Source organism: Marmota marmota, unplaced genomic scaffold (genome assembly GCF_001458135.2).
Source record: "Marmota marmota marmota unplaced genomic scaffold, marMar, whole genome shotgun sequence".
Classification (NCBI taxonomy): domain Eukaryota; kingdom Metazoa; phylum Chordata; class Mammalia; order Rodentia; family Sciuridae; genus Marmota; species Marmota marmota.
Window position 1 is genome coordinate 9,511,320 of NW_026000242.1, and position 72,089 is coordinate 9,583,408.

Below are 72,089 nucleotides of genomic sequence, written 5' to 3' on the forward strand. Positions count from 1 at the left end.
TTATTTTACATATTATAAAATGTTATTTGGAGAAGGTCAAAGGCTTCACAAGATGACCAAGGGTGCCATGTTACAAAGAAGTTTTAGAAACCCTCTGTTCCAGGATGTTGTCATTATGCCCACTGTCAACGTGAGGCTGGTGGCATGCCTTGTTTGCAGCAGGCAGGAAGAGGAAGAGCCTTGAGAAAATAAGTCATGTGTTGCCTCTGTTTATAATTCCACTGCAGAGACAGCAATCCCAGGGCCAAACCTGAACACCACGGAACCTGGGAAATCATTAACTGTGTTACCACATGTCCAGCTACAAGTTTCTATTATCAGCAATAGAAGGGTCAACACTCGCCATCTCTGCACGTTTACTTGATAGTATCTGAGGATGGCAGCAGATGAGCAAAGGAGACAAATGAGGAAGAGAGTGCCCAGGTTTCTGAAAGAGATGCCACTCACTAACATGATAGAGGAAGAAGAGAATTTCAGGAGGAGAAATATTCTTTTTTCTCCTTTTAAACAATTTTTGTGCATTATATACATAAAGTATCATTTGTTGTTACATATGTGCACATGCACAAAATAGAAAAATATGATTTGGTTATTCACATTCCCCAGAGCCTCCCCTTGCCCTTCCTTCCTTCCTCCCCTTGGTTCCCTTCCTACACCATACTGATCTCCCTTCTATTTTCATGAGGTTTTCCTCTTTTCCTCTTTTTCTTTCTAGCTTCCACATATGAGAGAAAACATGACCACTGACAGTTTTTATTATTTTACTTTTTCTCATTTGTTCCTTTTAGATATACATGGCAGTAGAGTATATTTGGACATATTAGACATATATGGAGTTTAACTTATTCTAATCAGGATCCCATTCTTGTGGTTGTACATGATGTGGAGTTACACTGGTTGTGTATTTATATATGACCATAAGAAAGTTGTGTCTGATTAATTCTACTGTCTTTCCTATTCCCATCTTTGTATACATTGACTTTTTGAGTTGGGCTTATTTTGCTTCTAAAGTTCCATCCATTTCCCTGCAAATGATAAAATTTCACTTTTCTTTATGGCTGAATAAAATTCTATTGTGTATATATACCACATATTCTTTACTCATTCATCCATTAATAGACAATTTTATTTATTTACTTATTATGATGTCAAGGATAAAACCCAAGGCCTTGTGCATGTTAGACAGGCACTCTACCACTGAGCGATGCTCTCAGCCCAAGCAATCTGATTTTAAATCACAAGTTGAAATTCCAGATCAAAGACAAATCATATGAATTGAAGAGAAACACTGATAAAGCCTAAAACAATTTTAAAAGGAAGTAATAACCATGAGTTTTAAAATAAATATTTTCAAGGTTAATGGGTGCCAGAAAGTCTCCAAGGAAAACAAGAAAACGGAACAAATTTACAGACAGGGATTGAGGAGGCTGAATGATCAATTTATATAAGAAGGTCACTGAGCTTATATGAATCTCAGGGTCAGTATTTACTCAAGCTTTTGTCTGCTCATGATGTTTAAGGAAGAGAATAGGAGGTACTTGAGATGACAATAAGCTGGAGGCTTCACCTTAACCATGAGCATCCCTGCACCCTGTAGGTGCTTAGCTGCTCAGTTCCTTAGAGTCCATGGGGGCTGCGTGGAATGACTTTCCTGGGCAAAGTACAAGCTGATCACCATGAACAGCTGCTGGGGGACAAGGGCAGCTGGGGGCGGGGGGGCAAGGTTTACCTCTGGGAGGAACTCATCTGAGGAGGCACAAACACTTCGGGTGTTTCCACGCTTTTCTTTCTGTTTTGTTGCATTGTGTGTGTGTTTTGTTGTCTCTTGTAGTGTCCTGATCATGAAAACAACTGTGACCAATCGGAAGTCACTGTGGCTACTGCTGCTTATATTAGCCTTTTTGATCACTTTTACAGTTCTCCAAAAGTCCACAAAGGTAGGAATTGCTTGCTTTCTGTGTTTGCAAAAGTATATTTTTACTTGATACCTCACCTGTTCTAGGAAAGTCTAAACTTCAAGACCTATAAAATGCAGTAGGGGAGTTTCAAAGGCGTGCACACTTTTTAAGAAGCAGAGTGACTGAAAATCATTAAACAGCATGTGAGAGAGTAACACTGTGTGTGTTTACACACAGACCCTTTTTTTCACCTTCTTTTACAAAACATCTGAAGAACAAAATATGCTTATTTTCATATAGTAAAATTTATCTGCCTTTTTACTCTGAAGAGAAATATTTCCACACTCCAACATTAGATTACTTGTCTAAATAATCTACTGAAATTTTAAATGTCGGGCTGGGGATGTGGCCCAAGCGGTAGTGTGCTCTCCTGGCATGCGTGCGGCCTGGATTCGATCCTCAGCACCACATAAACAAAGATGTTGTGTCCGCCGAAAACTGAAAAATAAATATTAAAAAAAATTCTCTCTGTCTCTCTCTCTCTCTCTCTCTCTCCTTAAAAAATTTTTAAATGTTGCTTTTGAAAATCTAAAAATCAGCATATTATAGCAATACAGCCACCTCAATGTTTATAGCAGCATTGTTCACAATAGTCAAATTTTGGAATTAACCCAGATGTTCCTCAATAGATGAATGGACTAAGAAAACACGTATATAGACATAATGGAGTCTTACTCAGCCATAAAGAAGAATGGAATAATGGTATTTGCCATTATGTAGTATTGGAACAAGGAAATTGTCAGTACATTGATGAAAATACAGAATGCTAAGTGAAATAGGCCAGACTTAGAAAATCAAGGTGGAATGTTTTCTCTCATATGTGAAAGCCTAGAGCAAAGCACAGGAAAGAAGATGGTTTGGGAGGAGATGGGATACCAGAAAGACACAGAGAAAATCAGTGGAGTAGAACAAGGAGGTCAAGAGTGAGGAAAGAAGGGAAAGAGGAAGATAAATGGAATGAATTTAATAAAATGATTTTAGATTCTTATATAGAGGTGCCAAAGGGAAATTCATTTATATGTATATGTAGAAGAAAGGAAATTTAGTTGAGTAAAGGAGGGAGATTAGGGAGAGGGAGGTGGAAGGAAATAGGATGTCTGGGAATTGAAATCAAATTGGTTGCATGTGTGATTTGTCCAAGTGAACCCAACTACTATGTATAATTATGAAGCTCTAATAAAAAATCTTACTTTTGACTTTTAACCTTTCAATGCATGTGCTTTGTTTTTATTTCCTTCTGTTAATCTTTTACTTCCATATAGATAGCCACCTCCTTTTATTTAATGTAGTCCTTTCTTTCTAGGGCATGCCACCTCTTATCTCAAAAGGTCAATCAAGTGAAAGTCCCTTTTGGGGCTCTTGTTCTGTTCCATTGACCACTTTGTCTTCCTTGTGCCAACACTACATTGTTACTAGTGACAGAGCTTCAAAATTAGTCTTGAAAGCTTGCAGGTCACATTGCCATTGTTTGTTTCACTTCAGAAGATTTGGCCCCATCGTAGCTCTTCACTCTTCCTTGCACATTTTGGAGTCAGCCTATCAAATCTGAAGAAAAACCCTGGTTAAGTTCTATAAGCATGACCTCAACTTACATAAGTCCAGTTGGAAAAACTGACGTTTATATTTTTCTGTTGAGCAACATCGGATATCTATTTATTTACATCTTCTTCAAGTCTTTCAGTAAATCTTACAGTTTCTGCCTACAGGTCTTGCACATTTTCCGTTAGATTTATTCCTAGGTACCTTATAATTACATGTTGGTATAATATTTTTTGTTTGTATATGCTGTTCTTTTTAAAATGAGATTTTCTAATTGTTTATTGATGGTGTAGAGGAGGACAATTGACTTTTGCATATTGAAAAATAAAATTTTAACTTTCCAGTATCTCTACTTGATTCATTAATGCCACCAGCATCTTTTTAAGGATGGAAAGTATATTTGTATTATGGCTTCCATCTTTTCCAGAACACTTATCTGTGTTTGGAGCTATGATTTTCTTTCTTGATTTAATCTCATCTTGGTTTAATCTCTCATTTTTCTGGAGATTTCCCACTAGTTCTGGTTCAACTAAGGCATTTCTGTTTCCCAGAAATAGATTTGTGAAGTTCTTTTCTGTGTTTTATAGGATTTTTATGGCAAATATTGAGACTCAATATATGCTTAGTCCTTCATCTTAAATCAGACTTTGCTTGTTTTATTTCTTCCAAAAATTATGAGCACAAAAAATGTGGCATATATACACAATGGAATTTTACTCAGCAATAAAAGAGGATAAAATCATGGCTTTTGCAGGTAAATGGATGGTGTTGGGGAAGATAATGGTAAGTGAAGTTAGCCAATCCCCAAAAGACAAATGCCGAATGTTTTCTCTAATATAAGGAGGCTGACTCACAATGTTTTCTCTAATATAAGGTAGGGAGGGGGAGTATGGGAGGAATAGATGAATTCTAGATAGGTAAGAGGGGTGGGAGGGAAAAGGAGGAAGCAGGGAATTAGCAAGGATGGTGGAATGTGATAGACATCATTATCCAAAGTACATGAATACACACAACCTACTGAGTGTCAACGTACTTTATATACAAACAGAGATATGAAAAATTGTGGTATGTATGTGTAATAAGAATTGTAATAATTGTAATGCAAAAAAACCAAAGTACATGTATGAAGACATGAATTGGCATGAACATACTTTATACAAAGATGAAAAATTGTGCTCTATATGTGTAATAAAAATTGTAATGCATTCTGCTGTTGTGTATTTTAAAAAATAAAATCAATTAAATAAAAAAGAAAATAATTCTATCATCCTAAAAATCAAAGTTCTAATAATATATAAATATCTCATAATATGGTGTGATGGTTCAAATACATTATTATGAAAACATTATTTAGATCCTCTGGGTCCTTGCCCATTTTAACATATAGTTCATGTAGCAACTACTGAGAGCGTTTATTACATTTCTAATTTTGATTGTGGATTTTTTCCATTTTCCCCTTTAATTTGTCATTTATAGGTACATGCGTGTACAAGTGTATACATATGTATGATTGCTATGGTTTCTGACAAAATGATTCTTCTATCATGAGGAAATAGTCATCTTTATTTCTAGTGATACTCTTTGTCAACAAAACTAATAATATTGGGGTTTTGTATACTTATATGGTCTATCACTGTCTGTATGAAATACGACATATTACTTTCAACCTACAGGTATCCTATACATTAGTGGTGTTCCTTGTAGACAGCAAACGTTTGGCTCTTCTTTTTTTGTTTCTGCCTTTTAGTGAGGCAGGCAGTCCACCTACATCCAATAGAATTATTAAAATGAGAGGATTTAGATTGATCACTTTGCTATTTATTTTCTGTTTGGCCCTTCTATTTTTTTTTTCTTTTTTGGCCCCTCTTTTCCTTTTCCTGCTATATTTTGGGTCTTTAACTTTAATTTACTAAATAAATATGGGTACTTTAAAGAATAAAAACAGTTTTTTTGTATTTATCTGTATATTTCTTGCTTCTGGCGCTGAGGTTTTGAGTTTCCTACAGCCTAAAGAACTTCAGTCAGTACTTAGAATGCAAGTCCTGTACTGCCCATTCTTCCAGGTATCAACTGCCCTCCAATTCCTACCTGCTTGTGTTCATTCTCCACTGCTTTTAGAGAGTTGATTTTTAAAATATATATTTGTTTGGGATTTATTATTAGTGTCTACAGGAGAATTGATCCAGTACAAACTACTCTGCCTTTATTAAAAATCCTGATAAATGATTAATAGTAATTATTCATCCTACTATTTTATTTTACATGTCAAGATATTCTTAACAAAAAAATCTTTAGTTATCAAATAAGACAGACTATAATAATGAATACTTAGCATGTGCCAGTATCTTTCCTAATGCTTCACATGTTATTTCATCCATCCTCACAGTAACTACATAAGGTGTTTATTTTTTATGACCTAATACTCAAATGATAAAACTGATTCAAGAGAGGTGAACAACTTGACCAAAACTGCATAGCTAGACAGTGGAAAAGCTAAGCTTTCATCAAAGGCAAATGTCTCTAAAAAGGAGCTATCTACTGTTGTGAGCATTCGGTAAGAATAGAATTCTCATGCACTGCTTGTCTGGATGTAAAAATGGAACAATTTTATTTTTAATAATTTCACAGTATGTATCAAATCCTTTAACAATGTTCACCACATTTTACTAATTATTCTATTTCTGAGATTCTTGGTAAATTTTTTGAATTGCAAAGAATGACTTGTAAGAAGAGTCATTCTTTATAGAATTAAATATATGATAAAAAAACTGAAAGCAATAAATATCCAAAAAGACAAGAATGAGTAAATTATTAAGCTATATCTGTAGGCTGGAATAATAAAGGACTTTGACGTAAGGTTGAGAGATTTTGATGTCATTGCTTAAAACTCAAAATTTAATGATGAATATTTATTTGGTATCAGGCAAAGTGGTACACAAGAAATAAGAGAAATTCACCAAAATTTTAACAGTAGTATCAATGGTTGGCATGATTATGGGCTGATTTTATTTCTTATACACTTTTCACATTCTCTTAATTCTTAATAATATATTGTTATTATTTATAATTAGAAAATAAACATTCTATAAATCTGTTTTTCAATATCTCCTGTATTAGAAAAAACAATCTGAAAAAACACTAACTAAAGATAACAGAATCATCAAGCAAAGTATAAAAGATGAAATAAAAATGATATTATACATAAAAGCCCCATGCATGTTAAACATTTTCTTTCTTATTTTCAAATGTATATTCACTTGACAAATGCAAATTATATGTATTGTACATTATTTGAAAAATGAATACATTGTGGAATAACTAAATCAAGCTAATTAACATTAAGATCACATCATTACTTATTAATATTATTATTAGTATTATTTGGTGGTGGTGATATTTCAAATCTACTCTCTAAGCAATTTTTTCTTGTGTTTTGTTTTGTTGGGGTATTTTTTGGGGGGAAGGAGGCATTAGTGGTGCCTGGGAACAAACCAGGGCCTCACACATGGTAGACAAGCACTCTACACCTGAGCTACATCTCCAGCCTCAGCAATTTTTAAGAATGCAAATGCATTATTTATTTGTTGTCACTAAGTTAGACAATATATTTGAACTTATTCTTGAACTTATTTCTCCTAAGTGAAGATTTGTGACCAACATATTTTGCACTCATATCTACAAATCATTCTCCATAGGAGATTTTCTCCTATGTTTTCTTTTAGTAGTTTTTCAGTTTCAGGTGTTACATTTAACTTTTTAATTCATTTTGGGTTGATTTCTATATAAAGTGTGATGTAAGGGTATAAATACATTATTCTGCATGTGGATGTTCAGTTGTCCCAAAGCTATTTTTAAAGAAACTGTTTCTTTTGCTGAGAAGAAACTTTTTAGTTCAAATCCATCCCACTTCTTTTTTGTTTTTTAATATCTTTATCTATTTTTATGTGGTGCTGAGGATCGAACCTAGTGCCTCGCATGCCAGGCCAGCGTGCTACCATTTGAGCCACATCCCCAGCCCCCATTTCTTGATTTGTGGTTTTAATTCTTGTGCTATAGTAGTCTTGTTAAGGAAGTTGGGGAATAATCCGATATAATGGAGATTTGGGTCTACTTTTTCTTCTAATAGACACAGTGTCTCTGGTTTAATTCCTAGGTCCTTGATCCACTTTTGAGTTTTGTGCATGGTGAGAGATAGGGGTTTAATTTCATTTTGTTGCATATGGATTTCCATTTTTCCCAGCACAATTTATTGAAGAGGCTATCTTTTCGCCAATGTATATTTTTTGGTGCCTTTGTCAAATATAAGATAACTGTAATTATGTGGGTTAGTCTCTGTGTCCTCTATTCAGTACCATTGGTCTACAGGTCTATTTTGGTGCAAGTACCATGCTGTTTTGTTATGCTCTGTAGTATAGTTTAAGGTCTGGTATAGAGATGCTTCACTCTTCTTGCTAAGAATTGCTTTAGCTATTCTGGGTCTCTTGCTTTTTGAGATGAATTTCATGACTGCTTTTTCTTTCTGTAAGGAATGCCATTGGGATTTTGATTGGAATTGCATTAAATTTGTATAGTGCTTTTGGTAGTATGGTCATTTTGATAATATTAATTTTGCCTATCCAAGAACAAGGTAGATCTTTCCATCTTCTAATGTCTTCTTTAATTTCTTTCTTTAGAATTCGTAGCTTTCATTGTAGAGGTCTTTCACCTCTTTCATTGATTCCCAAGTATTTTTTTTTGATGCTATTGTAAATGGGGTAGTTTTCCTCGATTACATTTCAGAGAAGTTATCACTGATGTACAAAAATGCCTTGAATTTATGGGTGTTGATTTTGTATCCTGTTCCCTTGCTGAATTCACTTACTAGTTCTATAAGTTTTCTGGTGGAATTTTTTGGGTCTTCTAGGTATAGAATCATATTGTCAGAAAATAGTGCTAATTTGAGTTCTTCTTTACCTACCCATCCATATCCCTTTAGTTTCTTTCATCTGTCTAATTGCTCTGGCCAGTGTTTCAAAAACTATGATAAATAGAAGTGATGAAAAATGGCACGATGTCTTGTTCAAGTTTTTAGAGGAAATACTTTTAATTTTCCCTCCATTTAAAATTATGTGGGGGGCTGGGGATGTGGCTCAAGCGGTAGCGTGCTCACCTGGCACGCGTGCGGCCCAAGTTCGATCCTCAGCACCACATACAAACAAAGATGTTGTGTCCGCCAAAAACTAAAAAATAAATATTATAAAAAATCTCTCTCTCTCTCTCTCTCTCTCTCTCTCTCTCTCTCTCTTTAAAAAAATAAATAAAAAATAAAAATAAAATAAAATTATGTGGGCCTGGGGCTTAGCATAGATATCTTTTACAATGTTGAGATATGTTCCTGTTTTCCCTATTTTTTGGAGTGTTTTGAAAATAATGGGGTGCTGTATTTTGTCAAATGCTTTTTCTGGATCTATTGAGATAATCATATGGTTCTTATCTTTAAGTCTATTGATGTGATGAATCACATTTATTGATTTCCATGTGTTGAACCAATCTTGCATCCCTGAGATGAAAGCCACTTGATCGTGGTGCACTGTCTTTTTGATATGCTTTTGTATTCAATTTACCAGAATTTTATTGAGAATTCTTGCATCTATGTTCATTAGAGATATTAGTCTGAAGTTTTCTTTTTTTGATCTGTCTTTGCCTGGTTTTGGAATCAGGGTGATATTGGCCTCATAGAATGGGTTTGGAAGTGCTCCCTCTTTTTCTATTTCCTGAAATAAATTGAAGAGTATTGGTATTAGTTCTTCTTTAAAGGTCTTGTAGAACTCAGCTGTATATCCATCCAGTCCTGGCCTTTTTTTGGTTGGTAGGCTTCTGATGGCATCTTCTATTTCATTGCTTGAAATTGGTCTGTTTAAATTGTGTATATATGCCTGATTCAATTTGGGCAAATTATATGACTCTAGAAATTTGTGGATGCCTTTGATAGTTTCTATTTTATTGGAGTACAATTTTCAAAATAATTTCTAATTATCTTCTGTATTTCTGTACTGTTTGTTGTGATATTTCAATTTTCATCACGTATGTTAGTGATTTGAGTTTTCCCTCTCCTTCTCTTCATTAGCATGGCTAAGGGTCTGTCAATTTTATTTATTTTCTCAAAAACCAACTTTTTGTTCTGTCAATTTTTTCAGTTGTTTCTTTTGTTCCAATTTCATTGAGTTCAGCTCTGATTTTAATTATTTCCTGTCTTCTACTGCTTTTGGTGTTGATTTGTTCATCTTTCTCTAGGACTTTGAGATGTAATGTTATGTCACTTATTTGTTGACTTTTTCTTCTTTTAAAGAATGAACTCCATGCAATAAACTTTCCTCTTAGAACTGCTCTCATAGTGTCTCAGGGATTTCAATATGCTGTATCTGTGTTTTCATTCACCTCTAAAAAATTTTTTCGATCTCCTCCTTGATGTCTTCTGTAAACCATTGTTCATTCAATAGCATATTATTTAGTCCCCAGGTGTTGGAGTAGCTTTTACTTCTTATTTTATCATTGATTTCTAATCTCTTTCCACTATGATCTTTTAGAATACAGGATATTATCTTTACTTTTTTATATTTGCTAAGAGTTACTTTGTGGCATAATATATGGTCCATTTTAGAGAAGGATCCATGTGCTGCTGAGAAGAAAGTGTACTCTCTCATTGAAGGATGAAATATTCTATATATGTCAGTTTCTTCAGATTTTGTTAGAAAGATATATCCAGTGGTGAAAGAGGTGTGTTAAAGTCACCCAAAATTGTTGTGGTTTTGGTACATTTGGGTCTTGAACTTAAGAAGAGTTTGTTCAATGAACATAGATGCTCCATTGTTTGGAGGCAGCATATTATTGGGTCTTTTTTTTGGGGGGGAGTGATTCCATCTGCTAGCTTATGTCTTTTGATTGGTGAGTTTAGGCCATTAACATTCAAGGTTATTATTGAGACATGATTTGTATTCCCATCCATTTTTGTTTATTTTTGGTATTTAACTTGGTTTCCCCTCTGATTATTTTCTCCTTTAGTGTAATTCCTCCCTGTGCTGATTTTCATCATCGTTTTTCATTTCCTCTTTGTGGAATATTTTGCCAAGGATGTTCTGTAATGCAGGCTTTCTAGTTGTAAATTTTTTAACTTTTGTTTATCATGGAAGGTTTTTATTTCATCATCAAATCTAAAGCTTAGAGGCTGGGGATGTGGCTCAAGCGGTAGCGTGCTCACCTGGCATGCGTGCTGCCCAGGTTTGATCCTCAGCACCACATACAAACAAAGATGTTGTGTCCGCCGAGAAATCTAAAGCTTAGTTTTGCTGGATATAAGATTCTTGGTTGGCATCCATTTTCTTTCAGAGATTGGTATATGTTGTTCCCTGATCTCTTGGCTTTGAGGGTCTGGATTGAAAAATCTGCTTAGATACGAATTGGTTTTCTTCTATATGTGATCTGATTCCTCTCTCTTGAAACTTTTTAAGATTCTGTCCTTATTCTGTATGCTAGGAATTTTCATTATAATGTGACTTGGTGTTGATCTGTTGTATTTTGTGTCCTGTAAGCCTCTTGTATTTGGTTTTCCAATTCATTCTTCATGCTTGGGAAATTTTCTATTATCTCATTGAAAAGATGGTGCATTTCTTTGGTTTGAAACTCTGTGCTTTCTTCTATCCCAATAACTCTTAGATATGGTCTTTTGATGCTGTCCCATAATTCTTGGATGTTCTGTTCATGGTTTCTTACTGTCTTCACTGTGTGATCAACTGTATTTTCTAGATAGTATACTTGTCTTCATTATCTGATGTTCTTTCTTCCTAGTGACCTAGTCTGTTGGTTGTGCTTTCTATTTAGTTTTTTTATTTGGTTTATTGTTTCCTTAATTTCAAGGATTTCTGACTTTTTTTCAGAGTCTCTATCTCTTTCTTGAAGTAATCTTTTGCTACCTGTATTTGCTCTCTTATCTCTTTGTTGGAGTGATCAATTTGGGGCTGTATTTGCTCATTTGGGTCATTTTTTAATTCACAGATCATTTTAATTATAAACCTTCTGAACTCCTTCTCTGACATTTCATCAACTTCATTGTCCATAGTAGTATCTTGGTTTGTTTGGGGTGCTTTCCTCCCTTGTTTTTTCATGTTATCTGTGTGTCTTCCTTTCTTGCAGTGTGGATCTGAGATATTATTTTTTCTTCCCTGTGTTCTTGTAGTACCCATGCAGATTGTCTGTAGCTCACCTTGATGTTGGGCTTTTAGACCCTGCTCGTGGCCCTCAATGTATGCTACTACAACTAAAGGTGGTGGTGGCAATAGCCAAGGTAACTCGAGATAATAGTGGAAATGTCCCAAGATGGATGCAATGTCTTACAGAGATGGGACTGAAAGGGTGGGCTTTGGGATGCCTTCTCTGAGATGCAGCTGCTTCTAGGTCCTATCTGTTGTCAAAAGGCAGGGGCTACTGCATGGGGAAGGCTATGGTGATGTCTGCAGTGTCCCAAGATGGAAGTGGGTTAGGCTTGGGCTCCTAGGTGTGGGGGAATGAACTCAGACCTACACCGGGCCTGGGTCCCATGTATGTAGGTGTGCACAGAGCATCTGGGCCGTACCTGAGCTCCCCTGGTGGTCTGCTGGTTGGAAGAGGCAGTCCTGTGCTGGAGCCTGAGCTCCAGCAGGTGTCTGCAGCTGGTAGGATAGACTGGGGCCTACTGTATGTAATTTTCTTTATTCTGGTGTCTTTATATGTCTTTGATTTCAGTGTAAGGATGGCCTCATGAAAATAATTTAAAACTATTCTCTCCTCTTCAATTTTTTGGAATACCTTGAGACAGATTGATATTAGTTCTTCTTTAGATGTTTGCTAGAATTTAGCAGTGAAGTCTTCACATCCTAGGCTTTTCTTTGATGTGAGACATTTTAGTAGTGATTCAATCTTCTTAGTCATTTTTAGTCCATTTGCATCTTTTATTTCTTCATGATTCAGTCTTGGTAAATATTATGTGTATAGGGACTTATCCATCTCTTCTAGGCTATCCAGTTTGCTGGCATGTAGTTGTTCATAGTGGTCTTTTATGATCATTGTATTTCTGTGCTATCAGCTGTAATGTATACTTTCTCATTTCTGAATTTTTTAATTTGGACCTTCACCCTTATTTTTTCTAGTCTACCTAATAGTTTATATTTTTTTAAAAAAATCACATATTTTTAGTGATCATTTCTATTGGCTCTATATTCTCTATTTTATTTTTCTGCTCTGATCTTTATTGTGTCCTTCTTCTTATAACTTTGACTAAATCTGTTCTTCTTTTTCTAGTTCCTTGAAGTACAACATTAGGTTTGTTATTTGATGTGTTTATTGCTATAAAATTCCTGATTAGAATTGTTTTTTTCTGCATCCCTAAGTTTTGATATACTATGGTATGGGTACATTGTGATTTGTCTCAAAATATTTATAAATTTATTTTTCCCCCTGTGGTGCTAGGGATTGAATCTTGGACCTTGTACATGCTAAGCAGATGCTCTACCACTGAGCCAAGTCCATCCCTTACTCTTTTTTTATTTCTTCTTTGACCCATTGGTTGCTCATGAACATATATTTAATTTTTCTATATTTGTGAATTTCCTGAATTCTTTCTGTTATTGATTTCTAGTTTTATAACATTGTGGTTGAAAAGATACTTGACATAATTTTAATCTTAAGATTTTTTTTATGTGGCCTAACATGATCTAGCAGGTAGAATATTCTGAGTGCACCTAAGAGGAGTGTGTATTCTGCTGCAATTGGGTGGATATTTCATATATGTTTATTAATTTCATTTTGTCTGAAGGGCAGTGTTTGGGTTTTGGGTTTGTAGTGCTGAATATGGGACCCCAGGCCTCACACATGCTAGGCAAGTGCCAGCACTTCAACCGTGAGCTACATCCCCAGCCCAGCTAAAATATAATTATGATGTCTCCTTACAGATTTTCTGTCCAGATGATCTATTCATAGCTGAAAATGGGTATTAAAGTGTCCCCTACTATGATTATATTATAGTTTATCTCTCTCAGATCTATCAATATCTGTTTTATATATTGATTTGCTTCAATGTTGGATGGAGATTATATATATATATATATATATATATATATATATACACACACACACACACACACACACACACACANTGTACATATAGTACATATAGAGTTGGATGGAGATTATATATATATATATATATATATATATATATATATATACACACACACACACACACACACACACACACACATATACACACACAAACACATACAGACATATCATCTTATTTGACTCCTTTATCATTATATAATGACCTTTTTGTTTGTTTTAAAATTTTTAACTTAAAGTTTGTTTCATCTGATGTAACTATAGCTACTACTGTTATCTTCCTGTTCACTTGCAAGGAAAGTATTTTATCATTCTTTCACTTTTAATTGTGTGTGTTCTTACAGGTGAAGTCTCTTGCCAGCAGCATAGAGTTATGTCATTTTTATTTTTTTTCATCTGTTCAATGATGCTATCTCCTTAGGAGAATTTATTATATTATGATAGGTAATTATTGATACATAAAGACCACTTCCATTTTGCTGTCTTCCTATTGTTTTGTGGAGTGTTTATTCTTTCCTCTATGCTCGATTTCTTCCTTTGTGACTAGTGATTTTTTTCTAGTGGTATGCTTTGAATTCTTACTTTTTATCTTTTATGTACTTGCTACAAATGTATTCTTTGTGGCTACCATAAGACATACAAAAAACTAATAGTGATAGCACCATATTTAAGCTGGTAACAGCTTAATCTTCATCACATGAATAAAATCTACTTGTATACCACCCACATTTTAAATGTCGGATGTCACAATATATTCTTTTGTATTCTGTTTCCTTCAACAAACTAGTTTAGCCATTATTATTTTAATTCTTTTGCTGTTTAACCTTCATAATGAAGATATAAGTGATTTCTCATCATCATTACACCATTAGAGGATTCTGACTTTGTACATACTTTTACAAATTAGCCTTATGCTTTTCCATATTTTATGTTACTAATGGCATTTTTTTCATTCAGCTTGAACCACTACCACTATCATTTCTTGTAAGAGAGATAGGATAGTGATGAACATATTAGATTTGTTTGTCTGGGATTACATATTTTTTACTAAATTTTAGTTTTTATATAAAAATAATTAAACAAAAGCATTCATTCAATACAGTTAAAAACATTTTTTCATTTGGTCTTTCAGGTTGACCAACAAGGTAGATTTTACAACCACCATTTAAGAAAGAAGATCCTAAGGCTCATTGGGCTTAAACGGTTCTTCCAAAACTGATGAGCCAACAGAAACTACAGTAATGCTAACAGTACCAAAAGTATATTGACTATGACACACATGTGTCATTTAATTTTAGTACCTCTCATTATTCCATAAAAGATAAAAGTGATGTTAAAAGGGAACATTTTTGGTGTTCTCTATTCCCTTTCTTGTCATTTCAGATACAGACTGCTCTCAAGTTGCCTATCTCCCTCCATCACTGGAACATGGTCACAGAGTCCTCAAGCCCTGGAGCATCTCTGAATCCAGCAGCTTCACCAACAGAGACTGAGCTGAGAATAAGTGAGATCCGGGAGAAACTAGACCAAATGATACCGCCCAGACCCTTCACCCATGTGAACAGCATCACCAGTGCCACACATAGCACAGTCACCATCCTCAACCCTAGAGACACATACTGCAGGGGGGACCCGCTGGATATTCTGCTGGAGGCCAGGGACCATCTGGGACACAGGAAGGAATATGGAGGAGACTTCCTGAGGGCCAGGATGTCCTCCCCAACCCTGAAAGCAGGAGCCTCAGGAAAGGTGATGGACTTCAACAATGGCACCTACCTTGTCAGCTTCACTCTGTTCTGGGAGGGCCAGGTCTCCCTGTCTCTCCTGCTCATCCACCCCAGTGAAGGGGTGTCAGCTCTCTGGAGGGCAAGGAACCAAGGCTATGACAGGGTGATCTTCACAGGCCAGTTCATCAATGGGTCCACACAGGTCAATACTGATTGTGCCCTTATTTTAAACTCAAGCACTGAACTATGCCAGTACCTGGATGCTCAAGACCAAGAAGCCTTCTACTGCATGAGGCCTCAGCATGTTCCCTGTGCTGCAATCATCCAAATGCGTTCCAAGAACAAGGAAGTTTCCTATCTTAGCAAACAAGAAAGGACCATATTTGTAAGGTAAAAAAAATTATTGGTGGAGATACCAGGGCAATGATTTACTTTATTTTTCCTATATGTTGGTCCAAAGGAAAGTCCTACAAGCAAATCAACATAGGCACCATTTATGAAGATCCATTTAGGAGAGGATCTGTGAATTAATTTGGGGGACAGGGCTCATTCTTCACAAGTTCACAAGCTTTTTTAATCTTTGTCAATGAAAGGAGAAATTCAGGCAAAATGGAAACCATAAGAGAATGAGAAATCTGTGTGGGTGCTCTAATATATTTTTTCTGCATCTTGCTAAGTCTTTGCTCTCCTTCTGGGTATCTGGATCTCATGGAATTTCCATTTCTTTAAATGGAAATTTCCTTACTGCCCTGAGTTGAGGAAACCATAATTGGTATTCACTAAAAAATAACTAGATGATCTTAATTATTGAGCCTTTCCTGATTTGAGGCCACCAGCAGGTTCATTTCTATACTTGTCTTTTGAAGGTCAAATGTGGGTGTGGAGATTATGAAAAACTTCAATGTGATTAGTGTCTCCAAATGCAACAGTAAATGCTCCTGTGTTTGTGGAGGGTGCTTAGTACTAGACATACTTAAAGGCTTTCCTCTTTCTGTTGGACTTGTTCAGTTTTAGTTTCATCAGCTCAATGCTCATTTATCTTGTCTAATATGAGCCAAGATATCATGTACTAAGAGAATGAATTATTGGAATCCCTAGGATATCAAATGCCTCTTTTAGTAACTATATCTCTCATCATTGATGTACTCATCAGATAACAGATCACCTGTCCATCTTACACAATAACCTACAAACTGTGAAACTCTCTTCTAACTCTTTACCAGGCCCCCTTTCCAACACCATCCTTCTCCACACCATCATCATCACCACTTCCTGCATCGCTTCTAGTCCAATAATCACCATCTAGAGGTTTCCAATCTGCTACCTAGGAGTCTGGTTACTATCATTATCTCCTCTTGATCTCTCACATTTCAAACAACTTTGATATACAAAGTAGAATTTCCACATTTATTTCCTTTAATTTATTTAACTCAAAACAGCCTAGGAAACCCTATCTAAAATGATTTAAGGCAACATCATTTATGTCTCTGGCAGTGCAGCATTAAAGGTTTGTTAATTGTTAATATACTTGCCCACACTGAAATATAATTATGTACCTTGTTGTAGAAATGGTATTTTTTACCCTGCATATATGAATAAGCCTATACCAGTCATTAAAATACTAAAGTCCTCCAAATAAATGAACAATCAGTGCCCCAGACCTGTCACCTCACTAATATAGCCACCTCAGACCCTTCATTAACCAACTAGGAGGAGAATACCAGGCCCTTCATGGACCTTCAGGATTCTCTCTAGCCTTCAGACCGCTCAAACAGAATGGATGTTTCCAAACTTATTATTATTTTTTCTAAGATCTTGAATTTAACTCAATGAATTCATAGATTTTTTGGTTGCTTTTAACCCATTGAGACAGAGTATAAATAACTTAAGGAAAAGGTGACTTAAATGATACTATGCATGATTTTTCATTACTCTACAAAAATGAATGACATTGCTTTTATAGAAAGACTGACAAATACTTAAAGTTTAACAGAGAGTCATTTTGACTTCTGGGAGAAAACATGTGCTATTATAATGAACATTAATGATACACATTTGGAAACTCATATTAGATCTTTTTTTTTCCTGAAAAACTGTTATTCCATATGAGGATATTTCTGTAAGTCTTTTCTACTGTGACCACCATCTTCACCCCCCTATTAAGAGGACACTTAGAAATGACAGAAAGTTCTTTAGCAATACTGATGGATAATTTGATGTTTTAGAAGGTCCCTTCTTGCTGATTTTTGCAGAAGACCCAGTTCCACTAAAAGAGAAATGCAAGCCTCGCATGACATCCACAATCCCCAGTGGGCATGTCTGGAAAAAAATATGGCATCCTGGGCCCTGCAGTTTGGCTCCAATCAAAATGAATGAGTGCCTGAGAGGAAAATCCATTTACCTATTGGGCGATTCCACCGTCCGCCAATGGATTGAATACTTCAAATCCAACATCAACAGTATGATTCAGTCTAAGCTTTATTCATATTCCCTTCAAAAATTTTCCTTACCTTTCAAGGAGAATAAGAAATGTAGGAAATGGCTCATCTTTATCATATTTCTTCATCACAATACACCAAAATTTTTCATAGGTCATAGATATCTGTCCTTTACAAGAATACATTGATCTGAAATGAAGGGAGCAAGTGTAGAAAAATGTTTATCACCTCCCTGCCCATGAGAAATTCACACTACAGTATTTAGCCAGAAAGCATAGAAATTATCAATGGAGCTAAAATGATTTCAGAAATTAAAATGTCCACTTTCTATAGTTAGTGTGAAGATTATGGGTGTGGATTCTAGATCCAGATGTCCTGGGTTCAGAACCTGACTTCAGATCCTATATCAGTGACTTGGACCAATTACATAAATAGTCTGTCCCTTGATTTACTCATCTGTCACCTACAAATGAAAAAAAAAATACCCACCAGATAAAATGAGGTAATACAGATGGTGAATTTTGATCATTATCTTTGAGGAAGTGAGGTTTTATGTAAATTATCATCACTGATAGTATGACAGATACAAGAGGAAGGTAAAACTTATATCACATTGGCACAGTGTTTAAAAGCATGGGATTTAGAGTTTAACAGAACTAGACTGAGTCCATTAGAAAAAATGATCTTTGGCCTGTTATTTATTTTCTCTGCCACGTTTTCCTCATACATCCAATAAACATGGTGCTTATGCTGAAGATGAAATCAGGTAAAGGATATAAAGAATTCAACACATGGCAAGGCACATCTGCTCATAGAAAGGGCCCCCCAAAACAACAGAAATTGCCATTATCTGTAGTTAATGTTAGAGTTGGGTTCAGATACAGCTGGAAGAATCCTAGTCCAGTTGCTATATTTACAAAACTAAGAGTACACCAACAGTACCTCAAAATCCACTAACATATCTCAGCAATCTTACCTAGAAAATTGTCACTACCTGCCTATCTATGTCCCTGGGTCTGGTTCCTATTACCTAGGATTATTCAGTCATGGTGGCTCCGTCCTGGTCTTCCAGACATGAAGCCACTCAGGATCTCCAACTTAGCGAGAAAGATGATTCTCTTAATAAAAGCGAAATCAGTAGGACCTGGATTTCAAGTTTTAAGAATTCCCAATAAAAGGAGGGAGTTTTCAATCCTGACATCTGAGAAATGAAAAAACTCCTTGGGACCTCAATTTGTTCAGCTACAAAAGCAAGGGTCTAGTGACGACCTTCAGCATCACATTCTACAATGGAGGGTCTCTTAGTTCTACAGAGTACTGCAGTATTGAGTTACTTAACCTCTTTAGCTCATTTTGGATGTTGCAGTTGGAAAACATCTCCTGTGTGTTTTGCTTAAAGTTGAACTTTGTAGCCAAGGTCTGCTTTGGAAGAGAAAACTGAAGTAAGTTGGAAGCAGAGTGAAGAAAATCATTCTGCCATTTTCCACCAACCAATCGTCCAGCATGTCTGTTTTCTAGTCACTAGGTTAAGTCTTCAAACATATCTCTTTACTTCTAAGGTAGCACATGTGACAAAGCATTAGTAATCATTTAATACACATTTCCCACTGATATTTTTGCTATAAATCAGCTGGCCTTAATATTTAGATAAGGATGTAATTGAGATGCTGAACAATAGTAGGACTTTATCTCATTCTACTTGTGCTGTGTTTATTTCCAGATGTGTCAAGATCAGGTAGGCTAGTTTCATAAGACGGAGATGGAACTTCAAGTTAAAGGCTGACTTTTTACACACTGTGTAGTCTTCAGCAGGGGATTTTCTCTCTTGAGTTTTTCTTCCTATGATATGACAATTAGACACATAAATGAGGGATGTTGACATGAGTGATTGCCTCAGTTTAAATAAATGTAAACTGTAAATGATTTCACAAACAGTAATACTATTATTATTATAGATGATGTACTCAGTACAATTCCATGCATATGGAAGGAAACACATAAGTTTAGAATATAACCCTAGTCTTCAGGGAGTTTGCAAGTATTTGAAGAAATAGATTTATTTTTGTTTCTTAATACAAATAACATTAGTTAGTATATTTCTGTATCTTCAAATAATTTTAATCTAGAACCAACAAGTTTTACAAAAATAATACTTACAAAACTAACTACATCGTCCTCCAGTACAGTTTTTTCAGTGCCTTATCATTCATCCAGTGGCATGGTTCTGAAAGAGGTCATACATAATCTATAATATTTTTAATTATTCAATTAAATTTCAAAAGTGTCCCTTTAGTCAAGCCTATAATAAATCAAACATGATTAGTATATTTATATATAATCACCAAATATTTTCTCTTGTATTTATGACTTTGTCAGTCAATCATTTTTAGTGCATTATAGTTATACATAACATTGGGTTTGTTTTAACGTAATTATACAAGCATGGAATATAATTCGCTCCAGTTCAGTTGCCAGTACTTCTTCTTTCCTTCTCTTCCTTACCCCTGTTCCCTTTCCTCTATTCTACTGATCTTTCTTCTATTTATTTAGTTTTATAAATTAGTGTGTTTTGGATCTATAAAGGTGAAATTCACTGTGGTATATGTTCATAGGAATGTGTGGTAAGATTCATTCCAACATTCTTCCCTTTTCCCATCTGTCCACCTTTCCACTCAATCACTTACCTCTACNAAGTGATTGTAAAATAAACACTTGGAGAAAGAAGTCTCATTTTATTATGTCTACCACTATAAACAGATGTAAGCTGATTTCCAAATGAGAAGTCTTATGAAGTGATTCTCCCACAGCTCCGGAGGAGAAGCAGAAGGTCTCTGGATCTCAGAAATATCTAACTTTCTCTCCTTATAGAACTCCCACTGAGAAGCTCCAATCAGCATTTAGCATCCATGAATATTAGGATATCACATACGAAAGCACAGTGTGCTAGAATTGGAGGACCTAGGTCTTAGCTCTATTATGTACAGTAATTGTAAGACCAAATAAGTCACTTCAGTTCTCTGAGCAACAGTTTCTCAAATGGAGAGATTAGTCTAAACTTTATGATATTAAGACCTTGCTCCATTTGATTCTGGGACAGGAGACAGGAGAGGTGCCTGGTGGGCTGGGTACAGGTTCCACCCACTACAATTCAGCCCTAGTACCAGTCACTCTGACCTATGTGTGTATTGCACTTCTAGGTGAGATTCTGCTTAGGAAAAATGCTCCACTAAAAATGTTTGAAAGCCATTCAATATATAATGAACAATTTTGGTTCCTCTAATGTACACAGGAAAGTTATCATGGTAATCACTCTCATTTGCACTTTAATAGGCCTTCCCATAAAGTGACCAAAAAGGAGTGAATGATATAAGAATGTCAGTTGAATAGGACAATTTAATTATCACAAAATAATTTGACAGTACTCTTCCTTAATTTTATACAACAGGGCTCCAACCTACTCTTACTCTATCTGGGGAAAAAGCAGATATAATAAGACATCTTAAGCCTGTTTGTCCAGTTTCCTTTGGGAAGGGGATAATACATTTTATATTCATTTTTCAATGAACCACAGTTTGCAGTTCAATGCCCAGTGTACACTCAGATCATCAGAAATATTTATGGAAACTCTATCAAGTTCCAGATACCATCTAGCTTTGAGCATACAGTGGTCAAGAAGTCACATGAAATAACTGCCATCAGAGACTTTACATTGCTTTAAAGGAAAGATAATACAAATAAAAACAAAGAAAGACATAATTCTATAAAATTATTATGGAATAATTCCAAAATTCATAGTAAAACAGTATGACAAAACAAAGCTTTTGGCAGTGTAATGTGATAGGGTTCTGTGTTGTGGTGATGGAGGTGACAAAATAAGTAGAGGTGGGATCAAAATTATGAACAGGCCAGGTGTGGTTGTCTTCAAGAAAGGAAAAAAAAATTAGAAGAAAAGCATGGAAAACAAAAGATGAAGTGACAGCCTGTGTTCCTAACAAGAACAGGCTGCTTTTGAATATGATGTGGCTTGAAGATAAAGTGTTTTATGAAGAACCAACCAGCAGAAATACCCAGAGCTCCATGGGGAGCAAGCATAGAGAGTCACTCAGCTAACATCTACTTGGAAAGAGTGAAAATGTGTCAAAAATACCTCTTTACAGCTGATACTATTTCTTTGCCTTGTATCATGTGTGACATTGTCTGGGTAGAAAATGTACAAATGTGCCACAGGATTTCACAATATGGGAGGCATCAGAGTGATCTAGAATTGTTCTGGAAAACTTTCTAGAGAGATGGATTCTAAAGTGGGGACAGATTATTGAGTTTGGATTGGTGCAGGGGCAAACCGGCCCAGGTGGGCAACAGGATCCCCTAAAGTCTGAAAAGCAATATTCCTATTTGTGTTTTTCAATATGTGTGTTTACCTATAGTATACTTTATATGTATATTTCAATTCACATGGAGAATGTTGTAATAAAGATTTCTCATGCTTATTGCCTTCTTCCCTTATATACTACAGCACTCCATGTTGTAAGTAAACCCACTGAGGTGCTTCCACTGCTGAGCAGTGTCTCCCTGTGCATATCCACTGCATTCTTCTTCGCCACTTCATACTTATGTATACTGAAGTCTACCAATTCCCTGCAGCTACATGCAGATACACAATCAACAGAAATAGAATTTTCAAGTGATTCTTTATGGATCTGACTGACAAATCCTCTGTAACATGCTCAAATCAGATTGCTTCAACTAAGGCCTAAGCAGACAGAACTTATCAAAAAAAAAAATCCAACACAACTGCTTTCAAAATGACTGTATTAATTTGCAATCTTACCGACAATGTAACAGAATTGTGTTTAAACTGTAATCTACATTACTACCCAATTGGATTTCAGCCAGCAGGGGCAGCATTGTTTAGCTTTAGAAAATATATTAATGCAATTTATCACATTTAAAGATATAAGTAAAAGAAATCAGACAACTACCTCAGTGAATCAGGAAAAGATGACTTGACAGTAACCCAATTTCCTTCCATTGATAAGAAAAACACTTTGTGAACTGTTTTTCAGAAGAGAACTTCTTCAATCCAATAAAAGGAACTAAAAAGAAATATCATGCACCACAACGTCACATATTTAATAAAATATCACAAAATACAAAAAAAAAAGAAAGAAAAAGAAAAACAGTGGAAATAAGACATAGTTGTCTAGAATGGCCCCTTCTAATCATCTTTGTTCTGGATGTGCACTGACATGAAAGCTCTGTAAAAATAGAGAATTGGTATTTCTACATATCAGCCACAAGAGTTTATTTAGAAAACTAAATAAAAATGAAATAAAATATAATATCATGAAATAAAAATATTCTATAGGGTGAATACACACATGCATATGTGTAGTATATATTTGTACACACACACATACACACACACACACATAATTTGTTTCCAAAAATAATAGATTGGCTTATAAATGCCTTTTAATAACAACTGGAAAAGCTGAATAATTTTAATTTCAATCTGTTTAAAGCATCACAAACCTACGAAGACAGTAAGGACTTGAGATACTAGAACCCAAGAGAAAGTAAAAGGGGAGCAAAGAGTAATTAGGGAAGTAAGAAGAATATATATAACATTTCAAAGTGCTGATGCTCTCTCCTACCAAAACACAAAGAACAAATAAAAAAGAAACAAGCAAAACACCTAGAAAACAGACTTATACTCAGCAAAAAAAAAAAAAAAAATCCTAAAAAATGAAAGCAGTGGCAGAGCGCTTACCTACCATACATAAGGCACTGGGTTCAATCCTCAGCACAACATAAAAGTAAGCAAATAAAATAAAGGCATTCCGTCCATCTACTAGTTAAAAAAATGAAAGTAAAATAAGAGGGGCAAATATAATTTTGAGAATTTGCCACCAGCAGATTTAGACGTTCAGAATATTAAAAATAGTTCCCCAAACAAGAAAAATGCTCCAAACGATGTTATAGAAAGACGGGGGAAAAAACTAAGTGTACAGATCTAAAAGAATAAAGGTTAGACGAATAATATAATTACATGTTATGTAGTACTAATAACAATTATATCATTTCAGTATTAAAATAACAAAAAAATAGTGTGAGGGAGTTAAACATAGATTGGTTATAGTTTTGTAAGGTCTTTCATTCCTAGGAGTTATTGGAAGTGCAGATTTATGTTAAACAATACAAAGTCAAAGATACATGCTGAAATTTCTAAAATAGAGTAGAAATTACAAAGCTGCTAGTATTTCTGTAAAGGTGACTGCAGACAGCAAAAGAATAATTTAAAATTTTCTGATTAATGCAAAAGAAACAAACAGGGAGACAATGAAATATAGAATAGGCAAATAAAATAAAAGACAAATAGTAAGATAAAACCACATATGTATATCAATGATAGTGTGAAAGCAAAGGACTAGAAAGTTCCAGCACCAAAAAGTGGCAGAGCCACTCCTCTGGGACTAACATCTCCCACATCACGTTATTAGCCTCTGGAAAAAAAACTATGCTCATAGATTGAAGACTCAATATTGTTACTAGAGCAGTTCTCCCCAAATATATCTACAGATTAAGAGCAATAAAGTCCAGTTGGTTTTTGTATCAACAGTTAAACATCTACTTTCCATTTGAATCAGTCATTTCGCTCTTGGATATTGACCAAAAGAAAGTGAAAATTTTGTATAGAGAACTATATAAGAATATTCACATCAGCTCTATACACAATAGTCCAAACTGAAAATAACTCAAATGATCATACAATGACAAAAGATAATAATGTTATGGTACAGTCACAAAATGGAATATTATTTAATACTGAAAAGAAACAGATCAGTAGTAAGTGCACCAACACATACGAATCCTCAAAAATTAACCCTGATTTAAAGAAGCCAGATTAAAAAGTTCTTTCTACATAATTTCATTTACATGAAACTCAAGGAAAATAAATCTCATCTGTAGCACTGGAAACCAGGTCCGTGATTGCCAAGGACCAAGAAGCAGAGAAGGCTGATAGAGGACAATTAAACTAGAAATGGAACTTTTGGGGGTAATGGTAATATTAGGTCTGTTGAATGTGGTGGCTGCTCAGGTGGGTGAAATTGTCAACACTCTTTAGATTGTGCCCTCAAAATGCATGTAACTATGCCTCAATATAGGTCTTGTTTTGTTTTGTTTTAACCAAAGCAGTTTGTAAGCAATATGTTGGAAATACTTGTACCAGGCAGCAATCGGTGTGATCAAAACAGGAGCACTAATGGGCACATACCAATTAGGCAGATGTAACCAGACTGAACCACTGTGGGGAGAGAAAGAGAAGAAATGCAGTGACAAACATTCTGTCCCTCAGTTTACTTACCCTGTCAACTGTAGATGAGAAGAGCAACTTCCTCCTGGTAAATGAGGCAATAAATATGATGCATTTTGAGTATTTTCTGTTAGAAAATAAGCTTCTTTTCATATAACCTATCATCAGTATTATCATTATCTGATAATAAGACAAATTCAGGAGGAAGGTAATAACCTTGCATTATTGGTGTCACAAAGTTTACAACTATGTATTTATAGTCTAGCAGACCTAGACTGCGACACTTACAAACAATGACCACAGGGCTATTATTGATTTTCTCTGTCTCATTTTTCTCATCCTTCAACCAGGAGTGGAATTTGTTTTGAATATGAAATGAGGTACTGGTTGTGAAGTAATTAACACATTGAAGGGTGCACTGGCACATAGAAAGTGCCCAAAAAGCAATAGAAATTGCAATTATTATTAGTTAATGTCAGAGTTGGGGTTAGAATCTAATTGTAAGAATTGAGTACAGCTGCTCTCTAAATCAAGAGTGTGCCAGTAATAAATCAGAATCCATTAAGAGTTCTTAGCAAACTTACCTTGAAAACTATCACTATGTCTGTACCCTCTATGTCCTCGGTCTAGCTCCTGTCACTGAGGACAGTACAGTTTTGGTGGCTCAATTTTGGCCTTACAGATATGATGAGGCCACTCTTGGGATCTCTAAATTAGCAAGAAAGCTGATCCTCTTGATAGAAAGGAAAAATATTTAAGTAGGATCTGAGCTCCAATCTTCCATCAGAGAAGGAGTTTTAATTCCAATATCTAGTAAATGATACAACTCTTTGGGACCTCAGTCTCCTCAATTAAAAAGTAAGGGCATGGTGATGACCTTTAGATTCACATAATTTGTTTTTAGTAAGTGTCTTTATAGAACCTCTACAAAGCTCCTGAAAAGTACTGCATTACTGAGTTACCTACCCTCTTCAGCTCATCTTGGAAGTCACCGTAGGTAAACACCTCTTGTATATTTTGTTAACAATTAAATTCTATAGGTAGAGTAGGTTTTGAAAAAGAAAACTGAAGTAAATTAGAAGAAGAGTGAAGAAAACAGTCTGCCAATCAACCATTCAGCCTTTTATTTTTCAATCATTGACTTAAGACTTCAAATTTAGTCCTTTATCTCCAATGCAGTACATGTTACAAAGCACTAACAATCATTTAATACATATTTCTCACTGACATACTTACTATAAATCAGCTGACCTTGATATTCAGATAAGGTGTAATTGATATGCTAAAAAATACAAGGATATCATCTTACTGTATTTATGATTCTTTGCAGAAGTGTCAAGATCAGGTAGACTAGTTTCATAAGAGGTGGTAAGAACTTCAAGTTAAAGGCTGGTTCTTTTAAAACTCTGTAATCTTGATAGGTGAGTTTTTCTCTTGGGTTTTTTTTTATGACATGGCAATTAAATACATAAATGAGGGACTTTGACATGAGTGACTGCTTCAGTCTAAATGAATGCCTTATAAACTATAAATGACTTCACAAACAAATAGTGATACTATTATTATAGATAAGGTACTCAGTACCATTCCATGCATATGGAATGAAACACAGACATTTAGAATATAGTGTCAGGTTTCAGGGAATTTACCAATTAGTTGGGGAAGTTAGTACATTATTTTTATGTAAATAGCACCTTCCTGTAGCCTTAAATGGCATTAATTCACAGTTAACAAGTTTTATAAATATAATTCTTACAAGCAGACCACATCATCCTTCAGTGAAGTTTTTCAGTGCCTTATCATCCCCAGTCCATTTCAATCTGCGTGATTCTACAGAAGGACATACATAATATATTTGCACAACAGTTTTTATTGTTGAAGTAAGTTTCAAAAGTGTCCCCTCAGCTAAACCTATAATAAATCAAATATGATTAGTTTATTAATGTCTAAACATCAATTTTTTTCACCTGTGTTTATGACTAGTCAATCTTCGTAACTTTATTCTCCTTTCATTTTGGGATTGCCTGTTTGTCTTCAGCACTGGAGTCAGTGGATCTGCATGAGTATGCAAACTGCAACATCAACTAGCTAAAGACTTGGATAGGAAATTCAACATGCAGTGGAAAAAAAAAAAAACATGGTTACCCCTTGGTTGGATAATCTCCCTATTCAAAGGGATTGAGTATATCGCCTGAGCCATTGATAGGACTGCAAGAGAAAAACATACCATCATTGTTATTTCTCTGGACCAGCATTTCAGACACCACAATCATTATCAAAACAGAAAACATCAGGGAGATGCACAATGATGTGGAAAGATTAAGTGACTCATGGTAATATTCAATACCTTGTGATGATGGATATTTTCCAGGATCTCAATATGGGTGTCATGCCTGGGATACCACAATTGCATATGGCACAGATGATGTCCATTCACTTCAATATGTATTCAAATGTCAAATTAATATATTTATAAACTATATTTACTAGATATCACATATCTCTGAAATTTGTTTATTTAGGTAGGGAAATGATCTATTGAGTGTCTGGTAGCATACCAAGTATTGTGTTTGGCTCTAAGCTTCCAGTTAGCTGAGAAGATAATCTGCATTGGCCAATATGAATCCACCAGTTCAGCCAAGTAAATTATTTCTAATCCAAGTTTTCAATCACAAAGGAAACTAAAAATAGTCATGAAAATGTCCCCCCTTCTTTTTTAACATGTTCTTTTTCACATTTTTATTGGTGCATTATAAGTGTACACAATGATAAGATTTGTTGTTATATAGTCATACATGCCCACAATATAACCATATAAGTGGGCCAATATCACTACCCATCTTACCCCTCTTGATTAGAGTCAATAGGAAGTTATATGGGTAAAAGTTCTCCTTTGATGCATGAAAATTCAGAGCTATACAGTCACTGTAAAATAAATGTTTGGAGAATGAAGTCACGTTTCCTTATTTCTGTTTCTTAAGACAGATGTAAGAAGATTTCCAAATGAAAACTCTTGTGAGGAAATTATTCTACAGTCCTAGGGGAGAAGAAGCATTCTAAGCAATGACCCCCAGATCTTGAAAAATTCTGACTCTTCTCTCCCTGTAGGAACTCTGACTGCTAGGCTCTAATCTGATTCTATAGCATTTAGCATTCACGCCTCTAGGGTAACACAGGTGAAAGCACACTGCACTGGAATTCAAGGAGGTGTATTTTTGTACCACTGCTGCCACTAAGTTCAAGACTTTGAATAAAATACTACAGTTTTTTGGGCCCCCATTTCAAAAAACTAAGAAGTTAGTCAAAGATTCATAATCTTAAAACCATGTTCTGTGTAGCTGCTCTGGGTGCCACAGGGCGTCCTTTGGACACAGCCTTGAAGGTCAGGAGTCAAGAGAGATACCTGGTGGACAGAATATAGATTTCAATCTCCACCACTTCAACTCAAGTATCAACCACTCTTACCTATGAGTACATTATACTTAGGGGGTGAGCTTCTGCTATGAAAAAAAAACTTCACTACTTAAAGCATGTTTGAAAGTCCTTCTGTACATAATCAGCAATGTTGGCTCCTATAATTTACACAGGAAGGTTAACATTTTAACCACTCTCATTAGCATTTTAATGGGTCTTCCCAAAAAGTGACCAAAAAGGAGTGACTGATATAAGAATATCAGTTGAAGAGGACAATCTAACTATCATAAAATAATATAGCACCTTATTCTTCCTTAATTTTATACCACAGAGTTCCAATTTACTCTTACTTTGTCTGAGAAAAAGCAGATAAAATAAGACATCTTAAGCCTGTTTATCCACTTTCTTTTGGGAAGGGGATAATGCATTTTATATTCATTTGTCAATGAACCACAGTTTTCAGTTCAGTGCCCAGTGTAAAGATCATCATAAATATTTATGGAAACCCTATCAGGTGTCAGATACTATTCTAGTTTGATATTATAGTGGTCAAGAAGTCACATCGAATATCTTCCATTAAAGACTTTACATTCTTTTAAGGGAAATATAATAAACAGAAAAACAAAGAAATATATAATCGTATAATAATTATTATGGAGTAATTCCAAAAACAATATGACAAAATAAAACATTTGGCAGTGTAATGTGATAGGATGCTATACAATGGTGATGGAGATGACAAGACAATTAGAGAAGTATTTGAAGTGTGATCAAAATTATGAACAGGCCAAGTGTGGTGGTACACACCTATAATCTCAGCCAAGATCTTCTCTCAGGTAAGAGAAATAGAAGCAAGGGAGAAATTTTAGAAGAAAAGCATGGAAAGAAAACATGAAGTGACAGTCTGTGTTCCTAACAAGCCTGGTTTTGAGTATGACATTGCTTGAAGATAAAGTGTTTTCCTGAGAACCAACCAGAAGTACCCAGAACTCCATGGGGAGCAAGCATGAAGAGTCACTCCTCTGCACTGCTGCTGCCTGGAGGTCATCTGGAGATCTTCTCTCTGGGTGATGCTACCCCTGAAGCCACATCCGCCACCACTGCCACTGTCCCACTATAGTTGCTGCTAACCTGCTGTGGACTTCTGCTGATTCCCATCACTACCACTACCACCACTGCCTAGAAGTAAACTGCCAAGAAGACTCCAGGTTTTGTTGCATGTGACTGCATCCATCTTGGAATACCAACCAGGGCCTGGGAATCTTGTTGCCAGCAAGTTTGCTGCCACCACCATCTTGGGGCACAGCTGCCTCTGTCTGGGGACTCTGTCCAGGATCTGGTGGTCCAATGTCATTGTGCCTATGGACTTGGCTGTACCTGGGGTCTTCTTGCTGGGAGTACTGGTAGCCTCCATCTTGCTGCTGCTTCTCAGAGTCTTTCATTTGTGTGAGCATATCCCTGGTGGTCTCTCTGCAAATTGAAGCAACATTGAGATCTTGGGATTGCAATGTGGCGGAGCCTGGGGTATCTGAAGCCCAGATCTATGGGTTAGTTACTGGATCTACAAGGGCCAATCTGGGACTGGCAATCCTATGAGAACTCAGAGAAAGGGCTGAGAAACTTTCAAACACTGACAGACAGTTGTTCAATTTTCCAACAAGACTGATTTTATGTTTCTAGTATGTTTGAAACATGGTATTTTTTATGCATCAAGTTGTTGAGGATGGTGATATATGAATGGTGTTTTATAGTTTCATTGTATTCTTATATTTTTAATTTTTTTTCTTTGTATATATTCTTCCTCTCACTTATGGGTTTTCCTGGATTCTCTTTCTACCTTTTCTCCAACTATCAGCCAACCTGTCAGTTCGTCTTCCACTCTTCCTGTGGATTTTTGCTTCTGGCTCCTCTCTTCCTCCCTCATGAACATCATATCCTGCACTACTTCTGTTCTCTCATTGTCCGTCATTTGAAATTGTAAACCCTTTTAGTGAATTTTCTCTTTATATTGTAGACAGTGATTGAACTCATCATTTCTGTTTATTGCAAGAAAGCAGTAGATGCCTTAGCGGGAGCTATTAGGTTTAAGACTTAATATTGTTTACATTTGGTGCTGTTGATATTGGTCTCCCCCTTAAAAGATAAGGTACTAGAAACCATCAGGAACAATAAGAGTCTACAGGGTAGAATCTGTACTGCCTCAGATCCATACCACTATGTAGGAAAATACACAAACAATATTAAAAAAACAAGGGAATGAAGCACCCCAAACAAACCAAGATGCTCCAATAACAGAATCCACTGACAACAAGTGGAAGAAATGTCTGGGAAACAGTTTAGAATGTACATACTTAAACTGATCTGGGAAGTAAAGGATGGTGTAAAGAATGAGATCAAAGAGAAATACAGGAAGTGAAAGATCACTTCAATAAAGAACTATAGATCCCAAAAATAAAAACAAGCAGAAATTCTCAAAATGAAGGAATCAATAAACCAAATTATAAATTCAATAAAAACATCACCCACAGACTTGGAAGACAGAACCTCAGCCAATGAAGACAAAATATATAATCCTGAAAACAAAGTTGACCAAGAAGAGATATGATAAGAAACCATGAAGAGAACTTCCAAGAATTATGGGATAACATGAAAAGACCAAAATTAAGAGTTATCAGGATAGATAAAGGAACAGCGATATGAACCAAAAGAATGTACAGTCTCTTCCATGACATGATGTCAGAAAATTTCCAAAAACTAAAGAATGAAATGGAAAACCAAATACAAGAGGCATTTAGGAACCCAAATGTATAAAATTACAGCAGACCCATAACAAGACATATTATAATGAGAATGACTAAAATACAGAATAAGTATAAAATAATATTAGATGTCATGAGAGAACAAAAACCAAATTATGTGTAGGGGACCCAAATCAGATCTCAGCTGATTTCTCAACCCAGACCCTCAAAGCATGAGGTCCTGGAATAATGTATTTCAAGCTCTAAAAGAAAAAGGATGTCAACCAAGAATACTACACCCATCGAAATTAGTTTTCAGATTTGAAAATGAAATGAAAACCTTCTATGATAAACAAAAGAATTTACAACTAGAAAGCCTGCACTGCAGAACATTATCAACAAAATAATCCATGAGGATGAAGTGAAAAAAAAAAGTGAAGACCAACAAAGGGAGGTACTATTAAAGGAATAGTCAATCAAAAGAAAAATTCAATCAAATTAAAAATTAGAAATATAAATGACAGGAAATACAAATCGCATCTCAATAATAACCTTAAATGTGAGTGACCTAAACTCATCAATCATACAAAATAAACTCACAGATTGGATTAAAAAACCAGACCCAACAATATGCTGTCTCCAAGGGAATCACCTCATAGGCAAAGACATCCACAAACTGAAGGTGAAAGGATGGGAAAAACATATTACTCATATGGATTGCATAAACAAACAGGGGTTTTATCCTCATTTCAGATAAAGTGGACTTCAAGTCAAAGGTATTCAGAAGGGACAAAGAAGGACATTTTCATACTACTTAAGGGAATTATATATCACCAAGACATAACAATTGTAAATATGTATGCCCCATTCAATGTACATCAAACAAACCCTTCTCAATTTCAAGAATCGAATAGACCGTACCACAATAATACTGGGTGACTTTAACACACCTCTCTCACTACTAGACATATCTTCAAAACAAAAACTAAACAAAGAAACTATATAATTAAATAATACAATCAATAATTTAGATTTAATAGACATATATAGAATATTTCATCCATCAATGAGGGAATACACTGTATTCTCAGAAGGACATAGATAATTCTCTAAAATAGACTATATCTTATGCCACAAAGCAACTCTTAGTAAATACAAAAAATAATACCCTACATTCTATAAGATCATAATGAAATAAAATTAGAAATCAGTGATAAAGTAAAAATAGAAGCTTCTGTGATATATGGAGATAAAATAATACACTAATAAATGATGAATGGATAGTAGAAGAAATCAAGGATGAAATTTAAAAACAAGGAAATACCAATAAAACATATCAAAATCTCTGGGACACTATGAAGGTAGTACTAAGAGGAAAGTTTATTGCATTGATCTCATTTATTAAAAGAACAAAAAGACAATAAATAAATGACTTAGCATTACATTTCAAAGCCCTAGAAAAAGAAGAACAAATGAACACCAAAACAGTAGAAGACAGGAAATAATTAAAATCAGAGCTGAAAACAATGAAACTGAAACAAAAGAAACAAATCAAAAAATTGACAAAAATGTTGGATTTTTGAAAAAATAAATGAAATAGATAAACCCTAGCCACACTAATGAAGAGAAAAAGAACGAAAACTCAAATTATTAAAATACATGATGAAAAAGGAAATATCACAACAGACATGACTAAAATACAGAAGACAACTAAAAACTATTTTGAAATTTTTACTCCAAAAAATAGAAAATATCAAAGACATCAACAAATTTATAAAGGCATATTACCTACCCAAACTTAATCAGGAGGTCATACATGATTCAAACAGATCGATTTCAAGTGATGAAATAGAAAACACCATCAAAAGCCTACCAATTAAGAAAAGCCCAGGACCAGACAGAATTCGGCTGAATTCTACAAGATCTTCAAAGAATTGGAGAATTAAAACCAATACTTCTCAAAGTATTCCATGAAATAGAAAAGGAGGGAACCCTTCCAAACTCATTCTATGAGGCTAATATTACCCTGAGACCAAAAACAGACAAAGACACATCAAGGAAAGAAAACTTCAGACCAATATCCCTGACAAATATAGATGTAAAAATTATCAGTAAAATTCTGGCAAATCGAATACAAAAACATATTAAAATGAGTACACCACCATCAAGTAGGTTTTATCCCAGGGATGCAAGGTTGTCCAACATACAGAAACCAATAAATGTAATTCGTCACATCAAATAGACTTAAGATAAGAATCATATCATCAGGAATGGGGTTGTGGCTCAGCAGTAGCATGCTTGCCTCACACATGTTAGGCACTGGGTTCTATCCTCAGCACCACATAAAAATAAATAAACAAAACAAAGGTATTGTGACCATCTACAAATAGAAAAATATTTTTAAAAAGAAATTATATTATCATTTCAATAGATGCAGAAAAAGCATTTGACAAAATACAGCACCTTTTCATGTTCAAACCCCTGGAAAAACTAGGAATAGTAGGAACATACCTCAACATTATGAAAGATACACATGCTAAATCCAAGGCCAGAATAATTCAAAATGGAGAAGAATTGAAAGAATTCCCTATAAAAACTAAAACAAGCCAAGGATGCCCTCTTTCAACACTTCTATTCAATGTAGACTTTGAAACTCTAGCCAAAGCAATCAGACAGATGAAAAAAATTAAAGGAATATAAATAGAAAAAGAAGAACTCAAAGTATCACTATTTGTGGATGAAATGATTCTATACCTAGAGGACCCAAAAAGTTCCACCAAAAAAATATAACTAATAAATGAATTCAGCAAAGTAGCAGATTATAAAATCAATACCCAGAAATAAAATGCATTCCTATACATCAGGAATGAATCCTCTGAAAGAGAAATTAGGAAAACAATCACAATAGCCTCAAAAAAAAAAATTCTTGGAAACCAATTTAAAAAAAGAGGTGAAAGACCTCTACAATGAAAACTATAGAACACCAAAGAAATAAATTAAAGAAGACTTAGAAGATGGAAAGATCTCCCATGCTACTGGATAAGCAGAATTAATATTGTCAAAATGGCCAGACTACCAAAAGCACTATACAGATTTAACAAAATATTATTAAAATCCCAATGTCATTCTGCATAGAATTAGAAAAAGCAATCATGTAATTCATTAGAAATATAAAAGACCCAAAATAAACAAAGCAATCATTGCAAGAAAAGTGAAGCAGGAGGCTTCACAATACTAGAACTTAAACTGTACTAAAGAGCTATAGCAACAAAATCAGCATTGTATTGGCACCAATACAGACTTGTAGACCAATCACCCAAAATAGAAGACAAAACAGAGACAAAACCACACAAATAGAGTTATCTCATGCTAGACAAAGGTGCCAAAAACATACATTGGAGAAAAGATGGCCTATTCAACAAATGGTGCTGGCAAAGCTGGAAATCCATATTAGCAAAATGAAATTAAACCTCTATCTCTCACCCTGCACAAAAATCAACTCAAAGTGGATCAAAGACCTAGGCACTAGAATAGAGACTCTGTGCCTAATAGAAGAAAAAATAGGCCCAGATTTTTACCATGTCAGCCTAGGATCTGACTTCCTTACAAGACTCCTAAAGTGCAAGAACTATATTCAAGAATTAATAAATGGGATGGATTTAAATTAAAAGGCTTCTTCTCAGCAAAGGAAACAATAATGGGAGGAAAGAGCCTACAGATTGGGAGAAAATCTTTACCACATGCACCTTTGATAAAGCATTAATCTCTAGAATATATAAAGAACTCAAAAAACTTAACACCAAAAAAACAAATAACCTAATTAATAAATTAGGAATTGAATAGACACTTCACAGAAGAAGAAATACAACCAATCAACATATGAAAAAGAGTTCAACATCTCTAGCAATTAGAGAAATGCAAATCAAAACTACTCTAAGATTTCATCTCACTCCAGTCAGAATGATAATCATCAAGAATACAGGCAATAATAAATATTGGTGAGGATGTGGGGGATAAGATACAATTATACATTGCTGGTGGCACTGCAAATTGGTGCAACCATTATTGAAAGCAGTATGGAGATTCCTCAGAAAACTGAGATTGGGACCACCATTTAAACTAGATATTCCACTCCTCAGTCTATACCCAAAGGACTTAAAATCAGCATACTACAGTGACACAGCCCTGTCAATGTTATAGCAGCACAATTCACAATAACCAAGCGAAGGAACCACCTAGGTGACCTTCAATAGGTGAATGGATAAAGAAAATATGAAATATATATTTGATAGAATATTACTCAGCTTTAAAGAAGAATGAAATATGGCATTTGCAGGTAAATGGATGGAGTTGGAGAATATCTTACTAAGCAAAATAAGCCAATCTCAAAAAAATGCTGAATGTTTTCTCTGATATGAATATGCTAATTCACAATAAGAGAGTAGGGCTAGGGAAGAAGAGAGTTACTTTACATTAGGTAGAGGGAAGTTAAGAGAGGGGAGAGGCTATAGGTATAGGAATGATAGTAGAATGAAACAGACATTATTACCTTATATACATATATGACTGCATGACCATTGTGATTCTATATGTACAATGAGAAAAATGATCAATTATACCCCATTTACGTACATCAAAGTGCATAAATGCATTCCACTGACATGCATAATAAGAACAAATAAAAAATTATTTTTAAAAAAAGAAAATAAAAAATAGAGATATTGAAACTGGGTGCAGTGGTTCACGTCTGCAGTCCCAGTAACTTGGGAGGCTGAGGCAGGAGGATCTCGAGTTCAAAGCCAGCCTCAGCAAAAGTTTTTATTTCAGTGAGTTCCTGTCTTTAATAAAATACAAAATAGGGCTGGGGGTATGGCTCAGTGGTCAAATATCCCTGCCCACCCCCACACCAAGAGGGGGAGAGAGGAGAAAATATGAAAGGAAACCAATTAGAACTGTGGAAATAAAAGATACAATTAAAAAAATTAAAAATTCATTTGAAAGCATCAACCACAGATTAGATTTCATAGAAAAGAGAACTTCAGGTCTTGAAGCCAAGATATGTGAATACACAGTTTACAATAAAGGGGAAAAAATAAAAGCCAATGATCAGAGCATACAAGAATGCTAGGATAGCATCCAAACAAAACTGAGAGTCAGTGGGCTAGAAGAGAACATGGAGATACAGTCTAAAGGCATTAAGAACATGTTCAATGAGATTGTAACAGCAAACATTTTCCCTATTATAAATAATGTAGACATCCTCATATAGGATGCACACAGGACCTCAAATAGACAAATTCAGAACAAAGCCTCTCTGAGACACATCATAATCAAAGGCCTAACATAGAAAATGAGGAAACATACTAAAATCTATGAGAGAAATACATCAGGTCACATTTAGAGGCAAACCAATAAAGCTGTTTTAGTCATCTTTTTTGCTGCTGTGACTAAAGGATATGACCAGCACCACTGTAGGGCAGGAAAGTTTATTTGAGGGTTTCAGAGGTCTTAGCCCAGAGAAGGCCAGCTCAATACCTTGGGGCTCAAGGTAAGGCAGAACATCATGGAGGAAGAGTGTGGCAGAGAGAAGCAGCTCACATCACAGTGATCATAAAGCAGAGAGAGAAACTCCAGCTCTACATACAAAATGTATACCCCATAGCCACGCCCCCAATTAACAACTTCCTCCAGCCTCATCCATCTGCGTCTAGTTACCACTCAGTTAATCCCATCAGGAATTAATTCACTGATTGGGTTAAGACTCTCACAATCCAATCATTTCTCCTCTGAAACTTCTTGCATTGTCTCATACATGAAGTTTTGGGGGACATCTCATGTCCAAACCATACAATTCCACCTCTGGTCTCCAAAATCTCATTCTCATCTGACAATGCAAAATACATTTAGTCAATTCCCAAGAGTCCCCATAATCTCAACAGTTCTGAAATTGCTCAAAATTTAAAGTTCAAGTCCAAAGTCTTCTCAGAGACTCAAGGTAATCTCACATTGGGAGCTTCTGTAAAATTAAAAGCAATTTACAAATATCCAACATATAAAGGTATGGGGTAAACAAAAGCACACTTGGACTCCTAAACTTAAATCCTAAATTCAAAGAGAGCCAAGGATGAGATATCTCAAGCTCTAAAAGAAAACAACTACCAGTCATTGCTGTATTCAGAAAAAAATATATATTTTTTTCAAAATCAATGGAGAAATAAGAAATTTCCATTCCAAGAAAAAAACTAAAAAAAATTCATGACAACTAAGTCATCCCTACAAAGAAAGTTCATAGATAAACTATAAAAGGAAGAACTCCAAAACTCCAAAATATGTGAAAATCACTTGAAAAGAAACCAATTAAATGAAAATCAAGACAGATATAAATATATCAAACAAGCCAAAACAGAAGAAAACAATAAACACATAGCCATAATAACACTGAATGCATATGGTCTCAACTCCCCAATTAAAAGACATAGATTAGCAGGAATTGATTAAAAAACAAGAACCAAATATATGTTGTTTGCAAGAAACTAATCACAAAGGAAAAGACATTGCCAGGCTGAAAGAAAAATGATGGAAAGAAAATATTCCATGCGAATAGAGTCTGAAAAGAAGGAGCATTTATTCTTATATTTGACAAAACAGACTTGAAGGAAAAAAATTAATCAGAAGAGACAACAAAGGCCATGACACACCAGGAAATGAAACAATCCAACAAGAAGGTATGAGGAGAGTAAATATATATGGCCCAAATGTTATTACACCTAACTACATAAAAAATAATACTTCTTGACATTAAATCACAATACATCACCATACAATAATACTGGGTGATTTCAACACACCCTTATCAACAATAGATCTTCAAAAAAACAACCAGAGATTCACCCTTACCAGCCTCTGTGGGGCCCAGGTGCACAGCAGGCCTGGCTCACTCCTACCCTATTGGGGCAGACACTCGCCAGAGCCCAGCCTCCAGTGTAGGACCACCCATTCTGACCAGTAGACTACCACAGAAACCAAGATCCAGACCAGACGGCCCACATCAGCCTACGCAAGATCCAGGCTCTCAGTAGGCCAGGTTCCCCCCTGCCCCGCCAGAGCCTAGCCTTTGGTGCAGAACCGCCCCTTCTCACCAGCAGACTACCTCCACAGGAGGTCAAGCCCAGTGGCCCAGATTCACCCACACCCACCTGTGCTGGACCTAGGTGCACAGCAGGCAGGGAAGACACCTGACAGAGTGTCTTCCTGGGAAGACACCTGACAGAGCCTAACCTCTGGTGCAGGACCACCAAACTTTCAAACAGCAGACTACCATGGGAGGTTAAGCCCAGCTTCCCAGATTCACCCACTTCAACTTATGCAGGTCCCAGATCCAGTATGCAGTAGCATTCATTGAGGGACACTAGCAGGATCTGGAAGCCCAACATCAAGGTAAGGTACAGACAATCTATACAGCTACTAAAAGAATATATGGAAGAAACTTAATATCTCGGATTCACACTGGAAGAAAGGAAGACACATAGACAACATGAAAAAAACAAGGTAGGAAAGTGCCCCAACAAACCAGGACACTGTAATAACAGAACCCATGGACAGTGATGTTGATGAAATGTCAGAGAAGGAATTCAGAAGGTTCATAATTAAAATAATCTGTGAATTAAAGAATGTCATAAATAAGCAAATACAAGCAAAAATTGATCACTCCAACAATGAGACAAGAGAGCAAATACAGGTAGCAAAAGATTACTTCAAGAGAGAGATATAAACTGTGAAAAATAACCAGTCAGAAATCCTTGAAATGAAAGATACAATAAATCAAATTTAAAACTCAATAGAAAGCATAACCAACAGACTAGGTCACTTGGAAGAAAGAATGTCAGATAATGAAGACAAAGTATACAATCTGGAAAATAAAGTTTATCACACAGTGAAGAAAGTTACAAACCACGAAGAGAATATACAAGAATTATGGGACAGCATCTAAAGACCAAATCTAAGAGTTATTGGGATAAAGGAAGGCACAGAGTTGCAAACCAAAGGAATGCACAATCTCTTCAATGAGATAATATCAGAAAATTCCCAAGCATGAAGAATGAATTGGAAAACCAAATACAACAGGCTTACAGGACACCAAATATACAAAATTACAACAGATTTACACCAACACATATCATGATGAAAATGCCTAGTGTACAGAATAAGTATAGAATCTTAAAATCCATAAGACAGAGGAATGAGATCATATATAGGGGGAGACCAATACATTTCTCAGCAGATTTTTCAACCCAGACCCTCAAAGTCAGGAGATCCTGGAACAATATATTGAATCATGATGATATTCATAATTTAAACAGATGAGTTTCAAGTGATGAAATAGCATATGCCATCAAAAGTCTATCAACCAAGAAAAGTCCAGGACCAGATAGATATATAGCCGAGTTCTACAAGACCTTTAAAGAAAAATGAATACTAATATTCTGCAATTTATTTCGGAAATATAAATAGAGGCAGCACTTCCAAATTCATTCTATGAGGCCAATATCACACTCATCCCAAAACCAGGCAAAGACACATTAAAAAATACAACCTAAAACCAATATGTCAAATGAACATAGGTGCCAAAATTCTCAATAAACTTCTGGCAAATCAAATACAAAACATATCAGAAAGATCGTGGGATTCATCCCAGAAATACAAGTTTGGTTCAACATATGGAAATCAATAAATGTAATTCATCACATCAATAGACTCAAAGATAAGAATCATATGATCATCTCAATAGATGCAGAAAAAGCATTTGAAAAAAATACATCCCCTCTTTATGTTGTTCAAAACACTAGAAAAATTAGTGATAACAGGAACATATCTCAACATCATAAAAGTTATCTATGCTAAGCCAACATCATTCCAAATGGAGAAAAATGGAAGGCACTCCCTCTAAAACTGGAACAAGACAGGGAGGCCCTCTTTCACCACTTGCATTTAACATAGTCCTTGAAACACTGGTCAGGGCAATTAGACAGACAAAAGAAATTAAAGGGATACACATTGGAAAAGAAGAACTCAAATTGGCACTATTTCTGATGATATGATTCTATACCTGGAAGACCCTAAGAGTTCCACCAGAAAACTTCTATAACTAGTAAATGAATTCATCAAAATAGCAGGATATGAAATCAACACCCATAAATTAAAGGCATTTTTGTACATCAGTGACAAATCCTTAGAAGGGAAATGAGGAAAACTACCGCTTTTCTTTCTTTTATTTTTTTATTGATTTTTGTGAAAAATAAATGACAGCGGAATGCACTACAATTCTTATTACATATATACAGCACAATTTTTCATATCTCTGGTTGTATATAAAGTATGTTGACACCAATTTGTGTCTTCATACATGTACTTTGGATGATGATGTCTATCACATTCCACCATCCTTGCTAACCCAATGCCCCTCCCTTTCTCTCCTTCCCCTCATCCCTATCTAGAATTCATCTATTCCTTCCATATTCCCCCTCTCTACCCCACAATTAGTCAGCCTCCTTATATCAGAGAAAACATTCGGCATTTGTTTTTGGTGGATTGGCTAACTTCACTTACCATTATCTTTTCCAGTGCCATCCATTTACCTGCAATTGCCATGATTTTATTTTCTTTTATTGCTGAGTAAAATTCTACTGTGTATATATGCCACATTTTTTTATCCATTCATCCACTGAAGGGCATCTATGTTGGTTCCACAGTTTAGCTTTTGTGAGTTGTGCTGCTATAAACACTGATATGGCTGTGTCCCTGTAGTATGCTAATTTTAAGTCCTTTAGGTATAGTCCCAGGAGAGGATAGCTGGGTCAAATGGTGGTTCCATTCCAAGATTTCCAAGAAATCTCCATACTGCTTTCCATATTGGCTGCACCAATTTGCAGTTCCACCAGCAGTGTATGAATGTGCCTTTTCCTCACATCCTCACCAACACTTAGTGTTGTTTGTCTTCATAATAGCTGCCATTTTGACTGGAGTGAGATGATATCTTAGAGTAGTTTTGATTTACATTTCTGCTATTGCTAGAGATGATGAGCATTTTTTAATATATCTGTTCATTGATTTGTATATCCTCTTCTGAGAAGTGTCTGTTCAGGTCCTTGGTCCATTTGTTCATTGGGTTATTTGATTTTTCGGTGCTTAGTTTTTTGAGTTCTTTATAAAACCTAGAGAATAGTGCTTTATCTGATGTGTGAGGAATAAAGATTTGCTCCCAGGATGTAGGCTCTCTGTTCACCTCACAGATTGTTTCTTTTGCTGAGAAAAACTTTTTCTTTTGATTCCATCCCATTTATTGATTCTTGGTTTTAATTCTTGTGCTATAGGAGACTTATTAAGGAAGTTGGGGCCTAATCCCAGGAGATGAAGATTAGGGCCTACTTTTTCTTTTATTAGACACAGAGTCTCTGGATTAATTCCTAGGTCTTTTATCCATTTGAATTGAGTTTTGTGCATGATGAGAGATATGGGTTTAATTTCATTTTGTTGCATATGGATTTCCAGTTTTCCCAGCACCATTTTTTGAAGAGGCTATCTTTTCTCCAGCGCATGTTTTTGGCACCTTTGTCTAATATAAGATAATTATAATTTTGTGAGTTAGTCTCTGTGTCCTCTCTTCTGTACCATTGGTCTACCAGCCTGTTCTGGTGCCAATACCATGCTGTTTTTGTTACTATTGCTCTAGTTTTGTTTGTTACTAGTATAGTTTAAGGTCTGCTTCACTCTTCCTGCTAAGGATTGCTTTAGGTATTCTGGGTCTCTAATTTTTCCAGATGAATTTCATTATTGCTCTTTCTATTTCTATACATTGGTATTTTGTATTGGTATATACATTGTATTTTGTATTGGTATATACATTGGTATTTTGATCAGAATTGCATTAAATCTGTATAGTGCTTTTGGTAGTCTGGTTGTTTTGATAATATTAATTCTGCCTATCCAAGAGGAAGGTAGATCTTTCCATCTTCTAAGGTCTTCTTTGATTTCTCACTTTGGGGTTCTGTAATTTTCACTGTATACATCTTTCACCTCTTTCGTTAATTTCCAAGTATCTTTTTTTTCTGTGTGAATGGGGTAGTTTTCCTCATTTCCTTCTCAGAAGATTTGTCACTGCTATATACAAATGCCTTTGATTTAAGGCTGTTGGTTTTATATTCTGATCATTTGCTGAATTCATTTACTAGTTCTAGAAGTTTTCTGGTGGAGTCTTTTTTTGGGGTGGGGGAGTCTTCTAGGTATAGAATCATATCGTCAGCAAATAGAGCTAATTTAAGTTCTTCTTTTCCTATACATATCCCTTTGATTTCTTTCACCTGTCTAATTGCTCTGGCCAGTGTTTCAAGAACTATATTGAATAGAAGTGGTGAAAGAGGGCATATTTGTCTATTTTCAGTTTTTAGAGGAAATGCCTTCATTTTTCTCCATTTAGAATGATGTTGGCCTGAGGCTTAGGGTAGATAGCCTTTGCAATGTTGAGATATGTTCCTGTTATTCCTAGATTTTCTAGTGTTTTGGACATAAAGGGTGCTGTATTTTGTTAAATGCTTTTTCTGTGTCTATTGAGATAATCATATGGTTCTTATCTTTAAGTCTATTGATGTGAGGAATTACATTTATTGATTTCCATATGTTGAACCAACCTTGCATACCTAGGATGAATCCCACTTCATCATGGTGCAAGACTTTTTTGACATGTTTTTATATACAATATGCCAGAATTTTATTGAGAATTTTGTACCTATGTTCATTAGAGATATTGGTCTAAAGTTTTCTTTTTTAATGTATTTTTGCCTGGTTTTAGAATCACAGTGATATTGGCCTCATAGAGTGAGTTTGGAAGTGCTGCCTCTTTTCCTATTTCCTGAAATAAATTGAAGAGTATTGGTATTAGTTCTTCTTTAAAGGTCTTGTAGAACTCATCTGTATATCCATCCAGTCTTGGGCTTTTATTGGTTGGTAGGCTTCTGATGGCTTCTTCTATTTCATCACTTGATTTTGGTCTGCTTAAATTGTGTATATCTTCCTGAGTCAATCTGGGCAAATCATATGATTTAAGAAATTTGTCAATGTCATGTTATCTATTTTATTGGAGTATAAGTTTTCAAAATGATTTCAAATTATCCTCTGTATTTCTGTAGAGTCTGTTGTGCTATTACCTTTTTCATCACATATGCTGGTAATTTGAGTTCTCTCTCTCTCTTTCTCTTCATTAGCATGGCTAAGGGTCTGTCAATTTTATTTATTTTTTTCAATGAACCAACTTTGTGTTTTGTCAATTTTTTCAATTGTTTCTTTTGTTTCAATTTCATTGATTTCACCTCTAATTTTAATTATTTCTTGCTTTCCATTGCTTTTGCTGCTGATTTGTTCTTCTTTTTCTAGGGCTTTGAGATGTAGTGTGAGGTCATTTATTTGTTGACTTTTTCTTTTAAGGAAGGCACTCCATGCAATGAACTTTCCTCTTAGAACTGCTTTTAGAGTGTCTCAGAGATTTTGATTCATTGTATCTTATTCTCATTCACCTCTAAATTTTTTAAAATATCTTCCTTGATGTCTTTGGGACATCCAATAGCATATTATTTAGTCTCCAGGTGTTGTAGTGGATTTTGGTTCTTATTTTAGCTTTGATTTCTAATTTCATTCCATTATGGTCTGATAGAATGCAGGGTAGTATCTCTACTTTTTTATATTTGCTAAGAGTTGCTTTGTGACCTAGTATATTGTCTATTTTAGAGAAGGATCCATGTGCTGCTGAGAAGAAAGTGTATCTGCATGATGCAGGTTGAAATATTCTATATATGTCAGTTACATCTAAGTTATTGATCACACTATTGAGTTCTATAGTTTCTTTATACAACTTTTGTTTGGAAGATCTATCCAGTGGTGAGAGAGGTGTGTTAAAGTCACCCAAGATTATTGTGTTGTGGTCAATTTGACTTTTGAACTTTAGAGTTTGTTTAATGAACATAGCTGCACCATTGTTTGGGGCATATATATTTATGATTGTTATGTATTGTTGTTGCATGGTTCCCTTGAGTAGTATGCAATGTCCATCTTTATCCCTTTTGATTAACTTTGGCTTGAAGTCCACTGTATTTGATACAAGGATGTAAAACCCTTTGCTTCCACAGTCCTTGTGAGTCATATGATTTTCCCCAACCTTTCACTTTTAGTCTCTGTATGTCTTTTCCTATCAGATGAGTCTCCTGGAGGCAGCATATTGTTGGGTCTTTTTTTTTTTATTCCAATCTGCTAGCCTATGTATTTGATTGGTGAGTTTAAGCCATTAATATTCAGGGTTTTTATTGAGACATGCTTTGTATTTCCAACCATATTTGTTTATTTTTGTTATTTTACTTGAATTGGTTTTCCTCTTTGATTAGTTTTTAGTGTACTACCTCCCTCTGCTGATTTTAATTGCTGTTTTTTATTTCCTCTTCATTAACTATTTTCCCAATAATGTTTTATACTGCTGATTTTCTAGCCATAAATTCTTTTAACTTTTTTTTATCAAGGAAGATTTTTATTTCATCTTCAAATCAAAAGCTTAATTTTTCTGGATACAAGATTCTTGGTTGGCACCCATTATCTTTCAGAGCTTGATATATGTTGTTCCAGGATCTTCTAGATTTCAGGGTCTGTGTTGAAAAATCTGTTGTTATCCTAATTGGTCTTACCTTATATATAATCTGATTCATTTCTCTTGTGGCTTTTAAAATTCTCTCCTTATTCTGTTTGTTGTGCATTTTCATTATAATGTGCCTTGGTGTGGGTCTGTTGTGGTTTTGCACATTTCGCTTCCTATAAGCTTCTTGAATTTGGATTTCCAATTCATTCTTCATGTTTCAAAAGATTCCTGATATTATTTCATCGAATAGATTGTTCATTCCTTTGGTTTGAACATCTATAGCTTCCTCTATCCAAATGACTCTTAAATTTGGTCTTTTTATGCTATCCTATATTTCTTGAATATTTTGCTCATGGTTTCTTAGCATTTTCACTGTGTGGTCTATGTTCTTTTCAAGATTATATATTTTATCTTCATTGTCTGATGTCCTATCTTCCAAGTGGTCTACTCTGTTGGTGATACTTTCATTTGAGCTTTTAATTTAGTTTGTTATTACTTTCATTTCAAGGATTTTTTGTTGTTGTTTAGAACCTCTATCTCCCTGTTGAGGTGATCTTTTCTTCTTGGATTTTTTTATGTAGCTCCTTGTCAAAGTAATCTTTCACTGCTTGAATTTGTTCTCTATGTCTTCTTTGAGTTCACATAACATTTTAACCATATATATTCTGAAATCTTTCTTTGTAATTTTTTCTGCTGTAGTTGCCAATGATCCTAATGATGTGATGTCTTGATTTGTTTGTGATACTTTCTTCCCTTGTCTTTTCATGTTGCTCGTGTCTTCCTTTCCAGCTCTATGGGTCTGGTATTTTATTGTTTTTACCCTATAGATTTATAGTGCTCTTGTAGGGCTCCAAAATCCCTCCTTTGTGGGGAAGGACAATGTTAACAGATCCCAATATCAACAATACATCACCTATGAACAATTTGTTTTTATTAAGTTGTTTCCAGTTTAGTCTCAATGTCCAAAAATGTTGGTTTCAATTATTAGTTAAAATATAATCAGTAGTTTCATAAAAAATGTTTACAGTTTCTGGCAGTGGACAATGAACTGGGGGTCAGGTGTAGAATGATATGCTGATGGGGAAAGATGTGAGGGTATAGAGTTAATATATCTCAGGAAATGTGAAAGAGAAATCTAATGAAGAGGGTTAGTATGAGGGGAATAGATAGGAAGAAATTTAGGGTAGACAAGTACACGAGAAGACAATAGAGTACATAAAACCAACACACATATGTATTTAGAAAACTACAGGATGTAAAAATAGTTAAATTTGGAAGGTGAAAGATGAGGAAGGAGAAGAGAAAGAAAGAAGAAAAGGACTTTTGCAACTCCTCTATATTATATTATTCAGATGACTCAGTCCTCAAAGTCCTATTTCATGCACAGTTCTTGGTTTCACATATGTTGGGGATGTGAGGGCCAGAGGATAGAAGGGTAGAAGAGAAAGAAGAAAAAAAATACTCAAAAGAAGAAATCAGGGTTTTTGCTAGTTTTAAAGATCCAATTCTTTCCTGCTTCTCTTCTAGTCCAGTAGGTGGGGTTGTCTGTTTTAAGCTGGTGTCTCTGCCCTCAGGATGGTGTAGGTAACCAGGGTGAGAAGGCTGGACCTGGTGTAGAGCATCTGGGAGTGGGGAGTGCCACCTACCAGTCCCAGCAGAGAAATTGCACCTCACGGGTCTCTTTTTTGGGACCGCTTGTCTGACTTGAGCCCTTGGTATCATCTCCCTCTCTTGCCTGAAGATTTCCCAGGTCCTGGTCTCTCTGTTATCCTCCAGACTTTAGCCCCTTCCCCTCTCTTACTTATCAGATCCCAAATGCAGGACCTATCACCCCCAGACTCACACCAGGTGGGCGGCACCCTTGTCACACTGCACACCTGCCCAATTGGGAGCTGTTTTTGTGTTGGGTGGTCACTGTGCTGACTTATCACTGCTGGGGAGTGAGGGGCACAGTTGGAAACCAGTACCTCATCATATGGAGATCTGATCTGAGAGCCACGCCCACCAAAAATGGCAAGAAAGGTTTTCCGAGATGGAGTCAGTCTGCTTCCAGTGCTGGGGTGTCTGGTGAGGTGGGGGACCTGGGCAATGGCCTTGCTCTGTGGATAGGTAGCAGCTTAGTGGTCTGCGTGGGAGCTGAGCACAATCTGGAGTTGAGGTACTGATAGATGATTCTGCTAAGCTACTTGAGAGCCGTGTGTGAGCTAGAACTGTGGGCTTTGGGTCCGCAGTCCAGAATTCTACTCGAACCCTGAGGCTCTGAGTTCTGCAAGGGGGTCACAGCGCTGGTGATTTCTGTCTAAATCTGCTGTATAGGGGTCCTCTCACACTCTCTGAGATGCTGTATTCTGACTTAGATGAGACCTGGGTCATAGAGCAACACAGGATGCTGCCTCTCTCTGGCCCATCTTGAAGGGGGAAGCCCAGGAGTATTTCTTTAAATAAGCTCTGTAGTGCCAGTTTAGTGTTAGACCAGGATGCAAGAAAAGACCACTGACTCCAATTAAAATCAAATTAAAGCAAGCTTATTATTTCGACCAGCCAGGCTGCCTCTCCCACCCAAAACCGCAGGAACAAGACAGCAGCCGCATCTTTCCTGCAGCCCAGCTTTATAGACAAGAAAGTTACACAAAGGGGGTTTACAGATAACAGAACTCTGAGGAGCATCACACGAATGGTAGTTTACATTTTTTTTGCTGGCCCCAACATCAGAATTTATGAGGATCATTAGAGCCTCAGAGAGGGTCGTTTTCTGGCCAGGGAAAGCCAATATTTATGAGGTGTCACTAAAGTTTCAGAGAGGGCTGCTATCTGGTCAGAGAGCCAGGCATGGGTGAGTTCAAGGCACGGGCAGGCATTCCAAGCAGGTTCAGAATTTGCAGTAATTTATAGTAAAGCCAAAATTATCTTTTCATGGCTTTGTGGTGAGATGGCTCCCAATTTTAAGAAAAGATCAGGTTGGGTCTATCATTTAGTAGTCACAAATTCTTCTAGTTTCTGCTTATGTTGGAAAGCTTTTTTTTCTTCCTTCTTCTTCTTCTTTGATTTTTAAGGACTGCTTTGCTGGATACAGCCATTTGGGTTGACAGTTGCTTTCTTTAAAGACAGTGAACACATAATTCCAAGCCCTCCTGGCTTTTAGAGTTTATGCTCAGAAATCTGAAGTAATTCTTCTTGCCTTGCCTCTAAATGTGGCACTTTTTATGTAGGCTTTTTAAAGTGAACCTTATATTATTCTCTTGAGGATTTTAAAAGTCTATCCTTGCTCTGTATGTTAGGAATTTAATTATGACATGTAATGGAGAGGTTTTTTTCACTCCTCCCTATTTGGGATTCTGAATGTGTCCTGTATCTGAATGTCCATCTCATTCTCAAGGTTTGGAATTTTTTCTGTTATTATTTCCCTGAAGAGGTTATTCATTCCATCGGTTTACATCTCACAACCCTACTTGATTAAAATGATTCTTAAATTTCATCTCTTAATGTTGTTCCAGAGTGCTTGTATATTCAGGACAGTTACTGGTGAATACTGTATTTTAGGGAGCATCGTGTTACCTTGTTTTTTCATATTTCTTATATTCCTGTGTTGGGTTTTATGCATCTGTTGGGATTGATTTATTTTCCATTCTTACATGTGAGTCTTTTTAGGGCACAGTTTTACTTGCTAAAATGTCCTACACTGATCTATATTGATATCCTCTTATAGGTGTGGTATGCACAAGCTTTTATCAACTCTTTATGTTTTTGTTGTAACCATGGATGTCTGTGAGTGGAACCTGAGGATGGATACCTGAGTGTTTCTACTTTTGGCTTCACCATTAATTTGGAGTTTTGGCTCATCTATTCTTTATGTTAAAGGATAGCTGAAGTTTGAATGTAATTAATTGGAGCAAGGTGCACTGTCTTTTGGATGAGTTTAGTTCAGCAGGCAAGCCTCTATCCCATGAATCTGTAACATCCCTAAAGTTTCCCAGAACCTCATAGAATAGAGGGGAAATAACAGTAACAACTGTTGCAAACAATTTACAGCATTACTATAAATTTTCAGTTCTTAATGTGACATCTATGATATTAATTACCACAAGAAAACAGGAATGGTGAGGTCAGCAATTTTCCAAAGCAAAAACTCTAATAACTATAAACTATATCTGGCATTAAAGCAAACAAGAGGTGTAAACTATGTCATCCACAACAGTAAGAACTGCAGTAGGATGAATGGTGGGGACAAGAGTTATATAAAGCAATTGGTTCTAAAAGATGGTTAAAATGCAGTTAATTAAGAGAAAAGAAAATGTGATAGGAAGGTAGACAGAGTTTACAATTCCAAAAAGTGAATATAGAGAAGGCAAAAGAGCTATAGCATGTGATAGTTACAAGGAAGGAGAAAAAATAGAAGGAAGAATGTAAAGTGTGAAAGACAACAAGAGAATTTTGGCTATGAGCAAGAGAAGAAAAGAGGGGGGGAAAGTGGAAAACAAGACCAAAATTGCCGCAGCCCGGCTGGCTGGGCAAAATAACCAGGGGGTGACGAGCAACTTGTGTAGATTGATACAGCTGGAGTGGGAGCCGTTTATTGTAGGACAGGAGGGGTATATATACATTCCACACAGCTTATCTTAATTAACATAAACTAGATACAGCAGTCAACCAATAAGGAATCTCCACACTTAATGGCTCGCTGGCGTTACTTCACAAACCACTCCCTCTCGCAAAATGCCAGGCGCCATCTTGACTTGTTTACAGACTCTAACACAAAATATATAAACCCCAAAACAACCTCAAACCTCAAAAGATAAGGCAAGGAAAAACAACTGCACCTTTAAAATTATACATCTGAGGAAAAAATAAACAACAACAAAATTCACACACACACATACACACACACACACGTGTGTGTATTCAGAAAAGAATTAGCACAACAAAAACACCGATAAGAAAATGAAAAATGAAGGCATCTTCTCCACTGAAATGAAATGATCAAAAGAGTCAACAAGAAGGGATGGTCACTGCCTATGCCCAACTATCTTTCTGTTTCTTCATAGGGGAGAGAGAGAACATGTAAAAGCTGGATGTTAACCCTGTCCTCTTTTTGTGTTCCTCTCTGAGCTGCCAGTTAGAGTTGCCTAAGACTGAAGCTGAACAAAATAGGTCTCAGCTTCTGTCCTCACCATTATAAGGTTGGATGGAATTGGAAGTATTTCTGCAGAGACCATAACTATGTACTCCTAGGGTGATGCTGAGTTCTATGGGAAGGGGAGTTCTAACAGCTAGGTCTTATTTCTAAAACAGGCCTAAGAGGCTTTGTTGGATGCTATCTGCTCTGGAGAGAATAGATCAACATACCCATAAGGATTAACAGTTGCCATTCTCTGTCAGTATCCTGGATCTCTGGACATTCAAGAATTCTCCTTATAAGAGGCAATCTGCAAAATAATCTCTGCCCTTGAACAGAGTCTTGCCAAGCTTAGTCCCTGAGTATATTCATACCTGCCTGTTCAGATTCTTGACCAACTTCGAGTAGTCACATGAGCACCAGACTCGAAGGAAAAGTGAGTTGGGCTCCCTTTTGTCTTACTGATATATACCCCTAGGCAATATCTTCTCTGTGTCTGTTTCACTCACATTCTGCTAGGTACACACTAGGCTGCATGGTAGGTGCTTGCCAAGACAGCATGGCATTGTTTGCTCTGAATGCCCACCTCAACAGGTGGAGCTACAGTGTAGTCAGCTTAAGATAGCTCTGCCTCAGCTTTCCACAATCAGTTGAGAAACACAGGGCACTTTTCAGGCACCATTTTAAAATACAACCACCAAATCAGCTAAGTTCAGGCTACTTTTCTCATCTTAGATTTCTCTGTACCAAATCTGTTCATCATATTACTTTCAGTTATCCCTATCCTCTGTGGTGAACAAATGACTCTGCCATAACCAGGTTGACTCCAAAGTACTTTATTCTTTGTTGAATGAACCCAAATTTCTGATGCTCTAAGGCACTCTGATTGTCTGATATTGAATTTTAGGGAAACCCTCCCTTTCACCCAACTGGCTGAGAATGCAGCACTTCTACTGCTTGAATTCTAAGCCATGGAGCAATTAGGATTGCAGCCTTCCTCTTTTTCTGTACTTCTTCTTTGGCTTCAGAATTTAGAACACTGCAAGGTGCAATGACACATAAAGACACTCCTCTGCCCCCAAAAAATAAACTAAAGAAATTGCAAACTATCATTCATTAATGTCAGAGTTGGGTCTAGAACCAGGTGGGAAAATCCTAGTTCAGTTGGTTTATACTAAGCCAGGAGTGCACCAGCAATAACTCAGAATCAACTAATAGATTGTGCTATCCTACCTAGGAAACCATCATTACATGCCCCTCTATGTCCCTGGGTTCTGCTTCTATCAGAGAGGACTACAGTGTGGTAATATTATCCTGTCCTTGAAGACATAAGGCTTGGGATCTCCTAGTTAGCAAGAAAGTTGATCCTCTCAATACAAAAGGAAATGAGTAGGACCTGGGCTCCACTTTTCCAGGAGAATTCCCAACAGAGTGAGAGCTTTAAATCCTCTCATCTATTAAAAGATTCAATTCCTTAGGACCTAAATTTCCTCAATTACAAAATCAAGGGTCTAATGATGACTCTCACCATCACATTCTACAATGGTATGTCTCTTAGTTATACCAAGTATTGAATTACTGAGATAACTACTTTCTTCAGCTCATCTTGGAGGCTGTATCAGGAAAAGACCTCTTGTATGTTTTGTAAAAAGTTTAATTCTCTGGCCAGTGTGTGCATTGGAAGAGAAAACTGAAGTAAGATGGAAGCAGAGTGAAGAAAATAGTTTTGACATTTTCTTTCAAATAACACTTCAGCATGTCTTTCACTAGGTTAAGACTTCAAGTTTAGCCCTTTACCTCTAAGATAGTACATTACAAAATACTGGTAACCATTTAGTACACATTTCCTACTGATATTCTTGCTATGAATAAGTTGACCTTGATACTCAGAGAAAAGTGTAATTATCATGATAAAAAATAGAAGAACTTCATCTTATTCTATTCTGGTTGTGATTATTTCCAGAAGTGTCAAGATCAGGTAGGTTATTTTCACAAGAAGAAGTGGAAACTTTAAGTTTAAGGGCTGATTCTGGCAGAAACCCTGTAATCCTGGGCAGATAAATTCCTATCTTATTTTTCTTTTCTATGACAAGGCAATTAAATGCATAAATGAGGGCCTTTGACATGAGTGGCTGCCTCAGTCCAAATGAATGTTTTATATACTGTAAAAAAAATTTCACAAATAAGCAGTAATACTGTTGTTATTAGAGATGATGTACTCAGTACCTTTGCATGCATATGGATTAAATCATAGTAGTATAGAATATAACTTCAGATCTTAGGGAACTAACAAAGTAGTTGAGGAAATAGGTTTACTTGGGTTTCTTAATGTAAATAACATGAGTTATATTGCTCTATCCTCAAATAAGTTTAGAGTTAACAAGTTATACAAAAATAATACAAACAACACTGATCACAGAGTCCTTTAGTGAAGTTTTTCCAGAGACTTACCCTCACCAGTTCATTTCAACCTGCATGATTCTGCAAAAGGACATATATAATCTAGTATAACATTTTTAATTGTTCAACTAAGTTTCAAAAGTGTCTCCCTAATAAAACCTACAATCAATCAGACATTATTATTTGTGTCTAAGCACCAAAACTTTCCTATTTTTATGACTAGTCAATTTCTTTTTATAAATGTACTATAGTTATACAGTATTATATTGGGAATTCTTTAGACATAATTCTACAAACATGGAATGTAATTCGCTGCATTTCAGTACCCAGTATTTCTCTTTCCCTTCCTCCTAACACCCCATTGCCTTTCCTCTACACTTATTTTATTTTCTATTTCTATAGCTTTTTAAAAATTACTTAACTATGAATATATATAAAGATTAAGTTCACTGTGGTATATTCATATATGTACATAAAAAAGTTTCATTTCACCATTCAGATTCATTCCACCATTCCTTCCTTTTCCCTTTTCTCATCTCCCCACCTCAATCCACATCCTTTACTCCACTGATCTCTCTTCTATTTTGATGGTATTTCTCACCTATTTCCCATTATTTTGTTCTAGCTTCTGCACATGAAAGAAAACGTTCAACCCTTGACTTTCTGAATCTGGAATATTTCACTTAGCATGATGTTCTCCAGTTCCATACATTTAGCATGATTTACCAAACTTTGTAATTTTATTCTCCTTTCATGTTGGGCTTGCCTATTTGTCCTCAGCACTGATCTGTGGATCTGAATGAGCCTGAAAATTTTCAATAACAACTTGCTGTGAAGTTGAACAGATGTATCAACATCCAGTGGCAAAAATATGGTTATCCCATGGTTGGATCATCTTTCTATCAATTCAGAGATTTAGTATATCACCCAAGTCATTAACAGGACTGGAGGAGAAAAGAATACTGTCATTGTTATTTCTCTGGGTTAGCATTTCAGACCCCTTTCCATGGACATTTTCTTCCAAAGGGCCCTCAATACTTACAAAGCTGTTCAGCCACTCCTTTTGCGAAGCCCAGACATCACAGTCATTATCAAGACAGAAAATATCAGGAACATGCAAAATGAATTGGAAAGATTAAGTGACATTCATAGTTATTCTCAATATCTTGCCATTACAGACATTTTCCAGGATCTCAATGTGAGCATCATTGATGCCCAGGATATAACAATTACATATACAAATAATATCCACCCACTTATTATGTAGTTTGCAATCCAACTAATATTTTCTTAAACAATATTTGCTAGATAAAATGTATCTCTGAAATTCATTGATTTAGGTAAAAAGATCTACTAAGTGCCTGTTAGCTTGCCAGATGTCATGTTTGACTCTTAATTAGCCTGAGAAGATAACCTTAACTATTAGTGATATGGTTCCACCAGTTCAGCCAAGTAAGCTATTGCTACTCTGGACTTTGACTTACAAATGAAACTAAGAATAGTCATGAAAAGGTCATACCCTCCTTTATCACAGTCAAAAATGGGAAGTTGAGACATATATTGGTGAAATTTCTCTCTGTTGCATGGAAATTGAGAGCTATTAAGTAATTCTAAAATAAACACTTGGAGAAAGAAGTCTCATTTCTTACTTCTACTACCATAGACAGATGTGAGCTGATTTCCAAATGAGAAGTCTTACAAAGCAATTGTCCCACAGCCTGAGGGGAGAAGCAGAATTCAAAGCAAGCCTCCTGACTCCCAGAAATGTCTGACTTGCCTCTTCTTATAGGAACTCCCACAGAAAGGCTCTAATCTGACTATAGAGTTTAGCATCCAGGAATACTAGGATATCACAGGTGAAGGCACAGTGTACTAGAACTCAAGGACCTGGCTTGTAATGCCATTGCTGCCAAGTCATTTTAAGACTCTTGATAATTCACTTCAGCTCTGAGCAGCAATTTCCCAATTGAAAGGGTAAGTCTAACATTTATGATCTTAATACCAATACTCAGTGTGATTATGGGACACCAGTCAGGAGAGGGGACTGGTGGTGGAAACAGGTTCTACCCCCACTGCTTCAGTCCCAGTATCAGCCACTCTTACCTATGTGTATATTGCACTTCACAGTGAGCGTCTGCTTTGGGAAAAAGCTCCATTACTTAAAACATATTTGAAAATCCATTCTGTACATAAACAACAACAAAAGTTAGCATTTTAATTATCTATTTGCATTTTAATAGGTCATCCCAAAATGTGATCAAAAGGGGTGACTGATATGAAAATGTCAGTTTAATAGGACAACAATGTAACTATCATAAAATAATTTGGCAACATATTCTTCCTTACTTTTTTTAATCAAAGGGCTCCATCTACTCTTGCTATATCTGGGAAAAAGAGATACAATGAGACATCCTAAACCTGTCCATCCAATTTCCTTTTGGATGGGAATAATACATTTTCTACTCACTTGTCAGTGAACCGCAGTTTTCAGTTCAGTACCCAGTGTACATTCAGACCATCAGAAATACTTAGGGGGTCCCTATCAGTGTAAGAAACCATTCTAGCTTCAGGCTTGCAGTGGTCAAGAAGTCATTTGAAATATCAGCCATAAAAGACTTTATATTTCTTTTAAAGGTAAAAGATAATGACCAATAAGAAAAGATATAAAATACAGTATAACAAAAAAAAATATGACAGGATAACATGGAGAGTACTGTGTGATGGTGATGGAAGTGACTAGCTAGTTAGAGAAGCATCTAAGAGAAGCAATACAAATGGGACAAATTGATAGACAGGTCAGTTGTGGTGGTGCACACCTGTAATCTCAGCTGCTCAAGAAGATCAGGCAGAAGGATCAAAAATAAGGCCAGTCTCATCAACTTACTGAGAGCCTGTCTCTAAATACAAAATAAAAAGGACTGGAGATACAGCCCAGTAATAGAGTGCCCCTTGATACTGTCACTGATGAAGAAGAAGGAGGAGGAGGAGGAGGAAGAGGAGGAGGGGAGAAGGAGGAGTAGGAGGAGGAGGAGGAGGGGAAGGAGGAGGAGGAGGGAAGAGGAGGAGGAGAATTAAGAAAAAAAGAAAGATATAAAGAGAGATGAAGGAAGGAAGGAAGGAACCAAGCAAGCAAAGAAGGTAGGTAGGGAGGGATGGTGGGAGGGAAGAAAAGAAGGAAAAGGTGGGAAAGAAAAGAAAGAAAGAAAATAAAAGAAAGGAAGGAAAAGCAAAGGAGGTAACAAATGAAAAGAAGGTAGAGCTGAAGTTAGAGTTGCCTGACCAAATGAAAGGTACTAGAAGGAAGAACCTAAACCATAGAAGATTTTTCTCAGCAGGAAAATGAGCCACACCCCATGTTCCTGCCCCACAGAACAAATAAGCCTTCCCCACTTAATAGGGATCCTGTCCAGGCTGATAGCACTCTCTCAGCTGCCCATCTGCTCTCTGCACATGTTCAGTGGCACTACTTCCTCCTATGTGAAGCTGTCCTGAGACTCCAGGTTTTCAGAGGAGACTCAGCCCACATAAGGTAGCCCGCTGAGGTAAGTTCACACTATGACCTCAAGCACCATAGCTGTGTTAGAACTAAGGTTTACATTTCTAAGGGACGTGGGTATCATATGGGATAAGAAGCAGAAATCTCATAGAACATCTCACAAACTTCTAGTGGAATTACATCATCATCTAATTTTGCTGTTCTTATTTTTTAAAATTTATTTTATTTTTATTTGATACACAATGGAATAAAGTGATAGAGTGTGATTTTGGATACATGTATATATTGTGAAATCACTAAATCAGGCTTAATTGGCATATCTATCACTACAATATTTATCATCTCCCTCTGGGGAAAACATTAAATATCCTTTGATTCTTTTGGCTAATTTGAAATATACATTATTATTGACTAAGGTCGCAGTGCTGTGGCTATAGAACACCAGCACATTATACTCGGATCCGGTCATCAAACTGAAACATTGTACCTGCAATTATATGATTTGTATTGATTATTCAAATCCATGCCCTAAGATAATAACAAGCCAGATAACATTGAATACAGGCTGATAGGAACCAAAGTGTTTTTAAGCAAGGAATAAAACACGTTTTAAATAGTTATAAGAATGAGTGAAGAATTCATAAGATTTTTTTAATTACCCTAGTGGGGAGATCACCACAACAGTTGAGTAGGAAAACTATGGAGACTCTGCCATTCTCTATCTATAGTCCTGCCAGGCATCAGAGCATAGAGTAATGAAAAGAAATTAGAAAGACCATGTCTCTCTAAGTTCTCTGTCAAGTAAGAGAAAGAAAATAATGGGGGACAGTTTAGAAGAAAAGCATGGAAAAAAATGAAGCAATAAGCTGTCCTCTATCAAGGACAGGATGGTTTTAAGTATGACACGGCTTGAAGATAAAGTATTTTCCTAAGAACAAACCAGCATTAGTACCCAGAGCTCCATGGGGAGAGAGCATGAAGAGTCACTCAGCTAACATCTAGTTGGGGAAAGAGAGAATAGGTTTTAAAAAATATATCTGTTTACTCCTGATAAACAGATACATTTTTTTTTAAATTTCTTTGCCTTGGGTCATGTGTGACACGGGTGGAAAATGTACAAATGTGCCACAGGATTTCAGAATATGGGAGGCATTAGAGTGATCTAGGATTGTTTTGGAAAGCTTTCTAGAGAGATGGGTTCTAATCTGCGGATAGATCATTGAGTTTGAATTGGTGCAGGGGCAACCCAACTCAGGTGGGCCCCAGAATCTCATAAAGTCTGAAAAACAAGATCTCTGTTTTTGAATATGTGTGTACCCTTTAGTATGCTTTATATGGTATTTCAGTTCACATGGATAATGTTGTAATAAAGATTTCTCATGCTTATTGCCTTCTTCCCTTCCATACCACAGCACTCCATGTTGTAAGTAAACCCACTGAGGTGCTTCTACTGCTGGACAGTGTCTCCCAGTGCATGTCCACTGCATTTTTCTCCACCATTTCATGCTAATGCATACTGATTACCATTCCCTGCAGCTACACACAGATACACAGTCAACAGAAATAGAATTTTCATATGATTCTTTATGGATCCGACCAACATATCCTCCGTTACACACTCAAATCAGATTGCTTCAACAAAGGCATAGGCAGACAGAACTTAAAACAAACAGAACATAGACCAACTGCTTTAAAAATGACCATTTTTGTACTCTTACCAACAGTGCAACAGAATTGTGTTGAAACTGCTACCTACATTAGGACCCAGCTTGATTTTCAGCCATCTGTTCACTTTAGAAAATACATTAATGCAATGTATGACGCTTAAAGACAAAAGTAAAAGAAATCAGACAGCTATCTCCGTGAATCAGGAAAAGAGGACTTTGACAGTAACATAATTTCTTTCCATTGATAAGAAAAACCCTTTGTGAACAGTTTTTCAGAAGAGAACTTCAACCAAATAGAAAGAACCAAAAACAAATATCATGTACCACAGTGTCACATATTTAATCAAACATCACAAAATACTGAAACTAACATGGGAAACAAGAAAAGGAGTCCAGTATGGTCACTTCTAATCATCTTTGTTCTGGATATGCATTGATATAAAAGCACCATATAAATAGAGCATTGGTATTTCTATATATTGGCCGCAAAAAATTTATTTAGAAAATTAAATAAAACATTATGAAATAAAAATTTCCATAGTGTGACTATATCCACATATTTATGTAGCATATATTTATACATATATAATAATTTGTGTCCAAAAATAATAGATTAGCTTGTGACATCCTTTTCAAATCTAGAAAAGCTGAATAACTGAGTTTTAATCTACTTGAAGCACTCAGAACTCCCAAGACAATGAGAAATTGAACTACTAGAACCCAAGAGAAAGTAAGAGAGGAACAAAGAGTAATCAGGGAAGGATGAAGAAAATAAGTAAAATATTCAAAGTGCTGATGGTCTCTCCTACCAAAACACAAATGAACAAGTGGAAAAGAAAACACCTAGCAAAACACAATCATACTCAGCAAAAATGAAAAGTAAAATAATAGATGCAAATGTAATTTTGAGAATTTGCCACCAGCAGATTTAGATCTTCAGCATACGAGGAATACTTCTCCAACAAGAAAAATGTCCCCAGTGACATTATAGAAAGACAGGGGAGAAAAAAGAAAATGTACAAATCTAAAGGAATAAGGGTTATACAAATAACATAATTACATATTATATACTACTAATAATTATTATATCATTCTAGAATTAAGATGCCTGACAAAAAAGTGTAAGGAAGATAAATGTAGACAGATTATATGTTTGTAGGGTCCTTTATTTGTAGGAATTATTGCAAGTGCAGAATTATATTAGACATTATAAAGTCAAAGGTACCCGCTGAAAATAACTAAAATACCATAGAAATTAATAAAACATTCACTATACATGGCAAGCTAACTGAGGACAGGAACAGAATAATTTAAAATATTGTAAATAATAGAATGGAGACAAAGAGGAAGAGAATGAAACAGAGAACAGGTAAACAGGAAAATAAAAAACAGAAGGTAAAATTACATAGATATATCAATGACAGTGTGAAACACAAACTCACTAGGAAGTTCTGGTTGTGAAAAAATGGCAAAGTTGCTCATATGGGACTGACATTCAGCATTAAAATGTGGGGGAAAGCATGTGTTTAAGAGTTATTTAAAAGGATAAAAACTTCACCCACTGGAGGCAATTTGGTTCTTGACAGGAACTCATGCAAGGTGGGAGCTATGCTTTAAAGGCTTTTGCCAGTCAAGGAGCCTCAGGGTCCACTGTGTAAGGCAATTTGAATTCAAGCAAAGATCTATAGTTTTGTGACCTAGGACTGATGATAGAGTTCAGAGCAGAGAGTGGCTGTAGGTTCAGCAGGAAGGAGAAAGCCACAGAGAGAAAGATCCCCCAGATCCAGGTATAATCCACCTTCAAATCCTTGACTGAGCCCTGAGCTGCATATGCACAAGGGAGACTCCACAGAGCCTAGCAGAAAGCAGTAGCTAAGAAGCCTGAAATGACTGAGTAGGGCTCTTATCTGTTGCCAAGCAGGGACAGTCTAAACTTAAGTTCTAATCAAGGAGGGATGGGGGCTAAGGAGTGGTTAGAGTGTTTGTCAAGCATGCACTAGGTTCAGGGTTTGATTCCCAACCAACTTGGAAAAAAGTAGAGAGATTTGACTACAAAGCCTAGACTTCTCAAGTCCCCCATTAAGATGCATAAAACAAAATCTTCACAAATTCAGAGAACTTTAAATTATCATCACAAATTAGAAGTCTTAATATTGCTACTAGAGCAATTCTCTTCCAACGTATCTACAGATTAACTGCAATAAAGTTCAGCAGACTTTTGGTAGATGTACCAAAACTGAAACATATACTTACCATGTGAATCAATCATTCCACTCCTGGGTAATTACTAAGAGGAAATGAAAATCTTTATGTGCACATAGGATTACAAATTAATATTTATAGCATCTCTATTCACATTAGCCCACACTTGAAATCACTCAAATGTTCATGAAATGATAAGAGATAAAGACGTTATGATACAATTATAAAATAGAATACTATCCAATAAGGAAAAGAAATAGAACAGTGATCAGTGAACCAACACAGATGAGTTCTCAAAAACATGACCCTGACTCAAATAAGCCAGACACAGAAGAGTAGATTCCGCATACTTCCATTTATGTGAAACCCTAGCAATGCAAATCTCATTGTAGTACCAAAAAACAGATCTTTGATAGCCAGGGACAAAGAAGCAGAGTAGCAGAAGGGTGGGGACTATTCACAGGGAAAGTGCACAGGGAACTTTTTGGGGTAGTGGTTATATTATGTATGTTGTGATGGCTATAGAGGTGTGTGTACATTTGACAACATTAGTAAATTGTGCACTTAAAATGCATTTATTTCTATTGTATGTCTAATGTTTTGTTTGGTTTGGTTTGCTACTGTGGATTGAACCCAAGGGAGGTTTACCATTAAGCTACTTGCGGAACCATTTTTACTTTTTATTCTGAAACAGAGTCTCAGTTGCTTAGGGCCTAAGTTGCTGAGACAGACTGACTTTCAACTTGCAATTCTCCTACTTCAGCCTTCCAGGTCACCAGGCTTGTGAAGGTTTCCCTTTGTTTGCTTTAAGCAAAGGAAATGTAAGCAACATGTTGGAGACACATGTGCCAGCCAGCAATAGTGATAATAGAAAGAGGACCAATCACTGAAGACATATTGACTCGACATATATAAACAGGCTGAATTACTTAGAAGAAAAAAAAACCAAAATGCAATGGTTAGAAGAAAAGTTAGGTGTCTATTTCTCTCTCCTGTGACTGTTCTCTTGGGTTCATCCCCTTGAGGTCATCCGGGAAGCCAGGTATCCTGAAACCTCTACTGTCCTCTATGTATGGTCTAAAGCTGGGGTTGATGGACACCATCAATACAATTTGGGACGTCTGTGACTTGAAGAGGGAACATTACATCTTTATTTTTCACTAGTTTCTAAATGAAGCTTTGCAGTCTCCTGGGTTATGAATAGTAACAATGAATCACAGCAGTTTTAGCAGTACCTGCGGCTTGGTCTACAGATTGAAATGAGAGATACCTTCATAACAAGACAGTGTTTTTAAAGAATCTTGAAATATCATCCATACTTATCACTGCTTGGAAATTTTCACTGCAAAAAAGAATTACTGCTAAATTTTGGCTTTCAGTGTATGTAATAATAATGAATTCTTATGTGACTATGTAAAAAATTGAGTTATCTAAAATGTTGATCAGGATTTTATATTTATATGACCCTCAGAGGGTCATCATTCATATGAGTATATATCTCTGGTTGTATAGAAAATATACTCAACATTCGTGTCTTCATACACGTACTTAGGGTAATGATGTCCATCTCATTTTACCATCTTTTATACCCCCATACCACCTCCTTTCCCTTCCCACCACTTTGCCCTATATAGAGTTCATTTAATCCTCCCATGATCCCCATATTCTCTCCTCATTCTTATGAGAATGTTAGGCATTTTCATTATATTGTGCCTTGGTGTGGATCTGTTGTGATTTTGTACATTTGGTGTCCTGTAAACCTCTTGAATTTGGTTTTCCAATTTGTTCTTCATGTTTGGAAAATTTTCTGATATTATTTCATTGAATAGATTGTTCATTCCTTTGGTTTGGAACTCTATGCCTTTCTCTATCCCAATAACTCTTAAATTTGGTCTTTTTATGCTACCCCAAACTTATTGAATATTCTGTTCATGGTTTCACTGTTGTCTACATTCTTTTCAAGATTATATATTTTGTCTTCAGTGTCTGAGGTCCTGTCTTCCAAGTGGTCTAATATGTTGGTGATGCTTTCAATTGAACTTTTAGTTTGGTTTATTGTTTCTTTCATTTCAAGGATTTCTGTATGTTGTTTTTTATTGTTGTTGATGTTGTTGTTTTGTTTTGTTTTAGAACCTCTATCTCCCTATTGAAGTAATCTTTTACTGCCTGTATTTGCTTATGTAGTTCTTTTTTGAAATGATCTTTTGCTACCTGTATTTGCTCTTTTATATCATCCTTTAATTCACAGAATATTTTAATCATGTATATCCTGAACACCTTCTCTGTAATTAAATCTTCTGTGCTGGCCATGGCTTCTAATAATGTGGTATCTTCATTTATTTGGGGCACTTTCTTCCCTTGTCTTTTCAAGTTGCTCATGTGTCTTCCTTTCTACCTTTATGAATCTGAGGCATTACCTTTTGTACCCTATAGACTTATTAGTACCCCTATAGGGTTCCAATACCTCTCCTTTGAGGGGAAGGACAATGTTAACAGATCCCAATATAAACAACATATCACCAAAAAATAAATAGTTGTTATCCAGATGTTTACAGTTTGGTCACAATGTACAGAAATGGTGAATCCAATTGTTATTTACAATATAATCAGTAGGTTTGTAAAAGGGTTTACAGTTTCTGATGGTGGACAAAGACCTGGGAGTGAGGTATAGGAAGATATGCTGAGGAGGTATGCGATGAAGGTATAGAGTTATTATATCTTAGGAAGTGTGAAAGAGAAATCTAAAGAAGAAGGCTAGTAGCAGGAGAATAGAGAGATAGTAATTTTGGGTAGACAAGTAAGAGGAAAGACAGTAGATTACATAAAACAAACACATATTTTTAAAAATGTTAAATAGTAAAAATTGGAGAGAAAAAAGAATATACAACAAAACTGTAATATACAATTCAGTCATCTCAGTCCTCAATCCTAATTCATGCAAAGTACTTGGTTTCACATATGTTGGGGATGTGAGGGTAGAGAAAATAAAGAGGGAGAAGAAAGGAAAAAATCTTGAAGGAAGAAACAAGATTATTTTAGACAGAGATCAGTATCCTTCCTGCTTCCCTTCTCATCCAATAGGTGGTGTTCTCTGTTCTTAGTTGGTATCTCAGCCCTCAGGATGATGGAGGTTACCAGAGTATGAGGGTTGGTCTTGGTGGGGTATGGAATCCACCAGTCCTGTTGGAAGATTGCACCTCAAGGATCTCCTTTGGGGTCTGCTCCTGTGATGTGGGTACCAGGTCTTATCTCCTCATCTTGCCTACAGACCTCACAGTTTCTTCCCTCTAAATTAGTCTTTAAAGGGTATCTCCCTCATCCTCTCCCTTTCTACTCCCTAATCAGGAACCTTTCTCTCCGGGGTCTTGTGTGTTGCACTCTGGTGGCTGCACACCTGTCACGAGGGCTGTTTTGTATTGGGCAGTCACTCTATCATGTTAGCGGCTGCTGGGGATTGGCGGGGATTGGAAAACTATGGGTACCTGGCTATCTGGTGTTTCAAACTGGAAGGTGATGGAGGTAACCCAAGAAGGAGGCAGCTGCTTCCAGCGATGGGGTGTCGGGTCAGGTTGGAGAAGTCAGGCAATGGCACTGTGCAATGCCTTCAGAGATGAGCTCTGTGGCAAGCAGTGTTGCAGCTGTCAGAGCCTGTAATGTCCCAGGTGAAGGCAGGCTACCGTTAGTAGAGAACTATGGGCAGTAGCTGCTGAGTCCCAAGATAGAGGTGACCAGGGGAGTCCCACATTCATAGGTGGGAGTTCACATGGAAGTGACGGCTAGAGTTCCTGCATGTGGGTAGCAGCTGAGTGTCCTTCGTGGGAGCAGTGTCTGAAAATTCTGCACCAGGGCTGGTGCCAATGGTCCTGCTAAGGCAGCCGCAAGACCTGCATGGACAACAAGTCAGGAGTCTTTTTCTAACGCTGAGGCCCTGTGCCCTGCATAGCACTGCGTCCCTGATTCCTGTGAGAGAGCAGCTGTGGAGGGGTCCTCTATCACTCTCAGAAAAGCAGTATTCCCACTAGTTGAGACCTGGGTTACAGGGCAACACAAAATGCTGCCTCCCCCTGGCCCACCATCTTGGATCCTTCCAAGATGCATTAAATCTTTATAGGGTTTTTGTAGTCTGGCCATTTTGAAAATATTTATTCTGCCTATCTAAGAAAATTGGAGGTTTTTCCATTTTATAACATTTTCTTCAATTTCTTTCCTTAGTGTTCTGTATTTTTCATTATAGAAAATTTTCACCTCTTTTGTTAGATTGATTCCCAAGATTTTTGTTTGTTTGCTTGAGGCTACTGTGAATGGATTAATTTTCCCAATTTTTCTGTATAGAAATGCAATTAATTTATGGATGTTAGTTGTATATCCTAATAATTTGCTGGATTAGTTTATGAATTCAAGAAGCATTCTGAAGCAGTTGGGTTTTCTAAATATAGAATGAAATTGTCAGCAAATAGGGACAGTTTGAGTTCTTTTCCTATTAAATCTCTTTAATTTCTTTCTTTTGTTTAAATGCTCTGTCTAGGATTTCAAAGAGTATTTTGAATAGAAGTGGTGAAAGAGGGCATCCCTGTCTTTTTCCAGTTTTTATAACAAATGCTTACAATTTTTTCCCATTTAGAATGATGTTGGCCTTTCATTTAGCACATATAGCTTTTACAACATTGATTAATGTTTCTATTATCCCTAGTTTTTCTAGTGTTTGAGTATGAATGGAACTGAATCTTTCTGCACCTAGTGAGATAATCATGTGGTTCTTGTGTTTAGGTCTCTTGATGTGCTGAATTAAATTTATTGATTTCCATATGTTCAACCAACTTTGCATCCCTTGAATGAAACCCACTTGATCATGGTACACTATCTTTTCAATATGTGTTTGTATGCAAATTGCCAGAATTTACTTTTTTTTTTCCTTTGGTGTTGATTGAACCCAGGGCCTTGTGCATGCTCGGCAAGAACTCTACAAACTGAGCTTTATCTCCAGCCCGATTTGCCAGAATTTAATTGACAATTTTTGCATCTATGTTCAGGAGAAATACTGGTCTGAACTTTCTTTCCTTGATGTGTCTTTGTCTGGTTTTGCTATCAGGGTGACATGAGCTTCATAGTGTGAGGTTTTTTTTGTTTTTTGTTTGTTTGTTTGTTTGTTTGTTTTTTGAAGGTCTGGAAGAACTTGGCAAAGACTCCATTTGGTCCTGAGATTTTCTTCATTGGTAAGCTTTTGATAATATCTTCAATTTCATTGCTTGAAATTGATCTGCTTAAATTTTCTATGTCTTCCTGATTTAACATGGGTATTTTTGATTGATGTATGCATGGTGGGATGATCAAATCAAGTTAATTAGCATATCTATCATCATCGTTTCCTTGTGGTGAGAACACTTTTCATCCATTTAGCTATTTTAAAATATGTATTATTATTGACTACCGTCACTATGCTGTGCCATACAAAACCAGAAATTTATAATCTGATCTAATCGTGAAACTGAAGCTTTGTACCTGTAATTGTATGATTTTTATTGCTTACTAATATCCACACCCTAAGATAATAGTAAGCCATTTGACATTGATACCGGCTGATGTGCTCACAAAGAGAAAGTTAACGCATTTTACATGGCTATAAGGGTCAGTTAAGAACTCACAGGACTTTTCCAACTAACCAGGTGGGGAGATCACCATTATAGGTGAGTAGGAAAACTATGGAGAGTCTGTCATTCTCTATCTCTAGTCCTGCCGGCCATTAGAGCATATGAGAATGAAAAGAAATTAGAAAGATCATGTCTCTGCCAAGGTCTTCTGTCAAGTAGGAGAAACAGAAGAAAGGGGGAAAGTTTAGAAGAAAAGTGTGGAAAAGCAATCTTGAAGCAACAGCCTGTCTTCTAACAAGGACAGGCTGATCTTGAGTATGACACAGCTTGAAGATAAAGTATTTTCCTAAGATCCAACCGGTAGTAGTATCCAGAGCTCTCTGGGGAGCGAGCCGTCCAAAGTCACTCAGGTAACATCTAGTTGGGGAGAGAGAAAATATGCCAAGAAATCCTGTTTATAGCTGATATTGTTTCTTTGCCTTGTATCATGTTTGACACTGTCCAGGTGGAAAATGTACAAATGTGCCACAGGATTTCAGAATATGGCAGACATCAGAGTTGTCTAGAATTGTTCTGGAAAGCTTTCTGGAGAGGGGGGTTCTAACTTCAGGACAGAACATTGAGTTTGGATTGGTTCAGAAGCAACCCAGTCCAGGTAGGCAGCAGGATCTCATAAAGCCAGAAGAGCAAGATTATTTTTTAATTTGTGTTTTTAAAATATGTATAAGAATATAAAATGCCTTAAATATATATTTTAATTCACATAAATAATTGTTGATAAACATTTATCATGCTTGTTACTTTCTTCACATGGCACTTGACAGCAGCACACCATATTATATGTAAACATAATGAATTGCTTCTAAATTCTGAGGACTATCTCTCAATACACATCCAGCACATCTTTCTTAACCACTTTATTGTAGCACATATTAAAGTCTATCTAATTCCCAACAACTACACACAAAAATATTCAATCAATGAAAATAAAATGTTGTGCATGATTTTATGGACCTGAAAAATATTATGTGATTTCTTCAAGGAAACAAAACAAAGGTGCCAAACATGGCCACTTCTATCATATTTGTTTTGGATGTGTGTTGATATGAAGGAACTATAAAAAATATAAAAACTAAAACTATAAAAATAGTACTTGTATTTCTATATATTAGCCACATAGGTTTTTTTAAAATACTCTACAGATAATGAATGTACAAAAACACATATATGTTCATAATATATCTTTATACATATATATTACATATGTTTCTAAAAATAACAGACTAGTCTTTAGCCTCCTTTTAAGAACAATTAAAAAAACTGAAATATTTTATTTTTACTCCTTAAGAAGCATCAATGAGCTACCAAGACAGCAAAGGCTTGAGAAAATAAGAGACAGGCAAAGAGTAATTTACAGAAATAAAAGAAAAATGGAGTAAAATATTTTAACTGCTGATGCTCCCCTTCTCTACCAACAAAAATACAAACAAAAACACTTTAAAATATAGATTTATACTCAGCAAAGTATCCCTCAAATATAGCAATAAAAGGAATATTTTCAAAATTTGTCACTAGAAGATCTAGACTTACAGAATAACAAAGACAATTCCTCAAGCAGAAGAAAAATGCCTCTAAATGACAGGTATGACTGGTAGAATGAAAGGAAGAACCACTAAGGGTACAAATCTAAATGAATAAATATTAAAGAAAATATAGTATATTTGCTACCATTCCTGTATCTAGATTTAAACACCTCACAATACAAATGACAAAATGGTGATGAAAGTAAATGCCAATGGAGCATAATTTTGTAAGTTTCTTTATTTGTAGGAAAAATTAAAAGTCATGTTTAGACATCATTAAGTCAAAGACAGAGGCTGAAATTTCTAATATAAAACAAATGACTAAAGCATTCTGTAAGCCTGACAACCCACTGAGAGGAAGAAATTAAATAGTTATAAATTTTTAATTGATGCAAAAAGAGACAAAAAAAGAAGAGAAATTGAAAACACAACAGGTAGAACTTACAAATAAAAATAAAACAGTGAGATAAAATTACAATGAAAGTCTGAAATGCTTGGCAAGTTGCTCATCTAAGACAAACATTTCCCATGTAACAACATTATACTCTGGAAAAAATATGTTTAAAATAATTACTTGAAAGCACTAAAAAGAAGGTCAAAAACTAAAAACAATGGAAGGCATCTGGTCCTTGAAAGAAGGAAATCATGCCTGGTGGAAGCTAGACTTTTTGGGATTTTGCCAGCCAAGGAGCCTCAGTGTCATTATCTAGGACAATTTGAATTCAAGCAGAGAACTGCACACTTGCAACCCAGGCTTCATGATAGAGTTCAGAGCAGAGAGTGGCTGTGGATTCAGCAGGAAGGAGAAAGCCACAGAGAGAAAGATCCCCCAGATCCAGGTATAATCCACTCAAATCCTTGACTGAGCCCTGAGCTGCATGTGCACAAGGGAGACTCCACAAAGCGTAGCAGAAAGCTGCAGCTAGGAAGCCTGAAATGACTGAGTAGGGCTCTCATCTGTTGCTAAGCAGGGAAGAGTCTGTAATTAGAGGTCACTGGAGTACTTGGTAGAAAGCCCAGGCTTCTCAAGATCTACTGAAGATCATCAAACCAAGAATTCTCAACTTCAAACAGAGAGCTTTAAACCATGTTCACAATCAGGAATACTCAATATTGTTGGTAGAGCAATTCTTCCCAAATATATCTACAGATAAGGATAAATAAAGTCAAACAGGCTTTTGGTAGGTAAATATCTACTTACCACGTGAATCAGTCATTCCACTCTTGGATATTTACCAAAAGGAAATGAAAATCTGTCTGCAACATAGAGAACTATATGTAAACATTCATAGCAGTTTATTCACAAAAGCCCAAATAGGAAATAAATGTTCATAAAATGATAAAAAGACACAAATGTTATGGTACATTCATAAAATGGAATACTATTCAAAGATGAAAAGAATCAGAGGAGCAAAAAGTGCAACAACACAGATGAATCCTCAAAAATAGACACTGAATCTAAGGAGACAGATAAAAAAGTACATTCTACATAATTCCATTTACATGTAACCCCAGGAAAACAAATCTCATCTGTAGCACTGGAAACCAGGTCTGTGATTGCCAAGGACCAAGAAGCAGAGTAGACTAATGGAGGAGGACATCAGCTGCTCCAACCCTCATACTCTGGTAAATCGACTGTTAAATGGAACTTTGGGAGGGCAATGGTAACATTAGGTATGTACTTTTTCAACACTCACTAAATTGTGCACTCAAAATGCATGTATTTTTATGCATGTAGACTCTTGCTCAGTGACGTTTGTTTTGTTTTAACCAAAGACATTTGTAAGCATATGTTGAAAGACCTGTAGCCAGAAGCAATAGTGATGATAGAAGGAGGTCCGCCAATTGAAGACATATTAACTAGGCAGATCGTAAATAGGCTGTACCACTGTAAAGACAGAAAAGAAAAAGAAATGACAGTGACAAACAAGAAAACAAGATAGGTGTTCATTTTTCTCTCCTAGGACTATGCAGGCAGGTTCAGCCCATAGAGGTCATCCAGGAAGCCAGGTATTCTGGAAGCTCTGCCATCCTCTGCTTGGTCTCAATCTGAGGTTGGGTTACCCTCAGATGGGTACGTAGATAGAATGTAAGAGGTTTATGATCTCGAATGGAAAAAATTAAATTTTTATTGTCACTAGCCTCTACATCAAGTTTATCATTCTCAGTTATGAATACTAACACCAAATCACAGGAGTTTTAGAAATACATGTAGCATATGACACAATTATTAAAGAATCTAGAAATATCATCCATACATATCACAGCTTTGGAATTATTGTACATGTAAGCCTGCTGCTAAGTTTTGTATTTTTATGTGTTAATAAAGAATTGTTATAAGAGCTCGTAACAAATGGAGTTACTTAAAATGTTGATTATTATATCTCAATGAAATCGGGTTTGTTATGACTCCATATGTTGCATATACATATTATAAACCTTTACTTTAGGAGATAGTCAAAGGCTTCACAGCATGACCAAAGTTGTCCATGTTACAAAGATGTTTTGGGAACCCCCTGTTCCAGGATGTTGTCATTATGCTCACTGTCAACGTGTGGCATGCCAAGGTTGCAACAGGCAGGAAGATAAAGAGCCTGGAGAAAATAAGTCAAGTGTTGCCTCTGTTTATAATTCCACAACAGAGACAGCAATTCCAGGGCCATACCTGAACACCACAGCAGCTGGGAAATGTTGTTTAACTGTGTTGTCACATGTCCAGCTCTAGAAGGGTCAACACTTGCCACCTCTGCACATTTACTTAGCAGTGTCTGAGGATGACTGAATGTGAGCATCCTCACTGAATGTGAGGATGACTGAAGGAGAGAAATGAGGCAGAGAGTGCCCAGGGTTCTGAATGCAGATGCCACTCACAAACATCGTAGAGGAGGAAGAGAATTTCAGAAAGGAAAAATACGCTTTTTTTTCTTTTAAACATTTTATTCGTGCATTATATGCATAATAGTAGAAATTGTTGTTACATATGTGAACATGCACAAAGTAGAAAAATATGATTTAGTCATTCATATTTCCCCAAAACCTCCTCTTGTCCTTCCCTCCTTCCTCCCCTTGGTTCCTTTCCTATACCATAGTGATCTCTCTTCTATTTCCATGAGATTTCCCTCTTTTTCCTCTTTTACTCTCTAGCTTACACATACTATTTTACTTTTTAAAATTTGTTATTTATATATATATCAATAACAATTTATATATATATATAAATTCTTGTGATTATTCATGATGTAGATTTTCACCGGTCGTGTATTCATATATGAACATAGGAAAGTTATATCCAATTCATTCTACTGTCTGTTCTATTCCCATATCCATGACCACTGACTTTCTGAGTTGAATTTATTTTCCTTCACAAATTCCATTCAATTTTCTGCAAAAGACAAAATTTCTTCTTTTAAAAAAATATTTATTTTTTAGTTGGAGACAATATCATCTTTATTTTATTTATTTACTTTTGTGTGGTGCTGAGGTTTGAACCCAGGGCCTCACACATGCTAGGCGAATGCTCTACCACTGAGCCACAACCCCGGCCCCAAATTTCTTCCTTTTATGAGTGAATAAAACCCCATTGTGTACATATACCACATATTCTTTATTCATTCATCCAGTAATGGACATCAAGACTGATTCCATAATTTGGCTCTTGTGAATTGTGCTGCTGTAAACCTGGGTGTGCATGTATGACTACAGTATGCTGAATTTCATTCTTTAGGATAAGTATAAAGAGGTGGTAGATCTGGATCACATGGTTCCCTTCCTAGTCTTTGGAGGACCCTATGTACTGATTTCCATTGTGGTTGTACAAATTTACAATCTCACCAACAGTACAAACTGTTGCATTTTCCAAAATCCTCTCCAGCATTTATTATTATTTGTATTCTTGATGACTGCAATTCAAACTGGAGTGATTAAAATCAGAGTATTTTTGATTTGCATTTCTCTAATTTCCAAAGATGTAGAACATTATTTCATGTTTGCTGGACATTTTATTTCTTTTTTCTTTTTTTTTATTTGTTGTTTTTAGATATACATGACAGTAGAGTGTATTTTGATATACATATATGGAGTACAACCAATTTTAATCACATTCTTATGGTTTACATGATGTGGAGTTATACTGATCATGTATGCATATATGAGCATTAGAAACTTATGTCATATTTATTATACTATCTTTCATATCCACATCCTCCCTTACTTATCTTTATTCCCCTTTGCCTAATCCACTGAACTTCAATATTTCTCCTCCCTATCCTCCCTTGTTATGAGATACCATCCTCATATCAGAGAGAATTTATGGCTTTGAGTTTTGGGGATTGGCTTATTTTACTTAGATGATATTCTACAGTTCTATTCACTTACCAGAAAATGCTATAATTTCATTCTTATTTAAGGCTGAGTAATATTCCATTGTATATGTACCACACTTTCTTTATGCATTTTTCTATTGAAGGGTACCTAGGTTGGTTCCATAAGCTTGGCTATTGTGAATGCAGCTGCTATAAACATTGATGTGGCTTCATCATTGTAGTATCCTGATTTTTATTCATTTGGTTTTAAGACTAGGAGTGGGATAACTGGGTTAAATGGAGGTTCCATTTCAAGTTCTCTAACGAATCTCCATACTGATTTCCAGAGTATTGCACCAATTTGCAGTCCCACCAGCAATGTATGAGTGAATCTTTTCTCAAACATCCTCCCAAAAATTTATTATGATTTATATTCTTGATAATTGCCTTATTTCTTCTTTAGAGAAGCATCTGTTTAGTTTATTTTTTCATTTATTTAATGGGTTATTTGGTTTGGGAGTTGTTAGAGTTTATATATGTTCTGAAAATTAACCCTCTGCCAGAAGAGTAATTGGCAAAAATTCTCTCTCACTCTATAGGTTCTCTCTTCATCCTCTTAATTGCTTCCTTTGCTGTACAAAAACTTTAATTCAATGCCATCCAATCTTTTAATTCTTAGTATTATTTCCTGAGACTAAGGAGCCCTTATGAAGTTCTTGCCTGTGCCTACATGTTGATGTGTTTACCATACATTTTCTTGGAGCAGTTTCTAAGTTTCTGATCTAATTTTGAAGTCTCTGATCCATT

The 72,089-nt window shown here is 36.0% G+C and overlaps 1 pseudogene; it reads left to right on the forward strand.

Annotated features, from left to right (window-relative positions):
* Positions 1 to 15,140: 15,140 nt before the first annotated feature.
* LOC107145985 lies at positions 15,141 to 53,753 on the forward strand (annotated as a pseudogene).
* Positions 53,754 to 72,089: the final 18,336 nt, after the last annotated feature.